This window comes from Silene latifolia, chromosome X, assembly GCF_048544455.1.
Source record: "Silene latifolia isolate original U9 population chromosome X, ASM4854445v1, whole genome shotgun sequence".
In the NCBI taxonomy this organism is placed as follows: Eukaryota; Viridiplantae; Streptophyta; class Magnoliopsida; order Caryophyllales; family Caryophyllaceae; genus Silene; species Silene latifolia.
The window spans coordinates 327312331-327384419 of record NC_133537.1 but is presented as its reverse complement, the minus strand read 5'-3'; the positions used below and the strand labels follow the sequence as shown (position 1 = coordinate 327384419).

At 39.7% G+C, this 72089-nt stretch overlaps 5 protein-coding genes across 5 annotated transcripts; 1 reads left to right on the top strand and 4 right to left on the bottom strand.

Moving 5' to 3' along the window:
- Positions 1-25787: 25787 nt before the first annotated feature.
- LOC141618360 (heavy metal-associated isoprenylated plant protein 39-like) lies at positions 25788-26756 on the bottom strand. The gene is made up of 3 exons (XM_074435461.1): positions 26691-26756; positions 26344-26425; positions 25788-26250 (listed from the first exon to the last, which is right to left on the bottom strand). The coding sequence occupies exons 1-3, from the start codon at positions 26694-26696 to the stop codon at positions 25994-25996; spliced, it is 345 nt and encodes a 114-aa protein (XP_074291562.1). The 5' UTR covers positions 26697-26756; the 3' UTR covers positions 25788-25993.
- Positions 26757-30922: 4166 nt separating this feature from the next.
- LOC141620786 (uncharacterized) lies at positions 30923-31378 on the bottom strand. Its single transcript, XM_074437566.1, has one exon. The coding sequence runs from the start codon at positions 31376-31378 to the stop codon at positions 30923-30925; it is 456 nt and encodes a 151-aa protein (XP_074293667.1).
- A 3342-nt stretch (positions 31379-34720) lies between these two features.
- LOC141618361 (heavy metal-associated isoprenylated plant protein 39-like) lies at positions 34721-35665 on the bottom strand. The gene is made up of 3 exons (XM_074435462.1): positions 35563-35665; positions 35301-35382; positions 34721-35207 (listed from the first exon to the last, which is right to left on the bottom strand). The coding sequence occupies exons 1-3, from the start codon at positions 35566-35568 to the stop codon at positions 34951-34953; spliced, it is 345 nt and encodes a 114-aa protein (XP_074291563.1). The 5' UTR covers positions 35569-35665; the 3' UTR covers positions 34721-34950.
- A 14199-nt stretch (positions 35666-49864) lies between these two features.
- Positions 49865-55455, top strand: LOC141618351 (uncharacterized). Its single transcript, XM_074435449.1, has 7 exons — positions 49865-50043; positions 50477-51477; positions 51613-51656; positions 51943-53263; positions 53386-53429; positions 54177-54302; positions 55089-55455. The coding sequence occupies exons 2-4, from the start codon at positions 50479-50481 to the stop codon at positions 52742-52744; spliced, it is 1845 nt and encodes a 614-aa protein (XP_074291550.1). The 5' UTR covers positions 49865-50043; positions 50477-50478; the 3' UTR covers positions 52745-53263; positions 53386-53429; positions 54177-54302; positions 55089-55455.
- A 14864-nt stretch (positions 55456-70319) lies between these two features.
- LOC141622071 (uncharacterized) lies at positions 70320-71706 on the bottom strand. Its single transcript, XM_074438130.1, has 2 exons — positions 70920-71706; positions 70320-70635 (listed from the first exon to the last, which is right to left on the bottom strand). The coding sequence occupies exons 1-2, from the start codon at positions 71651-71653 to the stop codon at positions 70623-70625; spliced, it is 747 nt and encodes a 248-aa protein (XP_074294231.1). The 5' UTR covers positions 71654-71706; the 3' UTR covers positions 70320-70622.
- Between the last annotated feature and the right edge of the window lie 383 nt (positions 71707-72089).

The window sequence follows — 72089 nt, the reverse complement described above, 5'->3', positions numbered from 1 at the left end:
CGCGTGTGCCGGTATCCTTGGACTTAGGCTGAAAGTCCGTCACTTTCTCTTTGTTGAAGCTAGATCCCTCCTCAGACCGTCTCAAATGAGACCCATTGACCGTCATTGGATCGAACTTCGGAGCCGGGACTGACCCATCAGCACTCGGGTCTGCCCCCAAAACTTTCGGGACCGTGGTACCCCGAAACAAGTGGTCTCGTAGATTAGTTGGCATTAAAGGACGAAATTCTTCAGCATCAGCAGTGATATTGGTCGATCGACCACCCCTCCCGATCGATCGACTGTTTGCACGATTCCGAAGCTCCTGAACCCGTGTTTCGATCGATCGACTAGGTACTTCGATCGATCGATCGAAATGCCTGTGACGCCTTTTTCTTTGATTTGTTCGTTGAAGCTTCCTCTTGGCTTGTTTCTGGCTCATCTTTCCCAACAGCATCCTCAACCATAGCAGGACCGTCAAGGGTGAACCCGCTCCTCAAGGTGATGGCATTTAGGGTCTCTTTTTGTTCGGGTTGAGTGGGTAAGTGTCCGGGAGCTCGAGTGTTGCTTTTACTAGCCAGTTGAGCAATTTGGCTCTCAAGTAACTTCATCCCGGCCTCTCTTGCTTGGGACTCCTTTAGCAACAGATTCTTAAGCTCGGAGAACTCGAGTGCTGTGATTGTTGCTTTGTTGCGGCACATAAGGAGGCTTCGGTATTGCTTCTTGCTTTTGATGAGGCGGCACATATGGTTGTTCTTCTTTGCGGGGTGTTGGGTTGGATTTTGGACATTTTGGCTTCTCCAACTCAAGTTCGGATGCGGTGGCTCGTAGTAGGTGTTTGTCCGCCTATAGTGTTGAAAGGCGACAAGATTCAAAGGGGCTAGGGCAATTTTTCGAGACATGGCCCTCAACTCCACACCTTTCACGGACGAAGGGACCGTCTGACACGGCATTAACTTGGTACATTCCACCCTTAGAGGCTCCTCCTAGCTCATACTTGTCAAATCTCGCGGTGAGAGCCTCAAGTGCGAAGAACAAGAGGATTCAGCAGCTCTCCTCCGGTTTCCCCCTCGAATTCCCATACTCGGCCTTGTGGGTAGCTAGATCGTCAATGATCTTCCACCCTTTGGTTGCTCCCAAATTTTCAAGAAATCTCCCGTTGGTCGCAAAGATCCAAAATGGCCCTCTGATCATCGTACAACCCATTGTAGAAATGGTTGCACAAACTCCACTTTTCGAACCCATGATGCGGTATGGTTCGCACTAACTTCTTGAATCGGACCCATGCCTCGTGGAAATTCTCATCTCGCCCTTGTTTAAAGCCCGTGATTTGAGCTCTAATAGCGATCGTCCTTGAAGCGGAGAAGTACTTCTTGTAGAACGCTAATGCCAATGTATTCCAATCATTGATCTCCAGGACGGTCCGGTCCAAATCTCTATACCATTCCCTTGCAAAGATCACGAAGGAGAAGATGAACATGGTCTCTTTGATTTGATCCTGGGTTACGCCACCGGTGGGGGGGAATGGAGCAGCGATGAGTCGATAAAAGTCTCCATATGTCTTGCTTTTGCATCTTCGTTTGCGGCTCCACCAAACCGATTTCTCTCGACCATGGTAATGTAAGCGGGCTTTGGTTCGAATTTCTGGCATCTCCCGTAACTCGAACCCCTTATATAAATTGTCACTGTCGGCTCGGAAAAACTAGCTATACTCGCTTCCTCGGCCATGACCGGAATTTCCGGAGAAGTAACTGTCTCGGGCGAAGAAGTGGAAACGGGTGAAGATCAGGGGGTCTTCTTCGAACGATTCGTTCTCGTGATAGCTTGACAGAGTACTCGGCTCTTCCTCTCGTCGGTAATACTCTTCGTGTTCGCCTCAACTCGCGCAAGGATCTCTCAATCTCGGGGTTCAATGGTACTAATTCTCCACCCCGTGACTCTGCGCATAAGATGAAACTACAACAAGAATATAAGAAAAGTTTAAGGAACAAAAGTCCCTTAAACGAGAAAGACCGAAAATAAAAACAACTAAAATTAGGACTATTGCCTCCCCTAACGGGCGCCAAAATTTGATACCCGTCATTGTGAGTACCAAAGATAAAATTTATAATTCCTATTAAGACTAACCTAGGCTAGTGGTAACAGGGTCGAACCACAAGGAGGCGCTTGTAAATTCTAGTTGTTTTATGATCGATCCGAGGTAACTATTATGGGGGTTGATTTGAATTGGTCTATAACTAATAACAATAAGAAGAAAATAAACTAAAGATATGATTTAAACAGATAAAAGAAAGGTACTAGGATGATCGGGTCATTATAGCTTCAAGGGCAAAGAAACTAAGTCGGTCTGAATTAAACACAGGTAAGGCGGGAAATAAGAGGTCCTCTCGGTCCACTCCTAACAAATAGCATCTCTCGATCTCGCTATAGGTCCCTAATGTCACTAATACTAACTTTCGTCCTGAAAAGTGACTAATGGTCTAAACTATACCTATCTTTCGATCTTATCACAGTTTAGTCGAATTAATTGATGGTCAAATAACTTTCCCTATCTTTCGATCTAATGGGTCAGTCACAAAATAGGTATCTAACTGGTCGCATGCATTCGATTTGTTAAATACAAGATTAAAGACAATTAAAACGAGGGATAACCTTACAAGGTCAGTCGATCGACTAACAAGGTCAGTCGATCGACTGACACGCGGGTTCAGGCCGTGTTTAACCTAGTGCCGCCTAAGCCATAAATCGCCTACATCCTAGCACTAAAGATTTAGCTACTCATGCTAAAGATGAAGACAACAATGAAACTAATAACAACTACTGAATTCATGCTTTAAAATAAATAACAACGATGATAAAACGATAATTGGCTTTGGGGCACTTAACTATCAAACCTATACTAACAATAAAAGCAAAACAACAAACTCAATACTAGGGCGTAAAAAATACCGAGATTCAAGAGGAAAGATTAAGAACAATGGCAGAATTTCCAATGCTAAAGTTGATAACCCAAAACCCTAACTCGGAAATAAGCTAAATTATTGTGATGTGAAACTTAATGTATTCTCGATATATCATTCGATATCAAAACTAGATGCTTTGGTGTTACGTTATATAGCAATCAACGCAACAACTTCTTTCTAAAACCTAAACTTCACGGGCTTTCTAAATCTCGTGCGGAATCGAATCGTCGATCGATCAAGATGCTGGTCGATCGATCGCTCCTCAAAATAGTAGCTTCGAACCCGAGCCTTGGTCGATCGATCGACTAGGTTGGTCGGTCGATCGCTAAGTCGCTACTTGACTTCTTTTAACTCGTGGACTTGTCTTTCGGGCCTTGGATTGCGCACCAAGCTCGTTCCTTAAGCAATTCCTTTACGTCATTTGCAATGCAGATTACTCGGGGACGGATTTGGCTTGATTTCCGCTCAATTCTTCACATTTCTGCAATAAAGTACAAAAACACGAAAGTAGAGGAAAATAGGGAAATATAGGCATATATTGCACATCTGAGCTCTGAAATGCGTGTAGAATACAGTGTGAAACATCATATTTTAGACACGCATCATCGGTGTAGTCTACACAGACTCTCCATTTGCCATTTTTCTTCTGGACGACTACTACGTTTGCAAGCCAGTCAGGGTACATTACTTCCCTGATCATTCCCATGTCTAGTAGCTTGTCAACTTCTTGGTTGATGATTTCATGCCTCTCTGCAGCGAATTTTCTTCTCTTTTCTTTGTACGGGCTTAAAGGATTTGTCAATATTTAACTTATGAGTAATAACATCATCTATACCATTCATATCAAAATGTGACCAAGCAAAACAAGACATTTTAGTTTTGAGGAAGGCGACCAGGTTTGTCTCGATTGAGTCGGGTGCATCGACCCTACAAGTACTTTCCCCGTCGGGAATTCTGGATCTAATATGACTTCTCCTGTTTCCATTTGTGATTGTGCTACATATTCTTCCCTGACAGTGACTTTAATTGCTATGCAAGGACTTACCCGACTTTGAGGGTTTCAAAGCCCGAGTGTAGCATTCCCGAGCCGTCCTTTGTTCTCCTCTGATGGTGGTTATCCCCCATTCTGTTGGAATTTTCACGCATTGATGGTATGTTGATGGGATTGCTTTGACATTGTGGATCCATGGTCTCGCCCAGATTACATTATACGAGGATAGGCAATCCATTACTCCAAATCTCTCATATGAAGCCACGCCTTCCACATAGGTAGGCAGTGATTTCTCCCAAGGTGTTCTTTGTTTCTCCACCGAATCCAACCAGGACGCCGGATTTCTTGATGATCTTCCCTTCGTCTATCTTCACGGCTTTAAGGACGTCAAGCATCACCAGTTGATTGAACCGCCTCCGTCTATCGTGATTCTTGATACTTTTGTTTGTGCCGATTTGCATGGTGATTACCAGGTGTCATGATGTAGATCGATATTCCTTGCAGTCCGAGTCATCAAAGGTAATAGCGGGCAATGACTTGGGCCTGGAAGGAGGTTGAAGTCCGCTTCCCGGATATTCTTTTGGCGGTAAATTTGCCGGTCGGACCCATTTCTTATCCTCCATTTATGAATTTGACTTCATAGATGGGGGAGGAGGAGGAGGGTCTCTCTTGTTTCTGGATCTCTCTGGTTTTGTTCTTCATTTTTGTTCTTTGGGCAGCTGGGTTAAGTCTTTCAAGTAGCCTTTCTTTAGAAGATATGCCACCTGTTTCTGAGCCGGATGCATTCTTCCGTGGTGTGTCCGATGTCCTGATGGAAGTCACACCATCTTGTTGGATCTTTCCTGGGGTTGTCGGATTTCTTTGGCCATCCGATCGTATCTCCCAGGTTTTCCGAGCGTTTGATTAATCCTGTAGTATTAATAGAGAAGTTATATTCAGGAATAGTTGGAAGGCTAGAAAGGTTACCTTTATGTTCTTGTGCCATATTGACTTGGATCGTTCATCTGGAATAGGGTGCTGATCCGGGATTGCTTCCTTTCTCGGTAGGAACTTTTCCCGTTAGTGTGTCCATAGCCTTGCTTTCCTCCCGGATGAGTTCGTTCGAAGTTGAGGTCTTCTTCCAATCGACATGCTCTAAAGCGATGGATTGAACAAAGTGGCAAAGGTTGGACATGCTTTCTTGGTCGATCTGCATAGATGTCACCATCAAGCGTGGACTCCTTGCCAATGCTTCTACCGTTTTTCTTCATCGCATCCGGGAATGGCCACTTTTTCTTTGACAAATCCGCCAGAATTCTTTGAGAGATTCTTCGGAAGTTGCTTTATCCCGAACAGTTCTGGGTCTCTTGGCCATATCTCTGCTACTTGCGAATTGTTGATTGAAGGCATTGATCAATTCCGCAAAATTCTTGATACCTCCATTTGGGAGATTGATGAACCATTGTAATGTTTGCTCCGGTCGGGTTGTACCAAAGCCTTTGCACATGCGGACTTGCCTGAGTTCACCGGGTATTGAGGCGACCAACATTTTTGTTTGAATATGGCAACATGATTTTGTGAATCAGAGGTTCCATCATAAGTTCTCATGGATGGAACAAGAAATTTCTTGGGAGATCAATCTTTGCAATTTCATCTCGCAAAGGGTGAATCAGTCATCAACTTCTACTTCACCACGGTGTCGGCACTCCGGGTATATTTTCTATTTTGTTGTGGAGTTTTTGGATTTCCTGAAGCATAGCCATCATTATTCTTTGCTTCGATTTTGTTTGTCTCATCATTGGGAATGGTTGGGGTCTTGGATAATGTGTCCTTCTCCGGGGTTCCAAAATTAGAGAAGTCAATGTTTTTGATAATGGATGAGAATGGGGTTCCTGTTCGAATCGGTCTTGGAGCCCGAAGCCCGATTTTCCAATTTCTTCTTCAGGCTAGACTCGATTCCTTGACCTATTGATTTACCTTGGCTGAGCGCCTTCTCTTGGATTGTCTCCAATTCTTTGATCTTGGCCAAGGCAGCAGCTAATTGTTGTTCTGCGGTGAGTTCCACCATTTTTGTGTGTGAATATTAAATGATGAAGGGAATTTTATTGGTTGAAGAACTAGATGCCCCACGGTGGGCGCCAATTGTTTTAGCAGGATTTTCCCTGTACGGGTCCGGCTTTATTAAAGAGTAATTTGGGTATCTAGTTCTATATGTTTGGAATAATATGAGTGAATAACAAAGGAAGAATTAAGTATAAGGAATAACATTTTTTATTATCTTGATAAGCTGAGTACAATATTATGTATACCTGAATATTCAGGAGTAAAAAGAGATAAAGTATAAGATAACCAACTAAAAAAATTGAATCAATTTACAATTGTTTAGATTCTGCTATTTATAGTTCTCAAATGATAACGTTGGATTGATCTTCAACGTTCCCCTCTTTTGTTGGAGCTGTTACCGGATTAGTAGGGCACGCTCCCTATTAATTCGCTTGACCCGTTCTATTCTCAACCAATCTATAGCTTTTCCCATCTTGATTCATAGATATAGTCTCATGGTTTGGACTTGGTCTTCCTTGAGAATAGGGCACGATTTATTGGCCCATACAACTGTATTTCTGACTTATCTTCTCAATCCAACTTATTTGAATACTCTGCCAGGTTATTCTGTATTTACCATCAAGCCTTTCTGCCAGGATTTAGTAGCCTTCTTGTTGTGATGTTCTTTAACAGCTTTATAGTAGTAAGACTTGTCCGGTCCTAGGTTGCCTTAATCAGCCTAGTAGGGTCGGACTAGGCTATGATCAGACCAGGCTAAACTGGGCCTAACACTTCCGCCTTTTGATGTTTAATGCAGGAATGATGCATTTGAGGAGCAAAGAAATGAAATGGGTATCATGGAGTAGGCATGAAGGGATACACAAAGCATGGCAAGAGAATCCATAAGAATGAAGGAAGAGAAGTTAAGAAGAAAACACGAAGAAAAGAGTTTCTTATTACAGGTGCCTACTTTGAAGATCCATATCTCGAGTTATACAACTTATTTTTAAGTGATTTTAACTGTAAGTTAAAGCTTATCTTCTTAGCTTTGCAACGCTGCAAAAATCGCTTGTTTCTGACAAGTAACGAAGAAATGGCGGCCGTTTGAAGTTCAGTGCGCGAAGCAGAAAATTGGTGACTCGATCGAGTACATTGAGGCTCGATCGAGAAACCTCCATAACAATTAAAATTTGCAATTTCGAGAGTTGGGGTATCTAAGAATTGGTGCCTCGATCGAGTGCACCTAGGCTCGATCGAGGAACCACTAGTTTCCATAATATTCCACAAATTTCCTTAAGTCGGTTATGACTACTATAAATACCTAAACTCGTTCTCTAGGTTATTTTATGCATTATTTTCGGTAGGTTTAGCATAGTTACTCTAAAAACTCTCTCAAATATTCTTAGTTTAGTTTATATATTGTTCTTCCTTACGGATCTAAACATTGCTATTTTACGGTATTGTTCTAATCTTTCTTCAATTATTATTTCAATTACTTGTTCATCTTTATTATTGTTCATCATGTTTTTCATTATTATTATTATTATTATTATTATTATTATTATTATTATTATTATTATTATTATTATTATTATTATTATTATTATTATTATTATTATTATTATTATTATTATTATTATTATTATTATTATTATTATTATTATTATTATTATTATTATTATTATTATTATTATTATTATTATTATTATTATTATTATTATTATTATTATTATTATTATTATTATTATTATTATTATTATTATTGTTCTTCCCTTTAATATGAGTAGCTAAATCTTCTATCTAGGGTGAAAGGGGATCTAGGTTGTTAGAAAAGGGATTATTATGAATTGATTGTTAAATTGCTTTCTATTGTTGTTCAATTATTGTTTTACCTTTAATTAGTTGATTACTGATCAGAATTGATTAATTAGTCTTACATAAACTAGGATTATCATCGACCGGGTTAAGACTAGTAGTATAGGCCACGATAATTGAATTAGACCGACTTAATAATAGCGATTACATGTTAAGTTAAATCTAAAAAGACATATTAGAATCGACCGATCTTATGACTTTCAACAATATAAATTGCTCAATCAATGAATTAAATCCTACCCTTTGATGACTACCTAGTGAACCCGAATCCCTAGACTCTTTAATATTATTGTTTATCATCTTATTTTACATTGTTATTAGCTGTTAAAAATCAATCTCAATCAAAGCCCATAAAATTGTTACCTTTAAGACGGATTTAAATATAAACAAACTAGATAATCACCGCCTCCCTGTGGATTCGACCCTGACTTACCGCTAGCTATTTTTTTAGTACTAAGTTAGGATTTATTTTGATTAAGGCGAACGACTGAAAATAACCTTATCAAATTTGGCGCCGTTGTCGGGGAGGCAACAATTGTTCTGTTTGTTTCTGTTTATTTTTGTCTTTTGTTTCAGAGAACTTCAGTTCCTTGAGGCAGTTTTATCTTTTCTTGTTGTTTTCGTGTATGTCCAGGTCTAACAGGTTAGAGATTATACCTTTTGATCCCGAGCCAGAAAAGACTTTTCGGTACAGACGAAAATTTCAAAGAGAAGTAAGTCAAGTGAAAGACTTGAGTACACTTGACTACGAGTGGTATACTTTTGCAGAAGATTCATCCTTAGAAGAGGATACGCTTATTTCTACAGCTGTGACTTCTACAACACCAAAGATGCCTACATTAGCAAGTCACTCCGAACCCACGGTCGCTTCAATTCCTAAAGGCTTCAAGCTCCCTACCGCTGATAAGGGAACTTTTGAGATCAAGCCTTCTTACATAAGCTTGATAGAGAGGAATTTATTTGGAGGAAAACCAGGAGAGGACCCCGCAAAACATATGGAGAAATTCGTTACTTATTGCTGTTCTATTCCTTTAACAGTTGGGGTGTCTCAAGATCAAGTCAAGCAAACTCTCTTCCCTTTCTCTTTGAGAGATGATGCAGCTAAGTGGTTAAGGGACTTAGACATAGAGACCGACGCGATTACCAATTGACTTCATTAGCTCTTGCATTCTACAAGAGGTATTTTCCTCCACATAAGACTAATGGATTGAGAAGTCAGATTACAAGTTTTAAGCAAGGCCCTACTGAGGATTTTAATGAAGCTTGGATACGGTTCAAAAGACTAGTTCGGTCCGTCCCTCACCATGGTTTTGAGATTTGGTTCCTTTGCAACCAGTTTTACAACGGGTTGTATGATGATCATAGAGCTCTACTTGATTCAGCTGCCAATGGGAGATTCCAAGATAACACCAATGATGGCAATACTTTGAAGTTGATTGATCATATAGCTACTCACACAGCTGAGTATGGTAATCCCAGAGGAAGTAAGAGAGGAAGTGGTTCAGATAGCGCGGTTGCAGCACAATTGGAGACTATACTTGCTCAAATAGTCGAATTGAAGACTACCAAGTCTTTGGGTAAGCAAGAGATGGTTCATATAGTTCAACAAGAAGTGTCCTGTGAGAGATGTGGGATAGATGGCCACACTGCGGCCAAGTGTATGAGTACTATAGAGCAAGTTCATGCCTTCCAATCTTTCAAGCAAGGTACATCATATTCTAACTTCTTTCAAGCTCCTCAACAAGGTACCTATATTATCCCTCAAAATTGTGGTAATCAACCACAAGGAGGTTGTCAAAGGCCAAATCAAGGAGGTTTTCAACATCCTCCTCAAGCTCCAAGTAATGAGGTGTCGGAGTTAAAAGCTCTATTGCAACAAACTTTGATCATGCAACAAAAGCAAACGGCTCAAATCTTCGAACTTATGGCTCATAATAAGATGTTGGATACTAAAGTTGCTCAAATGGTAGCTCAAAATCCATCAAAACAGTCCGGTCTTCCCCCTCAAGGTAAACAAGCTCATGAGCATGCAAATGCAATTTCTTTGAGGAGCGGTACTTCTTATAACGGTCCGGACATGCCCACTAATGAAGATGAGGTTCCCTACATGCATCCTAAAGTATGGTGACTTGAGACTTGAGCTACGTTTTCTATTTCCCGTGCCTTTGAATTTGTTTTATTGGTACACTTTAGTCATTACTTTGTTACAGATATGGATGGCTAGGGATTTGTATGTGCATTAAACATTAGCTCTGAGTTATTTATACGCCATTTGTATGATTGCCTTTTGTATTGTGTGTTGCTTTGCTTGAGGACAAGCAAAGAGATGGTTTGGGGGAGTTTAATGAGTCATAATTATATACGTATTTATGCCTCCCCTTAATTACTTTTGATACAGTTATCGTGCTAGTTTATATCATTTACATGCCTTTTATGTTAGAATGTCGATACTTCCGCCTTTTGATGTTTAATGTAGGAATGATGCATTTGAGGAGCAAAGGAATTAAATGGTCATCACGGAGTGGGTATAAAGGGATACACGAAGCATGGCACGAGAATCCATAAGAATGAAGCAAGAGAAGTTAAGAAGAAAACACGAAGAAAAGAGTTTCTTATTACAAGTGCCTACTTTGAAGAGCCATATCTCGAGTTCTACAACTTATTTTTAAATGATTACAACTGTAAGTGAAAGTTATCTTCTTAGCTTTCCAACGCCGCAAAAATTGCTTGTTTCTGACAAGTAATGAAGAAATGGCGGCCGTTTGAAGTTCAGTGCGCGAAATAGGAAATTAGTGCCTCGATCGAGTACCGTGAGGCTCGATCGAGGAATTTCATACTCGATCGAGTACACCTTATGCTCAATCGAGGAACCTCCATAACAATTAAAATTTGCAATGTCGAGAGTTGGGGTATCTAAGAATTGGTGCCTCGATCGAGTGCACCTAGACTCGATCGAGGAACCACTAGTTTCCATAATATTCCACAAATTTCCTTAAGTCGGTTATGACTACTATAAATACCTAAACTCGTTCTCTAGGTTATTTTATGCATTATTTTCGGTAGGTTTAGCATATTTACTCTAAAAACTCTCTCAAATATTCTTAGTTTAGTTTATTTATTGTTCTTCCTTACGGATCTAAACATTGCTATTTTACGGTATTGTTCTAATCTTTCTTCAATTATTATTTCAATTACTTGTTCATCTTTATTATTGTTCATCATGTTTATTTATTTTTTTTATTATTATTATTTTTTTATTTTATTTTTTATAATAAGATGCGCGCAGCTTTCATTAAAATAAAAAATAGAAGTTTACATGAAATTGGTGGGGAGCCGAGAGACAATATGGGCTCCCACACCCTTAGCAATAGCGAAGCTAAGTCTAGTAAAAATGTAAGCGGCCACCCGAGCCCCCGCATCCTGAGATACCGAGAATTTCTGGACCCGCTTGAGCAAGACAACAGCATCCGAACCCAGCTCCCCAAGTAAAGAGAAAGAGAAAGGAAGGAAACCATAACCCGCTATCGCGCACAAATCCCCATACTTAGCACACTTTCGCCGAAGCAAGATCGGGCGACAACCCGCCCGACACAAAATCACAACCCGATCGAGTCAAAGGTGAAGAACCTGTCAGGTCGACACACACATCACGCCCCCTGTCCCAAGAATAAAGCAATAAATCCGCAGGACGAAGAGAGCCTCCATGCCCATCAACCAAACCGATATCAACCTCCTTCCCCGCAGTAATACCAGATCTATAGCAGATGTCGAAAAGAGTGTCCCGGACAAGGTTATGCCGATGTTTAACGCCCACGGTACCAGTACAAGAAACAGCGTGGTCTCCAAAAACATCCCCAGCAAAAACCCGAGAGCAAGCAGGACAAGGCCTAGATACCGTGAATAACGGAACACCCAGACGATACCCCAACACACTACGGTAAGTCCTCCCGTTCATAGTCCCGCCCAACCCCGAGATAGGAACCGTACGTAACCAATCGGAGGAGTGAGAACCTGCCGAGACGCCATAAAGCAAATCGGCGTGGTGTCAAAGAGAAAACAGACTACGAGCGGCAAGAAGAACCGTCGTGAAATAAATGTCTCGCCAATTTCTTCATAAGTTTGGGGCCAGCAATTTCACTAGGGTGACCTAATATACCAGAACCTGTAGTCGCAGTAAACACCTGCGCGGCATCATCAAAAGCAGGGCCAGCAGCTACAATACCAGAAGGACCGAGGAGCTTATTATTATTATTATTATTATTATTATTATTATTATTATTATTATTATTATTATTATTATTATTATTATTATTATTATTATTATTATTATTATTATTATTATTATTATTATTATTATTATTACTACTACTATTATTATTACTATTATTATTATTATTATTATTATTATTATTATTATTATTATTATTATTATTATTATTATTATTATTATTATTATTATTATTATTATTATTATTATTATTATTATTGTTCTTCCCTTTAATATGAGTAGCTAAATCTTCTATCTAGGGTGAAAGGGGATCTTGGTTGTTAGAAAAGGGATTATTATGAATTGATTGTTAAATTGTCTTCTATTGTTGTTCAATTATTGTTTTACCTCTAATTAGTTGATTACTGCTCAGAATTGATTAATTAGTCTTGCATAAACTAGGATTATCACCGACCGGGTTAAGACTAGTATATGCCACGATAATTGAATTAGCCCGACATAATAATAGTGATCGCATGTTAAGTTAAATCTAAAAAGACATATTAGAATCGACCGATCTTATGACTTTCAACAATATAAATTGCTCAATCAATGAATTAAATCCTACCCTTTGATGACTACCTAGTGAACCCGAATCCTAGACTCTTTAATATTTTTGTTTATCATCTTATTTTACATTGCTATTAGCTGTTAGAAATCAATCTCAGTCAAACCCTATAAAATTGTTACCTTTAAGATGGATTTAAATATAAACAAACTAGATAATCACCGCCTCCCTGTGGATTCGACCCAGACTTACCGCTAGCTATTTTGTTAGTACTAAGCTAGGATTTATTTTGATTAAGGTAAACGACTGAAAATAACCTTATCAGTGACACCCTCACATACCAAGGTGCCTTACCAAGACCACCTTAGCATGAGGGACCGTCACCATCTCGGTTGCCCGAGGCTAGTATATCAAAGTTTCCCATTCCAAAACAACATTTATTAAAGTATAATGAATTAACTATTACATAATCCAAAGCCAAATCAAAAAAACAATGTTCACTAGTACTCAAACGACTGAAACTAGAAAGGTAAATCTCATGACAGCGGAAGTTAGACTCAGGTGATAACTCCCCATCTCGTCCCCGGAGCTAATAACCATCATCACCTTTCACAATCTACTCACCATCCCCAAATGGATCACCATTGATTTACAAAACAACAACGGGGTCAAAAAACTGCATAATCAACATAAGACAAGTACGATTAGATAAACAATTGTTCACAATCCACCTCCAATTCTCCACCACATCATGTAACTGACTACACACTAAAGTGTGTAGCCGTGCCAGTGGGGGACCGCAGCCTTGTCCACCAAATCCCCGCTCATCAACGAGCGACAACCGTGTTCATTAATATGCACATCCCCTCCTGTGGCGGGTTCCACAGAGGGCGAAACTAGGGCATGAAGCCACTCCCGCAAGTGACTCCACTCAGCCAAGGACGCGCCTCACGAACATCACCAACAACCATCACAACACCAACACCAAAATCCAATCCAACAACAGCAGATAATCACAATATCAATCGTACAAACAATTACCACATAATCTTAAATCAATTAAACAGTAAACCGAGTAGGAAAACCCTACCTTAGCACAAACTGAAATGAGACAATCAAGTAGGCTAAAATGGCTCATCTACGAAGTCTCTACCTAACAACAATCACATAATTCCAATTATAACATGCCAGGGCAAAACCCTAAAAGACAAATTAAAGAAACTTATGTAATCAGAGACTTACCCACACAATCGACGCAAGGAAAGATGAACTAGACTCACAAACGATCCACGCACTTGAGAGAGAGATTTGTAGAGGATTCGAGTTACGTTGTAAGTTTAGGTTTTGTTAGAATGATTAAGAACTGTAAATCTCGTTTTATATAACACTAATCCTTTCTAAATCAAACCGCGGAAATAAACTTCGTCAGATCGGATACTCGGTCGAGTTAAAGTATACTCGGCCTAGTATCCTCTACTTGGTCAAGTATTCTCATACTCGGCCGAGTATTCCTGGACAGTAGTCTGTCCAGAAACACACGACACACTTACTCGGCCAAGTAAGCCATATTCGGCCAAGTAACCGACTTAGAAAACCGTAGTATTACAGTCTTCCCTCCTTAAAAAGAACTTCGCCCCCGAAGTTCACACTATACCCACAAAACAAGACCAACAACTACAACACAACTCCTCAACAACTACTACTAGAACCAAACAACTCCCACGACATAAAACAAAACACCCAACACAAGATGACAAGATGACACAAACATAGCTAAGCCAACTCAAACTAAATCAAAAACAAGCATGCGACCATCTCCTACCCCCTAAAAAGACAACGGTTACGTCTCCGTAACCAAACATACCTGATCGAAAAGGTGAGGAAAACGCTCTCTCATAGACTCTTATGGTTCCTATGTGGCTTCTTCCACAATATGATTACACCAAAGTACCTTTAGTGAGACAGTCTCATCATTCCTTGTCTTGCGCACTTTGTGGTCTAAGATCTCCTTAGGAACCTCCGCATAAGTTAAAGACTCATCAAGTTCTATGTTCTCAACCTCAAGCACATATGATGGATCACTCATATACTTCCGGAGCTGTGAAACATGAAACACGTTGTGGACTCGGTCCAATGCTGGTCGTAAACCTAGCCGGTAGGCTACTTCACCGACAGAATCCAAAATCTCAAACGGGTCGATAAAATTTTGGCTCAAGTTACCTTTCTTGCCAAACCTCATCACCCCTCGCATAGGTGACACTTTCAAAAGGACTTTATCACCTTCTGCGAAATCGATGTCCATGTGGTGCAAATCTGCATAACTCTTTTGGCGATCCTGAGCTGCTTTCATCTTTTGACGAATCAGACGAACTTGCTCAATCATATCTTGCACCATCTGTGGTCCTAAAACCACTGCCTCTGCAATGTCGTCCCAACAAACTGGACTCCTGCACTTCCTGCTATACAAAGCCTCGAACGGTGCCATTCCTATACTTGTGTGATAGCTGTTGTTGTAAGAAAACTCAATCAAATCCAGCCTATCTTCCCAACTTCCACCAAACTCCATGGCACAAGCCCTCAACATATCCTCCAAGGTCTTGATAGTCCTCTCAGTCTGACCATCTGTGGCAGGATAAAAAGTTGTACTCATCTTTAAGGTCATTCCCATCAAATCCTGCAACTCCTGCCAAAACCGTGATATAAACCTCGCATCTCGATCCGACAATATCCTTAGGCACACCATGTAACCGAACCACATGCTTTGTGTAATCCAAAACTAGTTGTATCTTGGTCCAAGTATCCTTCATCGGAATGAAGTGAGCTGACTTAGTTAAACGATCGACAATCACCCAAATCATATTGTTACCTTACTGTGTCCTTGGTAACCCCACTATAAAGTCCATAGAGATCGACTCCCACTTCCACTCGGGTACCTCAAATGACAGAATATTACCTTGTGGTCTTCGTTGCTCACCCTTTACTCTCTGGCATATCAGACACTTAGCCACGAACTCGGCAACAACCCTCTTCATATTAGGCCACCAAAATGTTTTCTTGAGGTCCTTATAAAGCTTGTCACCTCCTGGGTGAATTGAATAAGGAGTGCAATGAGCCTCTGTCATGATTACTCTCCTCAAGTCTGCATCATCATGAACACACCATCTCCCATCAAAACAAACACTCCCATCTGTGTGGATAGAAAACCTAAAAACTGTGCCACTCTCCGCCCTTGACTTCCATTCTTGGATCTTAAGATCAAGCTCTTGTTTTCTCTTTATATCATCATACAAATCTGGCTCGATCATCAAATCCCCTTTGTGATACTATATCCTTAGGCACACCATCTCTAATACCACTTTGTGACACCCCCACATATTAAGGTGCCTTACCAAGACCACCCTAGCATGAGGGACCGTCACCATGTCGGTTGCCCGAGGCTAGTATATCAAAGTTACCATTCCAAAACAACATTTATTAAAGTATAATGAATTAACTATTACATAATCCAAAGCCAAATCCAAAAACAATGTTCACTAGTACTCAAATGACTGAAACTAGAAAGGTAAATCTCATGACAGCGGAAGCTAGACTCGAGTGATAACTCCCTATCTCTGTGACACCCTCATACACTTAGGAGCCTAAACAAGACCTTCCCTAGCATATAAGGACGTCACCATCTCGGTTGCCCGAGGACAGTAAATATCAAATGTCGATAAAAGAACAATTAAGTTATTTTACAAGTGATTAACAAAACTAATGATATACCAAAGGTACAGCTCAAAACCATTATCTACTATATGAACTACTTCTGTCGTGACTCGTGATAGACTTGTCCCTCCAAGCACCCAACTATCATTCGACCAACGCCTGCGAAGACAAACTGCTCACCATAGCGGATCACGGCAGACACAACAAACACAAACAACAAACAAAACCACACAAGGTCAGCACGTGAGGAAACAGACACACAATCACACACACAACACAAGCACAACAATACACACGCACCACATCTCCTCCAATTAATCACCGTCACCGACTGTCCACTAGACAAGCTCTTCCAGTGGGGGACCGTAGCTGTTCCCACCTAAGTCTCGGTCATCAAACTGAGCGATAAACCCATGTCCATTAATGTTCACATCCTCTCCTGTGGCGGGTTCCACGGAGGGCGAACTACGGGCGTGAAGCCACTTCCGCAAGTGACTTCACTCAGCCGAGGACGCACCTCGAGAACCATAGACAAACAATAACAATCAGTTGTACCAAAACATGATAATCAAAACAACGTAACACCAACCAATTACCACAATCAATCAACCATACCGACACTACACCAATCAAACCACATCAATAGACACTCTGGACAACCAACAATTCTGAGTAGGCGAACCTACCTTTAGCAAACCACAACAACTCCGCGTCTGATCATATGATATCAATCAACCAAGCAACACCTATACAAACAGTACAACCATCTATCACTATCACTATCACTATAACCCTAACTGAAAACAACAATGACGACGATACATACCTATTCATAGCAAACGGGAATCAAGACCGCTACCCGACTCAAGCATCCCTTCCCCATGGTGTAGGCATCATCAAGGACCTCCAAGAAGGGAACTATGGTGAAGGGAAGAAGAAGATATGACATCTAGGTTTAGGGAAGAGAAGCGGAAATGATTTGAGGTTTCACGAAACACGATTTATAATTCCCCGCTGCAAACCCGTTACTCGATCGAGTAACTAATTTACTCGATCGAGTGAACCCTACTCGATCGAGCTCCTAAGCTACTCGATCAAGTAGCCTCAGCTACATCAAGTCCCACGCAAAACACAGCTCACATCGTCGCAAGATGTTGTCCATAAGGTTTCCCAAGGTCAAGATCAGTGTCTAAGGACGGTCAACGGGTCCCTAAACGGACGGGTATTACAGTCTTCCCCCCTTAAAAAGAACTTCGTCCCCGAAGTTCGACTCATCCTCCTCCATGACTCAAGACAAGGAACCAAGGTCAACACTACCGCTCACCCGACACAGGTCAACATTACTGTTTAGAAATACCATCCCACAATGTATGTTGATCAGACATCATCATCACCTACCTCAGAGCACAATACACAACACGACTCTCAGCGCATCACCAACTTCCTTTTGAATCACTGAACACATACTAACCACAAGAACGACTAACTCGACTATCACCTGCACTTACTACATAATATTATTCAAACATACACCAACACAACTATCATACTATACTTTCATCCATTACTTGTCAACGATTACCAATTACAAAACATACAAAACAACGGTCCTACCACTGATTCACCATGATAAACGACTCATTCCACTCTATCACGCCACACAACACAACTCTACTGATAACAACTCTACTACCGCTAATAACATCTAGTTCTCATGACAACATAACGAACAACCAATTGAAAATACGATACAATGACATGCTGTACTATTCAACAATTATAACTCTTACTCCGTTACACAATAACCACAATAGAATTATTCAAGCAAATATTCAACACACTTTAAATGTCATGGAGATACTATAAAATATCACAAAAATATTGTAAAATTGTTATAATTACGTCATGTTTCCTTCACGACATTACTCTTCCCCTCTTAAAAGCAACTTCGTCCCCGAAGTTCGTCATCAAACAACTTTCCTGTCCCACAAACCGATACCTATTATACCATATTGACATTACTCATAAACCATAGAACAAACCCTGACTCATGACAACCAATCTACTTCTTGACATTACACAAACTTGACTCGTGTATATATATATATATAGATAAACTAGTAAGAAAGTGAACAACATCGTCGTACCTCCAATTATCAACCATCAAACCTGTCACGAATTACTCGCTTATATGATCATACCAACATGCAACAAGAGTTACAACCGTCAACTATTACGTTACCTGAAGCAATTTACTTTAGTATTTTTAATTTATAGACATATCATCGAAACTTGTATGAATCGCACAACCACACGTAATAAGATAACCATTGTTGAGATAGAACAACGATATAAGGCACCCACAACAAGTAATAATACAACAACATTTAATGATATGATCATGCAATCAAGTTTTAAAACGAAAAGTAGTTGTAACAGTGATACTCGATCGAGTTGTTAAGGCGCTCGATCGAGCTGGGCTTACTCGATCGAGTTCGTCAGCTACTCGATCGAGTAAGCTGAGATCAGAACACCCTCCCAATATCACCCCTGTAGCTACTTGATCGAGTGAGGGGCACTCGGTCGAGTAGCCACATGTCGAAAATCACCCTAAGAGCCATTTCAAGACCAAATAATCATATAAACACGAGTCGAAGCTCCCCCCCCAAAAAATCCTGCATAAACAAATAAAAGTACTCAAAATACGGCCTTATGGCCAACTTACACACCAAAGTCTAATAATGTACCAACCAAATAAGAACTATCAACTACAAATCCATGAGAAAAGTGTATATAAAACAAGACTAACAAAACAGACACCACTCCACATCCTGCTCATCCATCACCTCGTCACCACCATCACCACGTGACGTGCCCGCTCCAGCTGCATCATGACCTGCGACACCTTCAACACCTACATCTGTTCCCATACGCCAAGGAGACAAGCAACTGTAGGGATATGACTGGGGCTCTCCCCAAGTAGACCTCTCCACGCCGAAAGAGTGGAAAACACCATTGTTGTCCCCAACGCCTCTCCACCACACCAGCTGCGCCGCCTCAGTCCCGATGCCCTGCACATACGCCATCTTATGGAGGTTCCGGAGTGTCAAGGTAGCAGACACCCTCTCCGTGATCTCGCTCACTCTCATCTCATGGCTATAAAAGGAAGGGTAACCGGGAAACTGGTACCGTTGAGGCATAAGCTGCTCCGGCTGAGTCTCAGCCAACCTCTCCCTCACTCATCGTGGTCCTCTCCCCACTCTGGGATGGGCATCCTCAGGTCTCACACGATCCCCTTTCGCCGGCTCAGGCATCACCTCCTAGATATCTGGGTCGATGAGATAAAGCTGCCTCTCAGGAGCCTCCTCCTCCTCATCCTCAGAATCGGCAGCCACTACTGTCGCCGGTAAAGGCTCGGTCACAGGAAGGTGCTTGGGAGCAGGTATCCGAATCCAACTCATCCCCCAAACCCTCCATGCTAACCCACCACCCTCCAAAGTCCTCAACCACTTGAGGTCAAGAAAGTACTCGCGGTCCAAGGTAGGCACCGTCGGGGTCAAAGGTGTGTAGGCCGAGGAGGCCACAAAGGTGGTAAGCCTCTCCGCCAACCAAGTGGCAATGGCACCACAACTCAGAAAACGAGCGTCATAGGTGGCCATTAAGGCTAAACTGGCGCACACTATGTCCGGGGCACTAAAGATGACTTTCTGAGACCGGGTGGGGTAAAGGTAGGCCGCAAGAAACATCACCTCATATGAGTTTAACTTACTCACATCCTTCCTCTCATAAAGCAAACAGGTCAAAGCACGAAGAAAGATCTTTAAGGTATCATGTTGAACATCATTAATCAACATGTTGCTGGAGGTCGGGGCGGGTTTGCCGGTAAAGCAAGGCATAAGGCTACGAGCTCCACACTCAGTCGGGATGTTTCTAAGAGATCCATTTGCAGGTTTAGCTAAGCTGAGGTGGGTGGCAAACATGTCCATGGTCAAGATGAAACCGGTGTTCATGAGGTGAAACTCAATGGTTTGTTCCACCGCATCATACTTAAAATAACTCATGAACTCAAGGGTCAGAAAGGCATAAGAGTGTTTCCGGAGGCGGTACAACCCAGTCATCCCCAAGGTCTCGAAGATATGCCTAACATCAGTCTCAATCCCCAAGTCAGTAAAGAGAGTTGTGTCAATACAACGGGTGAGTCTTATCGGTCGTCTCTGTAAGGCAACAAAAGCATCTCTTTGTGTAAAGTCCACAAAGACAACCGAAGGGTACTCAAGCACTGCTGGGACCATAGGTCCTCCACTCCCCCTCACCTACCTCGGGCTCAGAAGCCCTCCCCCTCTTACTCTGACGGGTTCCAACAGTTGGTCTCGGCATCTGTTTTCAACATATGTCTTAGATACACAAACCACATATACCTGAAAACACATAAACATTCATGTATGATCATGGAAAGGAGTTACTACATACGTACTCACTTTCACCAAACAATCCAGAAAGTATAAGTATGAACTCTCATATTATCATCAGACGGTCTCTACGGCTGTAAAAATTATGGCAAGTATGGCATCAATTATCATACCAACTACATTTTTTAATGATTACACTTTCAAAATAGCTTCACAAGTAAACAAATTTCACAATAATGTAGGACGAAATTCAATTTGGGGCAGTTTTAAGACAAAATTTTGAGTAAAAATCATCAAAATCAACTCTAAATATGATACCCATAACAAAAATCACTTAATTTTCCCTCTTTTCATCAAAAAGACAACCAAAATCCCAATTAAAATCTCAAACCGTAGAAATTTCGACACCTATTTTCCCCAAATTGATTTGATTTTTTGGTACATTTAGCATTAATACTCAACAAATTGAAGCAACTAGATCATGTTACAACAACTATAAGCAAGATTTTATGCATATAAACCGGATTTCTCAACAAATACTAACTATTATACATGTTTTTAATTAATTGAAACATAGAAAGAGATGAGTAGTATTACCTTAGCTTGAAGGATTGGCAAGTAAAGAGGACGAAATAAACAAGTAAACACCAAGATTCAAGCACCCAAAAACAAGGATTAGAGCAACTTAGAGAGAGAGAGAGAGAGAGAGAGAGATAGGATTAGGGTTTATGTGAATGAAAAGAAATAAGAAGGAAAAAATAGGAAGAAGGGTTATGAATCCCGTATTTCCCCGGGTACTGTTCACTTACTCGATCGAGTAAGTAGGTTACTCGATCGAGTGGCCTCTACTCGATTGAGTTGGAGCTACTCGGTCGAGTTTCCGCTGGCAGATCCAACTTTTTCGACATTATAACTCCCTAACTAGATCGAATGAGGTTTACTCGATGGAGTAAGCACTCCTACTCGGTCAGGCAAGATTACGAACGAGGTCAAAAGTTACGAATTTGAGTAACGGTTCCTACAAAACAACAACACATGTCGATTCCAAAGTAAATTCGGAGATCGTCATAGATTATTATATTCATTCACGACGTATTACTACTACCCAAATGCAATGCAACGGTCTCATTCAACCCAGATACATGTCACTTCATCCTATAACGAACATTATGCAAGACGATCTATTACACCATGAACTTATTAATACATACACTTGACACTTTTCTTTACTTATAATCGTGCATTTGTAACTTCAACAATACCACTAATAAGTATATCACTCTAAGCATTCATCTAACATTAAACCATCATTTACCATCCAAGCTTACTAAGAATTTAACATGTCACAAAAAAATTATCAACTAAATTACTCATCTTAGTTATGCCATATAATAAAAGCACTCAACAAATCATCTTTTGCAATCCTAATTACCACTTAACAACTTTTACCATCAAACGTAAAACTTACCATCCCTTAGTATACTCACATACCTACCAAGATTTACTACTTTCTGTTATCACACATTCAAGACTCGCAACACCTTTATAAACCATCTCACATAGAGATGTAGAAAACGTTGTTATCACCACATCACACCACACTGTCACGTAATATAAGCATTCCACCACTTCCATTACTTTCATTCACATTTCTACTCAACCACAGACTTTCACAGTTTCTCATCACAATTACACATACTAGCATTCATAAAGACTCCATCACAAACATTGCCATCATAACCGTTATACACACTAGGCACAAAATTTCCGACTCGACATTCCCATACCCGGTGGATCGGCTTAAGCATAATGGGGCCATGATTTTGAAATGAGGGCGCCTACTCACCCAAAATCTAACATCAGCTGGGGCTCCCAATACACATACACCACGTTCATTTTATTAGACTCTCAACAATCATTAGGCTCATTTGTTACAGGTTCCAAAATCGTCGCTCTGATACCACTTTGTGACACCCCCATACACTTAGGAGCCTAAACAAGACCTTCCCTAGCATATAAGGACGTCACCATCTCAGTTGCTCGAGGACAGTAAATATCAAATGTCAATAAAAGAACAATTAAGTTATTTTACAAGTGATTAACAAAACTAATGATATACCAAAGGTACAAATCAAAACCACTATCTACTATGTGAACTACTTCTGTCCAAACTCGTGATAGACTCGTCCCTCCAAGCACCCAGCTATAGTCCAACCAACACCTGCTAAAATAGATTGCTCACTATAGCGGATCACGGTAGACACAACAAACACAAACAACAAACAAACCACGCAAGGTCAGCAGCTGAGGAAACAGACACACAATCACAGACACAACACAAGCACAACAATTCACACGCACCACATCTCCTCCAATCAATCACCGTCACCGACTGTCCACTAGACCAGCTCTGTCAGTGGGGGACCAAAGCCATTCCCACCAAAGTCTCGGTCATCAAACTGAGCGATAAACCATGTCCATTAATGTGCACATCTTCTCCTGTGGCGGGTTCCACGGAGGGCGAACTACGGGCGTGAAGCCACTTCCGCAAGTGACTTCACTCAGCCGAGGACGCACCTCGAGAACCATAGACAAACAATAACAATCAGCTGTACCACAACATGATAATCAAAACAACGCAACACCAACCAATTACCACAATCAATCAACCATACCGACACTACACCAACCAAACCATATCAGAAGACACTCTAGACAACCAACAGTTCTGAGTAGGCGAACCTACCTTTAGCAAACCGCAACAACTCCGCGTCTGATCCAATGATACCAATCAACCAAGCAACACCTATACAAAAAGTACAACCATCTATCACTATCACTACAACCCTAACTGAAAACAACAATGACGATGATGACGACGATACATACCTATTCATAGCAAACGGGCATCAAGACCGCTACCCGACTCAAGCATCCCATCCCCATGGTGTAGGCATCATCAAGGACCTCCAAGAAGGGAACTATGGTGAAGGGAAGAAGAAGAGACGGTATCTAGGTTTAAGAAAGAGAAGCAGAAATGATTTGAGGTTTCACGAAACACGATTTATAATTCCCAGCTGCAAACCCGTTACTCGATCGAGTAACTGACTTACTCGATCGAGTGACCTCTACTCGATCGAGCCCCCAAGCTACTCGATCGAGTAGCCTCAGCTAGATCGAGTCCCACGCAAAACACAGCTCATATCGTCGCAAGATGTTGTCCAAAAGGATTCCCAAGGTCAAGATCAGTGTCTAAGGTCGGTCAACGTCGGTCAACGGGTCCCTAAAAGGACGGGTATTACAATCTCGTCTCCGGAGCTAATAACCATCATCACCTGTCACAATCTGCTCACCATCCCCGAATGGATCACCACAAATTTACAAAACAACGGGATCAGTTTACTGCATAATCAACATAAGACAAGTACGATTAGATAAACAACTAGTTGTAGCCCACCTCCAATTCTCCATCACATCATGTAACTGACTACACACTAAAGTGTGTAGCCCTGCCAGTGGGGGACCGCAACCTTGCCCACCAAATACCCGCTCATCAACGAGCGATAACCCTGTTCATTAATGTGCACATCCCCTCCTGTGGTGGGTTCCACAGAGGGCGAAACTAGGGCGTGAAGCCACTCCCGCAAGTGACTCCACTCAGCCGAGGACGCGCCTCGTGAACTTCACCAACAACCATCACAACACCAACACCAAACTCCAATCCAACAACAGCAGATAATCACAATATCAATCGTGCAAACAATTACCACATACTCTTAAATCAATTAAACAGTAAACCGGGTAGGAAAACCATACCTTAGCACAAACTGAAATGAGACAATCAAGCAGGCTAAAATGACTCCTCTACGAAGTCTCCACCTAACAACAATCAAATAATTCCAATTATAACATGCCAAAATCCCCTTTCCCCCAAATCATAAACTAGGGCAAAACCCTAAAAGACAAATTAAAGAAACTTATTTAATCAGAGGCTTACCGACACAATCGACGCAAGGAAAGATGAACTAGACTCACGAACGATCCACGCACTTGAGAGAGAGATTTGGAGAGGATTAGAGTTACGTTGTAAGTTTAGGTTTTGTTGAAATGATTAAGAATTGTAAATCCCGTTTATATAACTCTAATCCTTTCTAAATTAAACCGCGGAAATAAACATCGTCTGACCGGATACTCGGTCGAGTATAGAGTATACTCGGCCGAGTATTCCTGGACGGTAGTCTGTCCAGAAACACACGACACACTTACTCGGCTGAGTAAACCAACGAGTCGGTATCTAAATTCGCTAGGACATATAATAGGTATGGGACCTAATGCCACGTCACCCTAGCTAAGCCCCGCACTCAATGTGCGACAGACATGGCTCGTAGGATCACCGCTCGCTGCCTAGCACCACCCCTTATATAGGCATTGATAATTTTTGTTGTGAAGGGGAATCGAACCCTGGACCTTCAACACTATAACTGACATTCTAACCATTGAGGCACAAGACGATTAATGACTATTTAGGTAGTGAATATCTACTTAAAGTAAAAGTTATTGTTACGTATGTGAGTTATAGGTAAGGTACATTTTTAATAATATAAGTAGATTATAATAATAATAATTCAAAAGGATGTTTTAAATTGGCATAAATTTTATATGAAATATAAAATAAATGATAATGAAAAATAACTTTTGCTACCAATGTATTTCCGTAGCTAAAAACTTAAATTAGATACTAAATTTGCTACTCGCTTTGTTTTGACTCTTTAATAACTACGTACTTAGCTACTGATAAATATCCGTATCTAAAAACTTAAATTAGATACTAAATTTGCTACCTACTTTATTTAGTCTCTAAAATAGAGACATAATTAGCTATCATTTTAGTTTGGTCTCCTAAGTAGAGACTAAATACATTTTTTGACTCAACATTAGTCGCTAAATTATATATTTAGCAACTGAATTTTTGTTGGTTGCTAAAATAGTAGCTAAATCATCATTCTCTTGTAGTGAATACATATGATAAAAAAGCTTGATATTACACTAATACAATTCCGGCTCATCAACAAAATAAGTGTCTTCTATTTAAGTTATATAGGAACAATACATTACGAAAGCACCCGCTTTAAGCTCAAAATCTAACTATGCTAGCTTTCTCTAGGAGACATGAGTTCCAATCCTACTGATCGAACATAAACCCGACTTACTATATATCGCACAAATGAAATATAATTATACACCCAAAATTAATCATTCCGAACATTAAAATCAAGAATAATAAGGATAGTAGCCAGGGTAAGTTGGAAAATTGTTATAACTGTAGAATTCAAATGGCTTCATATACTCAACTATTTGAGCCTGACTTTTGGATTCGTCGTTTTTCTTTTCGGGTTCTTTCGTGGGCAGAATTGAGTCCACTTCTGTGTGGTAAACCTTTCTCAATTTGTTCACTAATGCTATGGGATCCATGCTCCCTGTAAGTGTTACCTTTTGTTCCTTTGTATTCACTGAGATTGAATCAATACCTGCACATTTTTTTAAAGTTTATTACTTATACAACTTTTATTTGCATGGAAAAGAAAAATAAAATTGAATGAGAAAAGAATATATATTCTTACCGTGAATTGTGGAAACGATTTTCATAACCTTTCGCTTGCATTTACTGTCGTCATGCATATCTAACTTAAGCACCACCGTCATCTAAAGAAAAAATAAACAGTTATGACTAAATGTATGTAAGAAGTTTTTTTTTTTAGGGCGACGTATAAAAAGTTTGGTAATCCAACTAACAAATGTTAAATTATAACGACCCGTCAATAATAACTTAAAATAATAGAACAAATAAGATAAATAAAACAAACAGAAAAAGTAGCAAAATATTTATCTTATCTATCAAATGAGATATTATAACCCAATATAATTTTAAAACAGATATGTACATTTAAGAACAGTGATTGAGGTATACCTTCATTCTATTATTGTCTTGAATATTATGAATTGCAATAATGTTTCTCGAGGTATTGTATTTAGAGTTGCAAAGTTTGTTAGTGAAAATGATAAGTTGGGTGGTGGTATTTATACCAAATGAGGTCAATGAAGCAGTAAAAGTCTGCTTATTTTATTTGTACGCGTCGAGGGCATAGGCCAGGAAGATACTAGTCTATCTAGATTAAGGCCATTCTTCGTACGTAGTTGGATTTGGTCGTGTTTATTAGTGTTTTGACTACATTATTAATCTTCAATAATTAACATATAAGATGAATATTATCCGTTTTATGTTTAAGACGCGGGTACACACTACATTACATGGTAAGTTGTATAGAAAATGTTAAAAGTTTTGTCGATCTTTATTATCACTATGTGGTAGTATGTGACCCGTCTTAAATTTAAAACAGATATATAATACCCGTCTTAAGCAAGACTTATCGATTAATCTTAGTTGGTTGAATGATGACTTGGGGTTAGTCAACAACAAAGTCTTTGTACTTTAGTTAGTCCTTTTCTATTCTATATGCATAGATGGGGAGGTTTTTGATCAAGGACCAATTAAAGTTTGATTATGTTAAAGTGAGACACATGTTTCTGCGGTGTTAAATAGAGCTACTGTGTTTTGCTTCTTGGTTGTCCAAAAGAAATCAATAATAAAAATATTAACTATGGACGGTAAAATCGTGTTACCTATAAAATTAGTTGAATTGAGCTTGAGTTCAGGTTAAAGCTCGCAAGCATGGTAATGATGAGCTCGATTTTTTCAAGCTCGGTTAAGCTCGAGATGGAATTTTGTTCATGAGCATAAGTCGAGTAAGGCTAAACTCATGCTCAGCTCGGCTCGCTATCACTCTTACTCGTAAGATTTGAGCTTGGACTCGAGGTCATTTGAAAATTTCATCATACTAGAAAGTAAAGTTTTGACCATAACTAATATAATTACGAGTAATATAATAGTTGGAATATATCTCACTTCTCCAAAATGAAATAGTGAGGACTCAATTCACTTGTCGTTGTGTAGTGCTCCTTCGCTCAATCAAATGTTTCGTTTTTTTCAATCTTGTGAGAAGTACTTTAATGAAATTAAGGGTAAATAAATACTCTGTAACTAAAACGGAGGAAATAAAATTTTTTTGGTATATCACTAGATGACTTTTTTGTTTACTATTCTTTCAATGATTATGATTTATGGAGTGAGTTCCACGGTCATTGAATCGCTTGGGTGAAACATACAAGATTCACTCAAACGAGTCATTTCGAAATGGTCCTAGCGCATGACCTACGTTACTACGTAGAAAAAAAATATGATACATTTCACAAGTCGCTTGTCCAAAACACTCAATTGCATCTTTTGATCTCTGTTCCCTTCACCAATCTATCTATGTATTCAACAAAAGCATAAAAGTAACATAACAAATCATATCCAGTCATCTAGAGGGTAAGAATTATTTACTCGAAAAATTTACATGACAATCAAACGACCATTCAAATATCGTAAAAATGAAATTCCTTTTATAATGACGAAATATAATCTCCATTACAACTTAAATCACATCCGACTAACACTTATGTCCTCAATTCTACGCCGTACCCTTAAAACAAGAGTTAAGGGAAGGGAAAATAAATATTTATAAAAATAATCTTATGCAATAATTCGACAAAACTCTAATCAGTAATCACTAATCACTAATCACCATCACCTATAGCTACAACTATATGATAACAATTGGAATGATTGAGTTATATTTTCTGATGATGCATACAACATACTAACACTCGCTATTTATAATATCCCGAGTACATACAACGAGACCATGTGAATACAATTAATAACAAGTGCAAAGAACTAGATATTGATTGTGCAAAGAACCATGTTTGAATGCTAATTCCCGAGATGATACATGGAACTGTATCATCTATTCCAATATCCCCCATCAAACTGGAGCATGGAGATAAAGCATGGAGATAAAGAATGCCCAGTTTGCGGAGTAGGAGATCAAGTTGCGATGACGCCAAGGCTTTCGTAAAGATATCAGCAATCTCTGAGAGTCCGTAGGAACATGTGACGGTTGGATCAAACCATCGGTAATAGCATCGCGAATAAAGTAGCAGTCGACCTTGATATGCTTAGTCCTTTCGTGAAATACGAGATTTTGAGCAAGATGGAGGGCGGACTTACTATCGCTATAAAGACACAAGGGCCGAGGGACCGCGAGGCCAAGACTAGAAAAAAGACCAACTAACCACTTCAATTCACATAAAACAACAGTCATAGCTCTGTATTCAGCTTCGGCACTTGAGGGAGACACAGTTTGTTGTTTTTTCGTCTTCCACGAGACGGGAGAATCACCCACAAAAACAATCCAATGTGAAAGAGAACGTCGGGTCAAAGGGCAACCCGCATAATCCGAATCACACCACCCAGAAATAGTAAGAGAACTGTCGGACCGTAACAAAATTCCTTGGCCCGGCCGACCTTTAAGGTAGCGAACTACCCGAAGAGCCGCATCCATATGCTCTTTTCGTGGTTTGCTCAAAAATTGGGACAAAATATGAACAACATAAGAAAGATCCGATCGAGTAATGGCGAGATAAACCAAACGACCAACAAGACGACGGTACGGCTCACCATCTTCGAGAAATGCACCCGAAGCAAGTGCTAATTGGTGATGTAGTTCAATGGGAGTAACAGCCGGTTTCGCACCCAAAAGACCCGACTTGGAAACAATATCAAGAGCATATTTCCGTTGGCACAAATAAATACCTTCGGAGCTACGAGCAACCTCTATCCCCAGAAAATATTTTAGACTACCCAAATCCTTCATATGAAAGCGAGACCCAAGATAGTCTTTAAATAATTTAATGGCCTCCGAATTATTTCCAGCAATGACGAGATCATCTACGTAAATCAAAACATGTAGACATACCTCATTTTTTGAATAGCTGAAAAGAGAATAATCAGAGTAGGATTGTAGAAAACCATACTCACGCAAAGCAGCTCCTAATTTTGCAAGCCAACAACACGGCGCCTGGCGAAGCCCATATAGAGATTTTTGCAAACAACACACCTTTCCCTCTTTCCTTTGGCTGAAACCCGGGAGTAACTTCATATAAACTTCCTCGGACAAATCACCGTGCAAGAAGGCATTATGCACATCCATTTGATGAAGCTCCCAATTTTTGATAGCGGAAACGGCAAGCAAAGTTCGAACCGTAACCATTTTAACTACGGGTGCAAAAGTCTCACCATAATCAATGCCTTCAACTTGATGGTTCCCAAAAATAACTAGCCTGACACTCGGTATTTATAATATCCCGAGTACATACAACGAGACCATGTGAATACAATTAATAACAAGTGCAAAGAACTAAATATTGATTGTGCAAAGAACCATGTTTGAATGCTAATTCCCAAGATGATACATGGAACTGTATCATCTATTCCAATAGTATATCATATCAAAACGTGTTTAAGACCGTTTTACAATACTTTTGGTAAAACGGCCTACATTTACTAAAACAATAGGTAAAAAAACCTTAGTAACTACTTTATAAATATATTTACTTAAAGTAATACGGTTTTAAAATAAATTAATGTAATAATCATAGTGGCTTTAATCAACAAATAACACATGCATTTGGGTCTTCTTCAATGCTTTTAGCATAGTAGGGAATAGGAGGATAAGCCTGGACATATCCGATCATCTTGTGGGCCGGATATAGAGGTGGACAATAGCACGGACTGGCCCGGTCCGGCCAAGCCCAGCCCAGCCCGCTTCGGGCCATTTTAGCACATAGCCCGGCCAAGCCCGACCCGACCCGCCTCCCTATCATGGCCTGCCCGGGTCAAGAAACCCAAACCCGGCTCGTCCACTGACTCGCCCTTTGACCCGCCTTTGACCCAGCCTCTGACCCGGCCCGGTCTGGCCCGCCCAAAAGTGTTGTTGCTCAACGGCTGTATGACTTGACAGTAATTGATTATTCACAAAATCCCATTATAGACGGTCACTATCCGTCTATAATGAAAGGCGGGTCAAATACAATACCATTTTACTAATAAAACAAAAGACAAGTGGGGTGGTGAGGCAAAAAATGTCACCACTTTCATTGTATTTGACCCGTCTATAGCTATAGACGGATATACCCGTCTATAGCAAGACTAATTGTTGATTATTTTTTTTTTTTTTTTGACAATCGAGTTAACGAGACCTACATATTAATAGCACGCTTAGCTATCCTATGAGCGGCTTTATTACAAATTCTAGGAACATAAGCAAAAGAAATACAATGAAAGTTTGCCGCTAGATCGGTTATATCGTCAATAGTATTCCTTGTCCAATGTTTGAGTTGTGAGAACCGTAGGACTTGGGCAAGAACCTGTAGACAATTAGAGAAAATGTTAATATGGAGAATGTTGCGCGAGAGCGCCCACTTTAAGGCTTCCCTAATTGCCAAAGCTTCCGCTTGTTCAGCATTTTCCGCCCTTCCTTTGATACAGAATTCAGAAACAATATCATTATCAAAAAGGATGCATCCGCCAAACCCAGCAGCAAGCTCCTTAGACCACGCCGCATCCACATAAATATGAGACCGAGAGCAACTCACAGAGCTCTGAATCAGAGGAAAGGGTACTCCATTCCTAAGATTAGTCAAGTCCTCCTCCATCGGTGTTTGGAAAACTATGGACCCCGGTTTCCCATCTTTAGCAGAAAGAGCTAAGTTAAGAGAGTCTTGATAAAGACAGAGAGCACCAATAGGGGAGCACTCGGTACTATCAAAAAACTTCCTGCACCTTACCACCCAAATAGTCCAAAAGGTACACAAAAAGGAGAGACAAGCCTCATGCTTATTATCAGCCTTAAAAAGAACAGAGAGCCAATTGCAAAATCAAGACTGGAGACTCAAATTATCCCCTGATTGTGCCCTAATCCCCAGGAGACTTCCAACCCAAACTCATTAGCAAAGAACAGATCCGAGAACAGTGTTTCCGTTGATTCCGTTTCTTGTGAATCACAAAGCACGCAAGTAAAAGGACCATCAAAGCCCCTTCTTAGGAATCGTTCCCCAGTGGGCAACGATTCCGTGAGAAGTTTCCATAAGAGAATGATCCAGCTTTTCGGCCCTGGCAGATTCCTTAGTTAAGATTGGCTATCATATTGCTCTTCAAATTGTTGATTATTTTGTCTCAAAGATTGTGTGAGATGAATTTGGCAATTTCTATATTTGTTTTCAATTAGTGTGGTAGATTGATAACTTTGTTATCTTTGTGATTATGTCCAACGTTTACTATCAACGACTAGTTTAGATATTTTTTTTTCTTCCTAATTCTAATCCAATAAATACCCCCTAATTCCCACACTAATCCTCACATTTTCTAAACTCTATCTTAATCTATTCTATATATTCAAATTATCAAGTTTTATTGGTTAATTTAAGTTACAATATATTATATTACTAGTATAATAGAATTATCTTATTAATAATTATTATAAATTTATAATACTTACTAATTATTATTATTATGTATTAAATTAAATTTTAAAATTATAATTATATAAAAATGGAAGCAGGAAGGGATTATACTCCGGAAGAAGTTGATGCGATATTTGCGTCTCAAGAGGGTAATATATTTTATTTTCGTTTATTAATTATTGTTAATTTCGTTTTTTAATTAGTGTTACTTTTATTTTTTAATTAGTGTTTTTTTGTTTTAATCTTGCATTTTAATAATATAATTATCTAATTTATTTGAATTTTTGTAGGTTCTACCCATGATGCACACATTGAAGAAGAAGCGAGTCAAGGTAAAAAAAGAAATAATAAAGTATCATTTGTATGGAGTTATTTCGTGAAGGTGAAGGACGCAAAAGATCCAAGGAGATATCGTTGTGTATGCACCGTTTGCCGTGATGTGAAGAAAGTACACAAAGATTTTGCTTGGAAAGTTGGAAGCGGACTTGGAAGCATGAGTCGTCACTTGAATAGTGAGCATGGTATAAGCGGAAGTGGTGTTCTAGCCAAACTCAAACCCAACTTAGCGGTTTCATGAGTAAAGAAGCCGGTGGAGGTAAACCTCTTTTTTATAACCAAAAGGCTATGATTGGTCATATGGCTACATTTGTTAATCTTGAAGAGTTGCCTTTTACTTATGGTGAAAGTGTTACAATGATCAATATAAATGTATATAATTAAATGAAACAGATGAAGTAAGCAGATCAAACATTAGCTAAAACAATGATCATAATATTAATGTTGTACAGTAAAAGGGCTCAATCACCGCCTTCGCGTTTTTACAAGAATAGAAGTAAAGGGGTGTTACCTTCATTGTTTGAAGAGGGGATTGGATGATTTTAAAAGTTGAGATTATTTCTTGAGTAAAAGTGCAAATTAGAAAAAGCCAAGTTTTTAAAAAGAGGGGGAAATTAATAAGGGGATTTTTTTTTTGTTTGAAATGTAAGTACTACTCTTTGATTAATGAGTGAAGAGAAATGGCGTGGCTTAAGTGAAGACCTTTTAAACCATTTGAATTCATCTATTTCATTATTTGCTTAATCTTAGTTCTTTAGTTAATCAAACAAATCAAATTCTCCCCCCCCCCTAAACTAGTTACTTTACTCTATACTTTTAGACACTTTAATTGACTTAGTCCTTCCTTGTGGGTTCGACCCTTACTTTCGCTATATTATTGTTTTAGTAGTTTAGTAAGTAAGTGATTATAAATTTACATTTGATAGGCATACGACATTCAGCCCGTCAGAAATCAAGGAGATCAAACAAAGTCTTGATAAAGCTTTTACAACAAAAGATCTAGGCCTGATGAGATACTTTCTGGGTTTGAAAGTAGCACAGAATGATACTGGAATACTACTTAACCAGAGAAAGTATATGACAGACATAATAAAGGATCTTGGAATGGAAAATTGCACAGCAACAACTTTCCCTCTCCCAAGGGGAATGAAATTATCCATAGATTACGGGGACTTATTACCAGATCCTGAGAGATATAGAAGACTAATAGGGAGATTGCTCTATTTGAATTTAACTAGACCTGATATTTCCTACTCTGTCCAATATCTCAGTCAATTCCTGACACAGCCTAGACTACCACACTTACAATAAGCAGCACTTCATGTAGTTAGGTACTTGAAGCATACAGCTAATGCAGGATTGTTTTATCCTTCAAACAGTGAGTTGAGTTTATCTGCATATTCAGACGCAGACTGGGGGACCTGTGCCTTCTCCAGTAGGTCATTATCATGTTATTGTGTACTGCTTGGGAATTCCTTGATATCTTGGAAAACGAAGAAACAGAAAACAGTGAGTAAAAGTTCTGTTGAGGCAGAATACAGATGCATGTCTTACACAGCAGGGGAGATTGTATGGATGGAAAGGCTTCTTAAAGATCTTCATGTGCATATACAAACACCCATCAGTCTATACTATGATAACAAGGCAGCCGAGCATATTGCCCTGAATCCAGTCTTTCATGAAACAACTAAGCACTTGGATATAGATTGCCACTATGTTAGAGAAAGGATTCAAGAGGGGCTTATCATAACCAAGCATGTGAAATCTAGTTTACAACTTGCAGACTTAATGACAAAGGCATTAGGAGGTCATCAACATAATTACTTGTCTAAAAGATTAGGCATAAAATTCTTGGGTGATTCCAGCTTGAAGGGGGAGTGTGGAAATATAGATGACATTCAAGCTGCCAATCACATTGTGAGAAAGCCTAACACACGGATTGCTGACATGGACAAAGTTAGTTAGAGTTTGTGTTAGTTTGTTAATCTTGTATATAAGTAGATAATTATCATACATGTAAGTAACACACTTGTAACAAACAAAATATCTCAAATAATAAAACCTCACATTAATTTACCTTTGTTTGTTAAGCTCAAGCTCAAGCTCATACAACAATGGAGGTTAGGGTTGGTTTTACATGTACATTATGAACATCAATCAAGTTTACCGATTGTTAAGGCGTTTAAGTTCATCCATGCATTTCTTTCTTGTAGGTTTCTCCAATACATATGATAAAAAAGCTTGATATTACACTAATACAATTCCGCTTTAAGCTAAAAATCTAAATATGCTAGCGCCTAGCTTTCTCTAGGAGACCTGGGTTCCAATCCTACTGATCGAACTAACATAAACCCGATTTTCAATCTAACTATTACACAAACTAAATGAAATTATATTACACCCAAAAATTACCATTCTGAACATTAACATCAAGAATAATAAGGATAATATCCAGGATAAGTAGGAAAGTTGTTATAACTATAGAATTCAAATGGCTTCATATACTCAACTATTTGGGCCTGATTTTTCGATTCGTCGTTTTTCTTTTCGGGTTCTTTCACGGGCAGAATTGAGTCCACTTCTGTGTGGTAAACCTTTCTCAATTTGTTCACTAATGCTATGGGATCCATGCTCCCTGTAAGTGTCACCTTTTGTTCCTTTGTATTCACTGAGATTGAATCAATACCTGCACATTTTTTTTCAGTTTATTACTTGTATATACAACTTTTATTTGCATGGAAAACATGAAATGGAATGAGAAAAGAATATATATTCTTACCGTGAATTGTGGAAACGATTTTCATAACCTTTCGCTTGCATTTATTGTCGTCATGCATATCTAACTTAAGCACCACCGTCATCTGAATTAAAAAAAAATGTAAAATTATAATGACCCGTCAATAACTTAAAATAGAACAAATACGATAAAATAAGACAAACAGAAATAGCAAAAAGTTTATCTCATCTATTAAATGAGGTGTTATGACCCAATGTAATCTTAAAACGAATATATACGTTTAAGAACAGTAATTGAGGTATACCTTCATTCTATTATATCTTGAAATTATGAATTGCAGTAATGTTTCTCGAGGTATTGTATTCGGAGTTGCAAAGTTTGTTATTGAAAATTATACGTTGGGTGGTGGTATTTATACAAAAGGAGGTCAATGAATTGAAGTTATAAAAGTCTGCTTATTTTATTTGTAAACTTTAAGTACGTACTACGTACGCGTCGACTGCATAGGCCAGGAAGGTACTAGTCTACTAGATTAAGGCCATTCTTCGTACATTGTTTGATTTGGTCGTGTTATTAGTGCTTTGCCTTTCTTGTTAATCTTATTAGCTTGTTGAATGATGACTTGTTCAGTTGTGCTTAGTCAACAACAAAGTCTTTGTACTTTAGTTAGTCCTTTTCTATTCTCTGTGTGTTGATGGGGAGGTTTGATCAAGGACCAATTAAAGTTTGATTATGTAAAAGTGAGACACATGTTTCTCCAATGGAAAATAGAGTAGTGCCGGTCCTAAATATTTTGAGTTTCTAGGCAAAATTGTAAAATGGGATTCTAACTCTTTAAAAATCATTGTCCAAGTAATTTATGTGTCATTATCTATTACTCCCCCCGTCCCGGTCAATTGTTATCCTTTGGTTTTGGCCCAAAGACCAAGAAAGAAGGAAGGGACCAATTATAAAATGACAAGTGGAATAAATTGAGGGTGAATGGTCAAATTGCTTATCAAATTCATTCTTAAAATAGAAAGGACAACAAATGACCGAGACACCTTAATATGGAAAAGGACAGCAAATGACCGGGACAGAAGGAGTACAATTCAATAAACGCACAAAAAATTTTGAATTAGATGAGGTTGATTCTTGAACAATCTTAAAAAATTTAGAAGAAAAAATGGTTTTAGATTTGGAAAATTGGAGAGAGGGTACCTTATAATTCAACCATTTTATCGTCAAAAAATCGCAAAAGATGGAAACTCTTTCAAAGTTTAGATATTAGTTTTATAGATTAGTACATTAAATGTATAATTTGGACAAATTTTGCTACGATGAACACAATTCGCACAAAATCTCAAATGCATGGAAAATATTTTATTTAAACTCAATTGACCCACTAAAATATAAGTAAATGATTAAATGGATAGGTCTATGCCGTCTATCAATATAGTAAATTCCAAAAAACAAAAAAAATAGAAATGGTGAAAATGAACCTATCAATGTAGTGAATTCCAAAAAAAATATAGAAATGGTGGAAAAAAGTCATGAGGAATAGAACACGGGGCCTCTTATATTTGGTAATATGCAAAACCACTAGACTATTCACCTTCTTTTGGTTTTTACATGTAATACATTTTATTTGAAAAAAGGTCTCGAGCTATAGCTTATATAGCGAACTTCTAATTCCACCCTAACGGGTCCCTTCTAGACTTAGACCCTTGTCATTTGCCAACCCAAATACCCTATAGGGATGGCCCTGGAGCTAGTGTGTTTTGTTCCATGGTTGTCTAAGAGAAATCAGTAATAAGAGTATTAGGGACGGTAAAATCGTGTTACCTTTAAAACTAGTATCTTGACATGGTATCAGAGACAAGTAATTACAAGGTCACTTGAGCTCGAGATTGACTCGAGCTGGTGCTACCCGGGTTGATTTCTTGGTGTCCGGACATGTTGTGCTTGCTGTGTAGACTGACTAACGAAGACGACCACTATGCCTCACGGTGGGCGCCAAACTGTTTTGGTAAATTTCTACCAATTTAGGGGCACCAAAATCTCTTGTGTTATTATTTCCTTATTTCGTCCTTTACTTTGTTCATATCGTTACTCCGTCCTAATTACATACATATTCCATCACAAATCACATATAATTTAACCCCCGGTACGAGGCTAAAAATAGCGGTCACTTTAACCCTAAATTGGTAGAAATTTACCAAAACAGTTTGGCGCCCACCGTGGGGCATGGTGATCGATCTCTATAGTCAAGTTGTCATAAAGTCAATATTCGGTGCCATGTCCCCTAGCGAGCAAGATCTCCTCATTATCCATGAAGTCATCCGAAAGCCATCAGTAAGTCTGCTTCCTGGGATCCCCCGGAAGCCTGAAGCAGATCTGCTTCCAAAGATCCTCCCTAGAAGCCAGTAGTAGATCTGCTTCCTGGGATCCTCCGCCAGAAGTCAGCAGCAGATTTGCTTCCTGGGACCCTCCCCGGAAGCCGCCAGCCAGACCGCCTGCAGATCCTCCGCCGTAAGTCGAGCTTCCCCGGGACCCTCCTCGGAAGCCAGCAGCAGATCTGCTTCCCAGGGTCCTCCGCTAGAAGCCAGCAGTAGATCAGCTTCCAAAGTTCCTCCAGAAGTCCCGCAGCAGATCTGGCCTAGAGTCCGGCAGAGACCGTCCCCGGTTCCTCCAAGTCCGCAGCCAGACCGCCCCGAGTCCGGCAGCCAGACCGGTCCCCGGTTCCTCCTGTCGACAGCAGATCTGGTCCCAGAGTCCGGCAGCAGATTTGGTCCCCGAAGATCCTTCAGAAGCCTGAGTTCGACCGCAGGTCCGGTCCCCGGAATTCCTCCAGAATCCAGCAGTAGATTTGCTCTCCGGAGCAGTAGATCTGCTCCCCGAAGTCAAAGATCTGGTTCCTGTTGTTCCCCAGAATCTTCCAGCAGATCTGGTCCCTGTTGTTCCCCAGAGTCCTCCAGCAGATCTGGTCCATGGAGTTTACCAGGGTCCTCCAGCAGATCTGGTCCTGCATCTTCATCCGGATGCGGCGGCAGAATCGCTCCCGAGTTCCTCTAGAGTCCTATAAGATCTAGACGCCGAGTCCCTCCAACCTCTAGCTACCGGAGCAGAATGGTCAAGTGCACCGAAACCGCCAAACAGACGCGTACAAAGAACATGTGTACAAGCGGAGGCGAACCAACCCAAAGAATGCTCGATGCAGTGCACGATTCGGAGGTACCGGTAGGGCGGATCGGACCTCCGAATCTTTGGACCGAGAGATCCCTAGACGTCGTCTTTGGTGCTCCGGATGGAAATTCACAATCGACTTAGGCTATCCGAAGTAGGTTGCGGAGAGAGACAACGGAGCTGCGGTAAGAGGGACACCGGACTATACCCTGGATGCCTAGCATCCTACTACTCTCCCATGCGACCAGAATGGAAGCGGATCGTAACACCGTATCTAGTAGCTGTTTTGGAGCTAAATTCCTCCCTGTTGCGGGAACTTTCACCAAAGATGAACCGAATGACCAACTCAACCGGTGTCGCTACAACTCCACAAGCCAAATGACCACGGGGCAGACCTCTGCAGAAGTGTTGTTAGGTTGTAACATATTTGGTACTATTTCGCCTGTCTCTAACCCTCTTGCAGGATCACAAAGCTTGGTGGAACAACCACCTGTTAACACGTGGGGGCAAGTCTAGTAAAATAAGCTTCACGAGTCAGGTTCTACCATTTACGCCTCTATTTGTGCTAGAATAATTTACGTGATAACAGGTGGATTAGAACTCTATAGCCTAAAATACTGAAAGGCAAAAAAAGGCATTTCACAAAAACAAAAGGAGATCGCCTATACTCAGAAACACCGCCTGGTTGCTCTTATCGTAACATCGTATATAGAAACTACACCGTAAGAAAAATTCTAGTGGATACAATAAACTCACTCAACATGGGTAAGCTGAACCCGGAACGAACGGTGCTAAAAATTCAGAGTACACAGGTAATCTTCATCGTCAATTGTTTAAAATTAATGAAACTTACATGGCATGTCTCGCTTTGTCCTGCGATTACATGATAGGAAGCAGATCAAATCTAGCAAGTGGCAAACCAGAATGAGCGTCCTGCAGGAACTATCAAAGCTTGCAAAGAAGCAATCGGAATATAAGAACCAACAACAACAATCAACACGCAGTCCGCCAGGTGCTTGGATGTTGATTCCAGCAAATTGTCACCCTTGTAGGGTAACAGCTCATAAGAAGCTTCTACAACGAGTTTCATACCCAGTCTGCATCTAGGGAACAATCCCGAAACAAAGCAAAATACAAAAAGGCCAAGTCGCCAGGCACTGATAAACAAAAGTACAAACATGATAGAAGAGAGGACCTCCTAGCATGATTCTCTCCTCGGCAGCAGCTACACCAGCTTTTCTACCTTGCTCTGTTTGACCTTCTCTTGCAAGAACTAGCTTTGGCTCAGGAACATCAGCAGCCTCAACAACATTTTAGGGAAGTAGAAGGAACCAGAAACGGAAATCCAGGAAGCAGGAGGAACCAGAAACAGAAATCCAGAAAGTAAGAGGAACCTGAAACGGAATTCCAGGGAGCAGGAAGCCGGAAGCAGGATGCAGGAGGAAGCAGAGGCGAAACCTGAGGAGGCAGAAAACATGAAGCAGGAAACCTGAGGAGACAGGAAACATGACCAGATGAAAGGCAGGACCCAGAGTGAGCCAGACTTTTGCGTAGCCCATTTGCAGGAGCCATCAGCCAAAGGAAGCAGAATCAGGGAAACCCTAATACCACCTCTGCTGTCCGAGCCAGAACCAGAAGAACCCTGGTCATAGTATGCCTAGTCCCTGTATCTGATTCCCCGCTCCTGGTCCCAGCGCCCCATACGTATCGGCAACCAAGGCATCTGTTTGCTTCATATTGGCACCTAGAATATTATCTCAAATAAGTCTCTGCATCCTGCAGAGACCAGGTACACGTCACTTGAAAAACTGTTTCTTGCACTTGTTGTAACTTTTTGTAAATTGCTTTCTTATTTTAATCTCATCATATCCATGCGGTAATTGACTATCCCTGAAAGCCTATATGAGAAAACTAGAGCTATTAGGATAAATGACCAATGACTAATTGAACCATACGCCTAAGTGTTCACAACCTGAACATTGAACCTCGAATGACTGTTAAGACACAAACCATGGTAGACTTTGCACCTGACTCTAGTCCAGCACCCCAGACCTAGGTGGATGAAAACATCAGGAACCTGAAAGGGAAATAGGAACCAGAGTTGTACATGAAAACACTAGTAGAATTTCCTATAAGGGGGACAAGAGTAGGCCTGATACCCAGGTCCCCGCAAGACCAGCAGGGAACCTGATAGTCCGAGCCTGCAGCGACCCTGAGAGTCAGGCACCTGAAAATATCTGGAACCAGATAGGTCCCCAGCCAGGGGCCACAACCCAGAACCTGGAGGCAGACGTCCTTACAACCTGGGGGTAACATTCAAGCTAGGTATCTCATCACTTATGCTTATCATTCATGTGCTAAAATCATCGGTAAACAAGAACAGAAGATTCATGTCCATATGTCGCTCTTAAAGTAATTCGTAACTTCGTAATCTTGTTACCCTGCTATATTTTGAATAACTACTGCCTTGAACATTGGAAGGACGTTGGCTATACCATATGCTGGCCCTATTAGAATAATTTCTTGCAGGAGATCTCCCTACCATCAGGAGTGGTTACTCAGGCTCCAAAACCTGTCACTCCTTCCCCATATAAAATCGCTCCTCCTGCAACATATGACGCAGAATGTAGAATGCAGGACGCAGGGCGTAGAACATAGAACGCAGAACGCAGGACGCAGAACGCAGAATGCAGGGCGCATGGCGTAGAACATAGAACACAGAACGCAGAATGTAGGATGCAGTATCCAGAATGCAGGATGCAGAATGCAGGACACAGAACGCAGGACGCAGAACGCAGAAAGCAGAGTGCTTCCTGCAACAAATTTTCGGCCTGCAGAAACAACCTCCCCGCGCACAGGTCGGGCCAGCAGAATAGATAGCTCCGCCAACAGCTTGTAGGACATGAATCAATGGCATGGGGGCAATTCAATCAATGTACCGCTGATACATAAAAGCTCTTAGCACCCTGAATATATAGGAGACAGGCAGCAGCCAGAATGCTGCAGAACACATCCTGCATCAGCTTTCCAAAGTGACAAATCACAGCAACACGTGCTACCACCAGCCTGGTTCCCTGGACACCAGAACGTGAAATAACAAAAGACAAAAAACAAATGACACTACCCTCAGCAAGAAAGTAAAAAGTAAGTGTGGGCCTCATACTATTTTGCATGTCATCCACAACAAAGCCGTGAAAGGCATGCAGGAGGCAGAGACTACGTCCCCCACGCGACAGCTAGAAGTCAATAGTCCATCGAGCAAGCTTGGTCAAACAACAAACTCAATGTTAAGAACCTGAAACGATAGCAAAAAGAAAAAGCCACAACAGCTGAACTAAGAAGTGCTCACATACGCATGACATCGTACAAGCAATCAGAAACAAGGGCATATGATAGCAACGTGAGAATCAGGACTCTCGCAGTAGAGGACCTAGTGCTATGAAGGGTATTTGAAAATACCAAAAATCACAAGGCTGAAAAATTTGCTTACAATCGGAAAGGACAATGACAGGCTGAAAGCGCCAGGTAATAGGGTGTACAGATTGATGGCCATGCAAGGTCAAATCTTGTATAATCCCCGACTTTACTTTGTCTGACAAAGTGCCGAAACCTTAGTGTACAGATTACCTTTCAACAGTCCGTGAAGCAAAAACCTTTTTACTAATATCTTTTGTCTTATCGAGTCCTTTTTTAGTTTCAAAATTTGTTTTTGTGTTCTTTTTATTTATTCCTCTTTGTTTAAAACAAAATATTTTCTAAAAACCCAAGTGGTACGCGCAGTGGCTTCCTGGATCCAGATGTTGCTCTGGAACACCATGAGATAGCACCAGGTATTTGCACTATTTGGTTATCTTTCACGCTTCTAGGGAGAAAGGCTTTGACATTGATGTTGGTTGCTTGTCAGATAAGGGACACTTTGAGGGTCCACCGCCATGTGAGGTCACAAGACGTTTATCTTAAGTCAAGCCACATGGAGAGCATACGCCGAGGTAGCGCGCAGGGTACGGCATACTAAGACCACCCATACCTTAACGTTAACTCAGTAATTCCATAGCTATGTCGTAGAGAAAAAGGTTCATGCACGGATTTCAAACGTCTGGAACCACAAGGAACGCAACATTCCTTGTTAGTCAGAAACAATCAATGAAGGTATGCTATAGTCAGTTAATCCTAGTGATAAGATATTTTACGTCATGGGTAAAATATGTTATCAAATATCTGTCACCAGGGGCAGAGGCTGTGTACCTGGAACTAGGTCAGCCTCCTGGCAAATCAAAAGTGGGAACTAAACTCCAGGCAAAGACAAACGAAACCACAAAGACAAAGCATATAGTCATGGTTAACATTGCATTCACGACATATGATAGTCTACAACATATCTAACCATCATATAGTCTGCATCATACATCAGAGAGTCCATGCATGCACATGCATCGCACTACTAACATTTTGCAGGTATCACCTACATAGCAAATGCACAGCAAACTTGTGCCAAATGCTCTAGCCACCGGATTCACCCTTGGTGACCAGATAACAGAATGATAAGGACATGTGGGAAGTGCTTCCCAGGATTCAACCGTCTGGCACCCAACACCGGTTTGCGGTTTCGAGCCGATCGACCGTTTCGAGCGATCGTGCGGATCCGAGCATCCGCCACCGGTCCCTAGTGTCGCATCCGCTCCCGGCATCCGCCAACAGAGTCCAGCGCCCGACCATCGGTCCCAGTGTCGCCGTCCCTCGGTCCCTAACGCCGATCGTCTGGTTCCCAGATTCAGCCATCAAGCTCCAGCCAAAGAATAAATCCCGGCTCCCGGCAAAGATCGCCTTTGTCGTTCCCGAGCTGATCGTCCAGCTTCCCAAATACGGTCAAATCCCGGATCCCAAGATCTGCCACCTGGTCCCCGGGCGTCGATCGTCGTCGGATCCCGGATCGCCACCTGGTCCCCAGTCGTATCTGCTCCACGGCATCCGCCATCGCCTGGGTTCCCGAGCCGCCTTCCGGACTCCGGTAACCAGGTGTCGATTCCCCGCACCAACCATCAAGACCCCCAACGTCAGCAATCAGGATCCTAGAGTCCACCAGTTGTTCTGAGCATCCTACAACATAAATCCACCTAGAGTCCGCTTGCTGAAAATTCTGCTAGCAGGAGTCCACGAGTCTACATCAGTAAAAAATCAGTTTACATCTACTTCCCGATCAGCAGAACCAAGGAGAGCCAGAAATCAGTCTACAAGGACAGCAGAGTACGATTCAGCAGAATTAAGCAGGCCAGGGTTCCAGAATTCTTGGTACAGAGTAGGGATGCAGAATTATCTCAAGTATATCTAGCGAGTCGATCCGTGGCGACCCAAAGAGCTTGCTCCGGCGAGAATTCAAAGCAGACTTCTCTATCAGAGCTTCTGCAGTCTGTTCCATCGGTCTATCACAGTAGGTTGGCTGCAACTCCTTCCAGCAGAATAGCAACATAATCCAGAAGGATAGCAACAATTTATCGGTAGCAGAGTAGCGATAGTAAGAAGAGCTTGAAGAATCAATTTCCCTCCTCAACAAAGCTGAGAAGCGAAATTGGGGGCAACTGTTAGGGCCAAAATTATCGTATTTTACCTGGGCTACGTGGCACGAGATAAGTGGGTAATTAATGAGCAATAGACTCATTACATACATGGGGAGTCGGGCCCATGGACCGAGCCAGGGAGGCAGGTCTGGAAGCAGGATAATCCGGGAAGGACAACAGGTGAAGAAGAGTTCAGCTTGGACTAAGATATTAATAAGATCTCGGGTAAGACAAGGAAATCCTAATTGTTGCCATATTCTGAATAAGGAAAGTCCAAGTTGTTACCAAGCTCTACCTTGAGGAAAAAGACAATTAAGTGGGAAACCCTAATAAACCCACTAGGGTTTATTCACTATAAATACAAGGAAGACAAACAAGAGAAGGGATCCACATTCACCCACACAAGAACACACACACAACGGCGTACTACGAAAGAGAAATCTAGCAACCAGGCAGCAACATATTAACCCTACGTACAAACCCCAAAACTATCCCATGAATACCATGAACACAATCTAATGATTACCTCCATCTTTAGATAATGATTACTCTAATCATTATCACCATCTTACCACATGAAAGCTACTACATCCAACGTCCCACGTAGTAACCCGTCTGTCTCGCTTACGCACAAGACGGGTTATTGGTCACCAGATCCGGGTCCGTTGTATATTGTACTTGTACTCCGATTATCATATAGTGGAATATTGGTGGGATTCCGACTCCCCTGCGGTTGTTTCCCACATCGGGTTTTCCGCGTCACCAAAATCTCTTGTGTTATTATTTCCTTATTTCGTCCTTTACTTTGTTCATATCGTTACTTCGTCCTAATTACATACATATTCCGTCACAAATCACATATAATTTAACCCCCGGTACGAGGCTAAAAAGAGCGGTCACTCTAACCCTAAATTGGTAGAAATTTACCCAAATACAAGCTACGAAATGTAGATTGTCTTCAGGTTATAATTAAACACCAATTATATAATGAAAATCATCCCATAATAAGATTCGAAAGTATCACACCAATATTCGAAGTGACGAATTCTATGGCCGCTAATACTGTGTCAACCAAAGCATCAACTGATGTTTTAGCACTTAAATTTTACAATACAGTACAACAATGCATGTCCTCCTCGAATGCTCAAAGCACGCAATTGTACTGTATTACAGCTTCAACCTCACCTTTCTGAAGCCTATTATATAAATCAGAATCCAAATTGAGCCACCAAAATGAAATCGATCATATAGACGTAACTCCAATTCGGTATAGTATGATAAAACTGTCATCAAGGCCAATTAAAAGCAAGCAATTCGTTAATATTACAATAACACATTTAATAGTTCAATTGAATTTTATCGACGGATCAAACTCGTGTCTGATATAATCCGTCCTATGGTCTTATCCGGCTCAAATTCGACTAAACTAGATTGTATATTTGTACGAGTATGTACCAATAAAGAATAATAAACCAAAATTAAAATAAAACCATATTTAATTCTGAATACACTAAAGAAATAAATATTTTCTTTTACAAAAATGGTCTTATGATAGGAGTTGACACACCTGAGAACATATTTTTAATCAATTGTGATTTTGTGAAAGTATACGTCATTGAAGGTCCACGTATAATCACATCTTTAGATATGGGAAAGAGCCATCACGTCATCACTCATATGACAACTTTTCTATAGCAAATTAGTCTTCTTGCATGACGCTAATTCCGTCATAGTTCAAGACTTCTCTCACAAAAAGGGAGAGGGGACAAGGTGGGGCACCTCCCATGTGCTTCCCAATCACCTCTTAATGGGCATTTTCTGAGAGGAAACGGTATCCGTCACAAGCTTGTGACGGATATCGCCCATCTTCAATGAGATTTTGTGTTTCTATAGAGTGGCAATAAGAAATCGCGATGTTTAAAACACAAATAGATAATGTAATTAAGACCCGACCATGAGACGGGCCAGGCCGAGCTCACTCTACCGAGTTGAGACCTTAATCAGCACGTGAATATGGCGAACCAAAAAAGAAAAGAGGAAAGATAACCCGACTATCATGAAAAGGAAAAAGGGAAGAAATGAATGACTAAAAGAGCGTATTTCTTTATTTATTGTTCAAACTCTTCTCAACACAGCTCAAATTTTATACATTATCCATGAGACTCAACTCAAACTTTACTTTTTTACTACACTTTAAAAAAATGCGTGGTTAAAAAAAAGGAAACAAAATAAAATAGCACCTGAGCTCCTTTTATTGGGCGACTTTTCTTGAAAATTGTTTTTAAGGCCCTACAACCGCTACAAGAGTCTTAACTGAAAATTTAAGACTCAACTTAAAACTTTGTCAAAACTATGGTAAACTAGTTATTGGTAGTCTTGACTCTTGAGTGGGTCTTATCTTAAGACTGACTCGGTTTTCCTCGCTTTTAACTTTTTTAAGTAGCGTAAATTGGTTTACAAATGAATCCGTAAAGAATTTACAAACTTAAAACTTTGTCAAAACTATGGTAAACTAGTTATTTGGCCGCTTTCATGGCCAAATTGGGTTGGCGTTTGCTAACCGAGCCTAATGCTTTATGGGCGAGAATTTTAAGGCAAAAGTACTGCAAAGGAAGATGTGATTTGGGTATGTTTGAAGCTAAGCAGAACAACTCTAATGCCTGGAAAGGAATTGTCGAGTCAACGGACATACTTCGGAAGGGTTTGGGTTCAGCTATAGGTAATGGTGAAAAGACCTTATTTTGGAAACATAAATGGGCTATGGATACCCCTCTTGAGGTGCATACTGATCTCGTGATTCCATAGCCTCTCGAGTAAAAGTGAGTCGCGGATATGTGGGATATGGAGGCCGGCTGGAAATGGGAGCTCTTTGCGGATTTTTTCCCGAGTTCAATTTTACAAACGATTGCTTCTTTCGAAGTGGTCCCCGGCGAAAATAATGAAGACATAGCTTATTGGGCGGAAACTTCTAATGGGTACTTCTCAATCAAATCTGCTATAAGGCTCATTCGTGACGATTTGAGCGCGGAGTCGGAATCATATTGGCTTTTACCTTGGAAAACGTGGGCTCCGCAAATAATAAGGTTGTTCCTTTGGCTGCTACTTCATGACCGCATAATGTCAAATGTGAATAGAGCGCGCAGGGGATTCACGGAAGACCCTTGTTGTTTGGGATGTCCCGGGGTTGAAGAAACCTCTCTTCATATTTTACGAGATTGCCCGGAAGCGAAGAAGGTGTGGCGTTGCTTCCCTGCATCTCGTACTGAATTATTTCAAAACATTACTTCTATAAAGGAGTGGGTAATTTTTAATTTAACTCCAACACATACTGGCGGTTTGGAGAATTGGCCGACAACCTTTGCTGTGGTAGTGTGGTGGCTTTGGCGTTGGAGGAATTGTAGAGTTTTTAACAGAGCGGAGGTTATTCCTCGTAATACGTATGCTACTCTCATGCAAAGAATTGAGGAGGTGGTGATGGCAAGGGACTCGAGAGATCTCATCAGCTGTGGGACAACCGAGAGGAAGAAAGAAGTGCCGGTAAGGTGGGTGGCGCCTCCGGAGGATTGACTTGACCTTGAATATCAATGGGGCGTCGAAGGGGAATCCTGGGTTGTCGGGTGTGGGTGGTCTAATTCGGGACTCGTCGGGTCGTCTTAGAGTGGCATTTGCTGAAAAACTGGGCCTTGGTACGGTGACAAGAGCGGAAGTAATGGCTCTTAGGCGTGGTCTCCTCTTGGCTTGGGAGCGGAGAATTCCTCGTCTCTTAATCCAAACAGATTCTCGGGTCGTTGAAAGCTTCATGAAGGAAAAGGAGGACATGCTTCCGACGACTTATTCACACATTCTGAGGATATGTAAGCCCCTCATTCAGAACTCGGAGTGGCAAGTACGTATTAACCATGTGTATCGTGAGGCCAACTTTTGTGCGGATTGGCTAGCTAATTTGGGAGTCGTGCAGGAGCAAGGTCTGAGAATTTTAGAGACGGATTCCGTGCCAAGGGAACTTAACTGGCTCGTTGAACAGGATGCTCGAGGAGTAGCGTGGCCGCGCTATGTCCCGTTTAGCTTTATGTAGTTTGTTTTTCGTTTTCTTTTGAACTCGCTTTTTCCTTTTGTTTCGTTGTTAGTTTTCGTGTTTTGATAGTTTGTTTTGGGGTTTTCCCTGCTTCGTTTTACCAAAAAAAAAAAAAAAAGAATTATACGGAGTATTAAATTTTATTCAAAACACTTGAGACAATGATACTGTAGTTCCTCAACACTTTATAGACACCGAGTATATCATACATATACTAAACCCATTCAAGACAATTTTGTATACGTTTGATTAAAATACAACTCATATATACATTGAACAAACGTATTGAAATTGATTTAATGGATGGGGTATAGTTTTTGGCATATTATATGAGTTTCGCTTAGACCTCGAAAGCAAGTCTATCTAGTAGAGCTGATCATATGGCCCAGGCCGCTAGCCCGACCCGGTCCAGCTCGATTTTTTCTCGGGCTTGGGCCTCGATTTTAGGCCCGAAAAGCCCATGGCCCGATTCAATATAATAGGCCGGGTTTGGGCCGCCTTTACGGCCCGAATTTTGGCCCGGCCCGACCCGATCATATGCGAAATTTACGAATATGTACAATTTAAGAATGTTAATAAGCATTAAGTAAAATAATTAACCAATCAATTGTTGTATTGTAAATAAGCCGTAATAACTTGTTTACATGTATTAGTTTGATAAGGCTTAGTATTTTCCTTCACCAGTATTTATATGATAAAAAATGAGCTAATGATTTTGTATCATACCAAAGTCTTGATAAATTATTTACCATTATCGGCGTGCTAAGTCAATGTTTTTGAGCCTAAAGAAAAACAAATATCAAATCAATTACAAAACTACAACAACATACAGTGAGCACCGCACTAAAATATATTATTACACTACTAAAAATTGTGCATTTAGTTTGTATGAGTCACCTCAAGCAATACGTTCATAAAAGCTACATTAGGTTACTACTTCTTAATTGCAATACTCGAAAAAAATCAAACAATTCTATGCGAAATTTTTGATAACAAATACACAAAGTATTATAACTTCATATGGGGATTTCTAAACTTATTTCAAGAGAAAAAATATTTGGCCCGAAAGCCCGCTTAATCCCGCACGGGCAGGATTTGGGCCGACAAAATAGGCCCGCACTTGTAGCCCGGCCCGGCCCGACCCGTGCACTTGGGCTTAATTTAATGCTTGGGCCCGGCCCAAACCCGACCCATGATCACCTTGTTACTAAGTGGTGGGTGGAATCTCTTATAAACATATCAAAAGCTCCATATTTTCTCAATGTGGACAATTTTCCTCTTATACTCTTGGGGTGTTACAATACTTATCTACAAAATCGCGCATTCGTGCGGGATCTATACTAATGTCCCTAATGGACAGATACATTGATACCTAACGTCGACGATTTGTTTGTTGTTTGGGAAGATTTGGGAAAGAATAAAGTAGAGAGAGTGAGTAAAGGTAGTGATGGTCTTTTAAAAAAAAAAAACGTCAAAACGTCGACAATTTGTTACAAAACGTCGATGACGTTTTGCAACCCGAAAAATCATTGGTGATAGTTCCCTTAAAAAAAATCATTAGTAACATTTTGGGTTTAACTTGGTCTTTAAAGTTCTGAATTGGGCACTTTGGTGAAATTGGATTTGGCCCAATTCTTCTATGATTATAGGCTAGTTCAAAAGTAAAAGGGACTAAGAATGTTATAGCCCGAAAACTAACAGATTTGAGTTGAGGCTTAACGATCTATCCATGTCAGATGGTTGATATAGACACAAGTCACACCGTATCAAGATTTAATTTGGTCGGATTTGAATTGAAGGATTTGCAAGTCGTCCCCTTACTATGAACGACATGGACACAAATTCGACCCGATCCGATCTAGAGGTCTACAAGTAACAAGCCTATATTCAAAAGAAGAAACACTCTCAAATTCATTCTCCCCAAATTCTTCTCGCAATCCTTGGCGTCTTCCTTTCTCTCCAGACTCCAGCAATCTGTTGATTTCACAAGGTTTCCTTCCTTCCTTCTCAATTAACCTTTTTTTCATATTTTATGTTAACCTTAATTGGATTCCGAGGTTTCACAAACCCTAATTGGATTTGTCCAACTATGGGTTTATAAGCAGTAAATAAAAACTTGAATAATTATAATTATTGGTCAATTATATATTTATAAACTGATTTCAATTATAATATACTCCCTCCGTCTCAATCATTTGTTAACCTTTTGAATAAAAAAGGTAGACACATAATGGGGATGCAGGGAATTTGAATATTGGTTTGCCAGTGTTGTGGCTTTTGTTATTCAGGTGCTACTACTCTGCCCTATTGTCTATAATTTGTATAGTTAATTTCATGGCCGTCTCCATTTATCTTTGAATTACCTTATTCCATTATTAATATACTTGAATTAGAGCTAAATTAATTATCAAATACTCTGGCAGAGATGGTAGGCTATGAACCAGAACTTACCGTAGCGAAAGTATGGGAAAGGAGACTGCAAAATCCCAATGTGAAGATAACCAAACCTTATCATTTACGCAGTGCTAGTCCTTTTGATTATGAGGGTGACCCAGCGACACCTTTAGTTCAGGTTTTTTCCGTCCACATTTTCAATCACTTTGATGATGGCAAACCATGTGAAATCTACGGCTCCATTCGAGTATTGGAAAGTCACCGCCCTCACTTTCATCTCTATAACCGTGATCCTGAAGATTCCGAGACCATATTGAAAAAAGACTGTTTATCTCTAATTGGCCCTGACCGTTATCCCATCATTCCCTCTCTTAGCACAGAATTGGAGTTATGTCTTTATGATAGGATTCGTGGTGTCAAGGTAGTAGACGAGAAGCTCGATTTGGATCCTGTGAATGACGATTCATATGACAGGCTGATGAAACACGAGGTTCGAGGTCCTCATGTGTACGCTGATGTATACTACGTGATATTCCAGTTTGCAGCTTATGCCACTTTGCATGTTAAAGTTACCAAAACTGAGAACGGCGATAATAATTGCGATGCTGCCGATATTTATGGAAGCATTGTAACTGGGTATGAAAATGTCAGGAGGTATTGCAGTCACGACTCAGACGTGGACCAATTGGAAACACACGTTTTTGACAAGCCGTTTCATCAACCTTTGCGTGTCCTGCTTGGGGAGCCCATCAAGTTGTCTAGAAAAGTGGTGGCTGTGCCAGCGTATTCATCCATTACTATCCAAGTAAATTTGTGGGATTCCAATGGCAAAATTGCCGATGACTGCTTACAATGTCCAGCTTACAATCGCGGCGACAGTTTTTCATATATTCGGACACAATATGCCTGTGTTGAAGTGCGAGTCCAGTGGAAGCATGCCTTTTTGTATCTTTATAGAGATCGAAAAATGCTTCTCTTAAAGGAAAAAGAGCCGAGCAATGAGCAAGAGGATATGAAAAAAAAGCAGAAGGTGAGCACCATTTATTTATTTATTTATTTATAACCGCTTTCCTTTAGTTTCTTCAGAGTTCAGAGTACTATTTCGTGCGCTTCTAAATCCTCCAAACCTGCAGTCTGACCTGATTTGGCCATCATTTATGTACAGGTATTTTATGAGGAACAAGCTTCCTCATCCACTTTTGACTTTAGGTAATCCCCTCCATTCTTCCTGAGTAGAGAGTTGTAATTAATTAGTCACTCCGTCCCTGTGCTTTTAATTTATGTTTTGTTTTTGTAACTGAGATTTTAAACAAACATAGACAAATGATTGAGTTAGGGGGAAACATTTTTAGTTGCCATGATAATTGTTTTGACTCCTATTATTGGTTTTCTGTTTTTCATAAGAAAGTAACTTTACATAAATCGGTTTTCTGTTTTGCATATTTTCTTCATTTCCAGATAATAACATTATCTTGAATTCTATCATACCTCGCAGCCCAATGTATTTTAGAAACACGAAAGTTGAGATTTTTACGGTATTTGTTGATGGAGTAGCTCAAAAGATTTCCGCTTTATGTGGAGCTATCTTAATTGATGATGGAGGCAATAAATTCTCTATATATAATAGAGATGACAGCTGCATGGAAGAGTTATCAGATAGCAATTTTGCATCAATAGAGTTCAATTTTCGTGCCATTCAAAATGATGAGTGGAGTATGATTCTATATTTGAGAGACCCAATAAATAATCTTGAAGTCAGCAACGGTACTTTTGGTTGGAATGAGTGTGCCCTCCGGTCGTCAGCATTTTATAACAAGCGCTTGTGCTCAGTTGTTCGAGGTGATGATGGATTTGCAGTTGTGCATTATCAAATTTTCAGTTTTTCATACGAAGCTTTTGTGACGGTGACATTATTTCGTCATGATGATACCGACTTTACCGTAAATTTACACGGGAATTTATTTGGTCGTTATAGCGGTCATGAATATTCAACAAGCTACGAAAAGAAATATTATAGGAGTAGGCTGTTTGATCTGCCGAGAAATAAGGCCGTGGAAGTGAAGGCTGGTTCTGAAATTCGCTTGTTAAAATCTATAGTTGCTGTTCCAGGTGACTCGGATTTGATTATTGAAGCAGACCTTGTCGTATGTGGCATTGACGGTGTTGATGATTTTATATGCGGGATGGCAGAATTCGAGTTTGATCTTGAGGAACCATATTATGAGACGATTGAAGGAGAACATTATGGCATCGAAATTTGCGCATCGTTTAAGGAGACCAACTATTTAGGACTTTAGCTGTTGTATTCCTACTTGGACTATACAAGTTCAATTCCGCTTTAGGACAGACCTTTTCCTTTTAAGTTGGAACTTGGCGATAATAATTGCAATGCTGCCGATATTTATGGAAGCATTGTAACTGGGTATGAAAATGTCAGGAGGTATTGCAGTCGCGACTCAGATGTGGACCAATTGGAAACACGGGTTTTTGACAACCCGTTTCATCAACCTTTGCGTGTCCTGCTTGGGGAGCCCATCAAGTTGTCTGGAAAAGTGGTGGCTGTGCCAGCGTATTCGTCCATTACTATCCAAGTAAATTTGTGGGATTCCATTGGCAAAATTGCCGATGACTGCTTACAGTGTCCAGCTTACAATAGCTGCGACAGTTTTTCATATATTCGGACACAATATGCCTGTGTTGAAGTGCGATTCCAGTGGAAGCATGCCTTCTTGTATCTTTATAGAGATCGAAAAATGCTTCTCTTAAAGGAAAAAGAGCGGAGCAATGAGGAAGAGGATATGCGAAAAAAGCACAAGGTGAGCACCATTTTTTTTAATTTATAACCGCTTTCCTTTAGTTACTTTGGAGTACTATTTTGTGCGCTTCTAAATCCTCAAAACCTGCAGTCTGACCTGATTTGGCCATCATTTATGTACAGGTATTTTATGAGGAACAAGCTTCCTCATCCACTTTTGACTTTAGGTAATCCCCTCCATTCTTCCTGAGTAGAGAGTTGTAATTAATTAGTCACTCCGTCCCGGTGCTTTTAATTTATGTTTTGTTTTTGTAACTGAGATTTTAAACAAACATTGACAAATGATTGAGTTAGGGGGAAACATTTTTAGTTGCCATGATAATTGTTTTGACTCCTATTATTGGTTTTCTGTTTTGCATAAGAAAGTAACTTTAGCTCTGAAATCTCATTATTTAGTGATGAAAAACCATTATCACCCCTTCGCTTAAAAAAATATGCCTACAATTTGTCCCTATTTTTCATAGAAGTGTTACGATACATAACTAGCTATAGTATGGAACGTTAACCTTTTCATCTTGCTACATTTTGGGATGTTCCAAAGGGAAATGGAGACAATATAAATGGGATGGAGAGAGTAATATTACACAAAATAATGTGGTGTTCATAATATTAATATCTTAGTATCTATGCTGTTCTTGAGGAATCCAGAGTCTGCAACATGCGTAAAAGAGCGGTCATACTTATAAGTTAGAAAAAAAAATTCTAAGATAACACACCATGCCTCGTCGATACGCAGTATTTCGTTCATTTCGGTCATTTTTTTTAGTTGGTTTGTTTTTTTCCGAGCTCTCTAGTTGCACCAAAGGGTCGACATTTTTTTACTGAAGTACTTGCCCTTACCTCTTTTTTTTCCTTCTTCATATGGTTTGGAAGACTGTTAATTTTATCTACTCACTGAAATTGGTGCTGCACAGAGTATACATGATGGTCGCATTTATCAACTGAAGCTCTTCTGTGACAAAGATTATCCAGAGAAACCGCCCAGTGTCCGTTTCCACACTCGAGTCAACTTGACTTGTGTGAACCCTGACTCTGGAATGGTAATTTATTTTTTTGTATGCCTGATTGATGTGCTAATACTCCGTAGGTGATGCTTTTGCTTACTCTGCTTAGCCATGTGCCATGTCAAAACATGAACGATTGCCTGTCATTTTTGTCAATCAACGTTGTATGATTCGTGATCACTTTCTTATTGCCGTGAAGAATTTCCCTTAAATATGCAATTCCACATGAGCACATGTTGGCGATCGATCCTATCCTTGAATCTCTTGTTCTTGGGTCAATCCCATATACTCACAGTGTTGATTCGTTGTTTTAACGGTATTTTGGACCAAAATTCTCAAATACGAAGTGTGTTAATTTTATTTTTTTTGTAATTACTTGAGACGTCTCTAGGATTGATATTTTGTTCAGTTGCTTGTGTATGAAATTTCTGCAATATTCGACTTCTCGAACTCAGATTAGAGACTGACTCGACCAGCATTGTCCCATCCTTTACATGAACCCTAAAATAACATCCTAAAGTAGTCCGAAACCCGAGTTAACCCGATCAAAGACTACCTGGCCCGAAAATGAACCAATTTGAGATGAGCTGAAATGGTCCCAATTGACTAATTTGAGAATACCATGACCCAACAATGACCAATTCAACAGGACCCGTAGGCCGTAACCATCAAGCCTAAATAGATCCAGAGTAATATTTGACCTGTATCTGAAATGACCCAATGATGATGCACACAAATTGACGAGCTGGACAAATTTGTCAGATCTAGGTGCATTTTCTTGTTTATATGCTGGAATCTGACAAGTATTGGTCTGGATGGCAGGTTGAACCTAAAAAGTTTGGAATGCTTGCAAATTGGCAGAGGGAGTACACTATGGAGGATATTCTGACCCAGCTCAGGAAAGAAATGGCTTCGCCACAGAATCGTAAGCTTGCCTAAATGACCTTATTATATCTTGCGTTCATAGTTGTCGAATATTTCATACTGGTTGATTATGAGACTGTTGATTCGGATTACAAGTGTTTTTTTTTTCCTTGTAAGGCTGTTTAAGTAACTCAATTATGAAAACATTTGTTGAGTAAACCTTGCCCTTGTTATTCATCCAAGTACTTTCACTCGTGTGTAACATCTTGTAACGTCGTAACCAAATTTACGTCTTTCTCGTTTATCGGATAGTTTCCCTCACGCCTCTCTATCGTTGTTTTATAAACCACTCACAATATGTTGAGATTGAAATCCTGAGTTTTCATATTAATATTGAGGCGGCGGCAAGTAGATGAATGTTATAATATGCATACTACCTACTGATTTCGAATCATGTCGTATATGCATTTACCCTTCATCACAATTGATAGATATCTTGCTAACTTTGAATCGAGATGATAATCAAGTTTATATACTTATATATACTGACTAAATTGCAAGAATTGAGACCATTTCCTGTTTACTATTTCAGTTACAAAAATCATGTAACAATCATATTACTAGTTCCTACAAGCTCTAGTTTTTATTTTAGAATTGCATTTGATGAATAATTTGATTTTTTACACTCTACATGGGACAGAGGGATAAATATTACTAGTTCCTACAAGCCCTAGTTTTAGGATATTTCAATCTACATTAACATCCACTTTAATCCTTGAATTTAACGTCAATTTCAATACCATAATATTGTTCGATTAATATATTAAACTTTATATTTGTCGGGTCAATATCAGGTAGGATCAATATCAAGTTGAGTCTAGTTCGGGTTACTGATCATCGGGTTGTGTCGAGTTACGGGTAGTCATTAGGTCGTAAAATTTTCGGATTCTATCAAATCAGGTCCCTCGGTTCGGGCCAGACTTGCCAGCACTATGTGCGACTATAATACTTAGGTAAACCTAGAGGGATGTAGTTAGAGTTGGCATAAAGGGCCGCGGGCCGGTGGGCGACACGGTCAGGCACGACCCACAGCACGGCCCGGCCCGGCCCGACGAGAAAATCGAGGAAGCACGGGCACGGCACGAATGGGCTTTGGACGGGCTCCGACGCGATTTTCATCAAAAATCCGTGCCTAGGCACGGCACGACCCAGGCACGCACCAGGCACGACGGGCTTGGCACGGCCCGACACGAAGAATGGCCTGTTTATTATTATTTATTAAATAAAAAGTACAGTAACATTTAACAAAATATATATTTAAGCCATTAATCATCATTTATTAAACTAAAAATACACTAATATTTAATAAAGTATATATTTAAACCATTAATCATCATTTATTAAACAAAAAGTACTAAAAATATATCAATTATATAACGTTTTTTTTTAAATAAAAAAAATATTAAAGCACATGGGCCGGCCCACGGACAAGGCACGAAAAGCCCATGGGCCAGGCACGGCCCGAGCACGAAAATGGTCGTGCCTTGAGCGGGCCGCGATGTAGGTTTGGATCAGTGGGTCTGGCACGACACGGCCCGAGGAGCCCAATATCCGTGCCTGGGCCGGGCCAATTTTTGGGGATGGCACGATGGGCCGGCTGAAGGAAATGTAGATTCATATACAAACTAACATACTCATATATGTCTAAATTAATTTGTCATAAAATTAAAACGGATTTTATGCATGCAAACAATAATAAAATAGAGGAGAAATCATGTCCTTACAATGATGATTTCGGTTATATTGGGCACAAGAGAGATCACCTTTCTCTCTTGTTCTTGAGCTTTCCCTTATGGATGAACAAGATCTAAGTATAAGATCTCTCCCTAAGCTTTATACCCAAGGCTTTCTCTTAATTAAGATTAATATTATAAGAACTAGTATAATATAAATCTAGAAGAAAATTGAACCAAAATATTGTTAAACACTTGAATATTTCGGTTTAGGGAAGGAAGAGATGGGAGCTTTTTATCTCTCTAAAAACTCTTATTTTTAGATTAATGAATGGAATGAATTTTTTCACCAACTAAACAAAGTAGTGTATATTGAAAAATAAGACAAAACCCTTGCCTTTTCTCTCTTGGAAAACCGGGTGGGTGGAGGTGCTTTTGGGGAGCCAATGCATGCTCATATTGGTCTTCACAAGGTGAATAGGGTTGCATGGCTACCTAGCTATTTCATCATTATGTTTTCTATTTAAAATATAAACACAATTTTAGCTAATGCTCCTCTATAATTTCGGCACTTTTAGTTAATATGGATTCCATATTATTTTTGTCAATTGACAATATGTCACATGTCACATGTCACATAAATTTGTTATGTAATTTTTAACATATTAAAAATCAACGTATTAATAAAAATACGTCACATACAAAAATCGATTTAGTAATTTCATAATTACTTGTGCCAAAATATTTTACCAATTTATAAATCGTATTTACAAAAATTCATTCAATTCTGATTGTTTCCTTAAACAATAATTTCATCCGAGTAATGAAACAATTCGATTACTCAGACCGTATCTCATTTAATCACATTTCAATATGATACGTAAATTTTACTTCCAAAATCGTCCGTCAATTTTCAAGTAATTTAATTAACTCGTAACGTTATACGATTAATTAAATAATCAATTAAGAGTATTGCCCTTTAGGTATGACCTAGGGGGTCAACTGATCACCACCGTCGCACGACAGTAATGTCAAACTCTAGTCAGCCAATCATTACCGATATATGTTGACCAGTTGACAGTATAAATACTTCCCAATTGTATTCTTTAAAATGAGATTTAATAATGATATTTAAATCATGTGATCGCACTATTGTTGAGGACACTTTTCCCAACAATCTCCCACTTGTCCTCGACAAGTGTGCGTCACCAATTCTCTTGTCCTATTACTATCTCCCACTCAATGCAAGGTGTCTTTCAGGTCGTACTTGCAAGTGATCATATCGAGAGTGGTTTCCTCGATCTGGAGAATAACTGATTGACCGGACTTATCTATCATAGATACTTTCCGAGCGTGGCCACGCATTTTCCAATTCATTACTCCTCGAGTGGCCCCGAGATATTGTTATAACCCTGACTAGGGGTGGACAATTCCTATCGCACTCATTCCCTTCGACTAGCCACGACCATCATAACCCAAAATATGCCCGTTTGACCCCATTTACGAAGGTCGTAGTAACACAAATCAAAGTTAATCAAATCGTGCCATCTTAGGAGAATAGTCTTTAGTCAAAAGAATCGACTCATTTGAATACTATAGCAGCTCTCGCCACGACCGGCTATATAAATTTGCCAGAACTCTATAAGCGGTCATAAGGCCCGACAAGGTGTTCCTAACATCTGCCTATGTGATCGACTAGTCATCTCACATGACTCTATGGCACTTGAACTTGCCATCAATCGCCTCACACTCTAGTCACTTCGAGACGTCACCTCATACAAGTGACTATGGGCAAATACTATGTTAATCCGTGTTCACTTTAACGGGGTTCAATTGTCTCTACAACCCGTATGGATGTAACAAAGTATAAATTAAAGATAAAAGACAAATGTGATTATGAACATGAACAAAAACAACACTTTTATTTCATTTCAAAATCTAACAGAAATTTGGTACACGTTTAAGTCTCATGGACGTAACATGCCCATCATGCTTAGCTGCGATAAAGGCTTGGTGAGCGGATCGGCTATGTTGTCATCCGTCCCAACCTTACAAATCGCAATTTCCTTTCTTTCAATGAAATCTCTTATTACATGATATTTTCTAAGTACATGTCTAGATCTATTACTAGACTTCGGCTCCTTAGCTTGGAAGATCGTCCCACTATTATCACAATAGAGAGTGATGGGATCATTGGCGGTAGGTACTACTTTTAGTCCTTCCGTGAATTGCTTGATCCACATAGCTTCCTTGGCGCTTCGATGCTTTGCTATGTACTCACCTCCATTGTCGAATCCGCGATTCTGACTTCCTTGAAGCTTCTCCACTTCGGCACCACCATTGAGCATGAAAACAAAACCAACTTGTGATTTCATGTCATCTCTATCTGTTTGAAAACTTGAGTCCGTGTATCCATTAACACGCAACTCGGTGTCTCCTCCAAACACAAGGATAGAGTCCTTAGTTCTTCTCAAGTACTTAAGGATGTTCTTGACAAAGAATCCAGTGACTCTCACTGGATTTCCTTGATATCTACTCGTCATGCTCAAGGCATACGAGACATCGAGACGTGTGCATATCATGGCATACATGATTGATCCAACAAATGAAGCGTAAGGGATCAACTTCATGCGTTCAACATCATGGGGTTCGGAGGGACATTGAGTCTTGCTCAATATCGTTCCGGTTACCATAGGTACCAAACCCCTTTTGGATTTGTCCATGCTGAATCGTCCAAGAATCTTATCAACATAAGACTCTTGACTTAGTGCCAATATCCTCTTGGATCTATCTCTATAGATCCGGATACCTAATATGCGTTGTGCCTCTCCTAAATCCTTCATTTGGAAGTGGTTACCTAACCACTTCTTAATGAAAGACAACATTGGAATATCATTTCCAATGAGTAGTATGTCATCGACATACAAGATTAGGAACACAACATTGCTCCCACTAAATTTCATGTATAAACATGGTTCCTCAACATTTCGAGTGAAACCATTTTCCTTTATTTCATCATTGAATCGATGATTCCAACTTCTTGATGCTTGCTTAAGACCATAAATGGATCTCTTAAGCTTGCACACTTTGTTAGGATTTTTAGAATCAACAAAACCTTCGGGTTGTATCATGTACACCTCCTCTTCTAAATGCCCATTTAGAAAAGCGGTTTTGACATCCATTTGCCAAATTTCATAATCATGAAATGCGGCGATCGCTAACAAAATCCGTATGGATCTTAGCATGGCTACGGGGGCGAAGGTCTCATCATAATGGAGACCTTGGACTTGGGTAAATCCTTTTGCCACTAGCCTAGCTTTGTAGACATCGTCATGTCCTTCTATGCCATTTTTGACCTTGAATATCCATTTGCATTGGAGGGGTCTTGCCCCTTTAGGCAAATTTACCAAGTCCCAAACTTGGTTTTCAAGCATAGAATCCATTTCGGACTTCATGGCTTCAAGCCATAAGGTGGAATTAGGACTAGAGATTGCGGCCTTGTAGGTGGCGGGCTCGTCACTTTCCATAAGCAACACATCGAGTGTTCCATCTTCCTCGATAAGTCCCACATATCGATCGGGATGGCGAATTACTCGGCCCGTCCTTCTTAGTGGAGGAGGTACAACCGCGTTAGACGACGAAGGAACATCTTCTTGCGTCTCTACCTCGGTTTGTGGCTCTCGAACTTCGTCAAGTTCAAAATTTCTCCCACTCTGTCTTTTAGAATTAAATTGTTTTTCCTAAGAAGACAGCCTCGCAAGACACAAACACTTTGTTATCTTGAGGTTTGTAGAAGTAATAACCTCGAGAGGTCAAAGGATAGCCTGCAAAGATGCATTTTTCGGATCTTGGGGCAAGCTTATTGTCGGGTTTAGTCTTGACGTAAGCATCACATCCCCAAATCTTCATATAGGATATATTTGGGATCTTACCCGTCCACATCTCACATGGAGTCTTTTCAGTGGACTTTGTGGGACTATTGTTCAAAGATCGAATTGCGGTTTGTATCGCAAATCCCCAAAACGAGTTCGGTAACTCGGTTTGACTCATCATGGATCGAACCATATCTAGTAGGGTTCGATTCCTCCTTTCAGCAACACCATTGAGTTGTGGTGTTCCAGGTGGAGTAAGTTGTGATATAATACCACGACCTTTCAAGTGTGAATCAAATTCAAGGCTAAGGTATTCTCCACCACGATCGGATCGTAGTGCCTTAATCTTTTTGTTCAATTGGTTCTCTACTTCGTTTTGAAATTCCTTGAATTTCTCAAACGCTTCACTCTTATGCTTCATCAAATAGATATACCCATATCTACTTAAATCATCGGTGAAGGTTATGAAGTAGTCATAATTACCACGAGCGGTGATAGTCATTGGTCCACATACATCGGTGTGTATGAGTCCCAATAGCTCACTAGCTCGTGTCCCTTTACCACTAAAAGGATTACGAGTCATTTTGCCAAGTAGACAATATTCGCATGTACCATATGATTGATAATCAAATGGTGTAATCACATTAGTCGAAATTAATCTTTTGATGCGATTCTCGTTTATGTGACCTAATCGACAATGCCAAATGAACGCTTCACTTGGGTCACTTGTTTTGAGTTTCTTTGATTGTATGTTATAAATATCATTAATCGGATTTGAGGTCTCTAAAATGTAAATGCCATTGATGGAAGTAGCTTGGCCAATAACCAAATCATTCCTAGAAATAGAGCAACGATTGTTCTTAATGACAAAACAAAAACCGTCCACGTCTAGCATGGCGATTGAAATAATGTTTTTAGAGAGTGTAGGTACATAAAAACAATTATGCAAATACAACTCAAATCCATTTGGCAAAGCTAAAACATAAGTTCCCTTGGATTCGGCCGCTACCCGAGCTCCATTTCCAAGGCGTAGATCCACATCTCCCTTGCTAAGCCTCTCCACATCTCTTAAACCCTGTAAATGATTACAAAGGTGAGAACCACAACCGGTATCTAGTACCCATGTCGTAGTGGAAGTATAATTTATATCAATAACATAAATTTCTTTAGGAATTGTACCTTTTGGAGTAATGAGTCATTCCCTTATATTTCGCAAATACATAGGGCAATTCCTAAGCCAATGTCCCATGCCATAGCAATAATGGCACTCATCATTAACTTGCTTGAAGTTTTTGACTTTCTTTCCTTTCTTCTTGAACCTCTTGCCCTTTGAAGCAAGAACTTGATTGCTAGAGCTCCCACTAGCTTTGGCATCTTTATCTTCCAGAGACAAAGACCCTATAGCTTGCATGAGGTAGTCTTCCTGAGACGGACTCACACGAGGTCTAGTAGTAGTGAGTGGTTTAGAAGAGGTGATGAAGTTAAGGTTTCCATCCGAACCTATCCCGAAATGAAGTTCTCTAGTTGTATCGAAATTATTGTTGGAGCATACGTCGTCAAGAACATGGTGATATGACTCAATAGTTATTGGTGCGGTAGCATTTGTTGGATTCATTATAATGCACTACAAATATGGAGGAAAGGAAATATTAACATTTGTCTTTTTAAATCATACTTGCAAATTTAACAAGATATGAACATTTATATAGTGACCTCTACCCAACTATAATAAATGATTCCAAGACCCAAATTCATATTAACTTGGGCACGGTGTGGCCGATGAAACCCTTATCAATATAACTCGGTGGATTAACGCTTTAATCGATTCTACTTCTAGAACTCTTGGTCGATAATATTACATTAACATTTATCTATAGCCCAAAACACATTCAACAAGGGGACGGTGTGGCCGATAAAACCCTTATCGAAAAACTTTTGTTGAGTTCAATCCAAATTTCGAATAAATGTGTCCATGATCCAAACCCACATTGACTTGGGCACGGTGTGGCCGATGAAACCCTTATCAACATGAATTCGGTGGATAGACATTTATCACCCACTTCCCCTACGTAACAAGGTTTGTACCCCGGTGTGGCCGAGTGCACTCCCTCACGAAATAGGTTTTCATGGTTTCTACTCTTTGGTAAGGCTATGTCTCAATTAATTGTTTTAGCGAGAGGTCATGTCAAATTATTATCTATCACGTTTTAAGTGAACTAAAGCGGTGAACTACGATAATTATATTTGACACGGTCGATAAACTCGATGAGACAATGCATGTTTAGTTATGGCGATTTAGCGATGCATGTGACATAAAATAAAATGCAAGCATAAAGATAAATAAATCCTAGTATGGCCTTCCTAAAATAGAAAAACTATTTAACTATTACATATTCGGAAACCAACTCCATTGGTCCCTTGAACTTCGGTTGTGGCACGCATCTCGATGTAACACCGTCTTTATGTGTCGCCATTCTTGAAGAAATCCGTCTTTGGGAACTCCGGAATGAATAAAATTACATAATAAATTACATAATTTCCTATTATACATTTGTAACTTAAAATAAAATAAATCTATTAAATTACAAAACGGTGATACGAGATCACAATAAAATTACAACCGAATCGATATTCCCATACATTTCGGGAAATACCAATTAAAATCTAAGGCCATACTAAGTAAAATTACATAATTCAAAAATTACATAAATTAAAATTATGACAATCATAAAGAAAATGCAGCATTATAATATGTATGAACATGCTCAATTTTATGCTAAATCGCCTTTTAATTAGCCAATATCGTATATTACTCGGTTTTTACGGATTTGCGTGATTTCAACATTTTTATAATCACAAAAATACATAAACTCATATTTATGCATAAGTTAATTACCCTAACCTCTTAGGACTCAAAATATAGTCTTCACTAATAATTTGACCATAATTAACCCATATTTTATAAAATTGTTCATAAATGGACTAAAAAATAACAAAATAAGCTATTAAACTTCAAATAAATCACAAAATTTCAAATAAATTCAAAATTTGAAATTTAAACTCATGAACATTCTGGAAAAATTCCATGACACTCATAATGTTCAAAATCTTAGGTTAAAAATTTCGAAATTTTTCCGGAAAAACAATGTTGCGGTTTATCGATTTTAATAAAATAATCATAAAAACATGGAAAAATTATTTTCATTAACTTTTCAATTTTAGATCTGAAAAATATAATAAAATGCAACATTAGACGTTTTTCCTAAGTCATAGATTATGTTTTATTAATTTTCCACTAATAATGTCACTATTTATGCTATTTTTCTTCAAAAATTCATAAATCATGCAAAAAGACTTCTTTATAGCCAATTATTTTACACACATCTTGTAAAATTGCATGTGACAACATATTAATTTTCTATGACCAGATTCGAAATTTATCTCATATTAACCTATTTTTCACTTAAATCCGAATTTAATAATGAAAAATTCATTTTTCGAGCATAACAAGTCCAAAAATTATGAAAATTTACAGGTTATCTCAAAATAATATATGTGACAACATATCCAAAAATCAATGAAAAATTCGAAGTATAGCTAATTTTAGACCAAAAATGACATTTTTACTCATAAAATCACATTTAAATGTCATTATTGTAAATTATGAACAATAAAAATCCGAAAAATTAACCAAAATATCCTAAAACATTTTAGGACCAGAAATATTAACATGCATGTAATAATTTCGTGATATATCATAATAACACAAATTTTACAAGTTTTATTTGTTATTCTTATAACTCGGAAAAACTTTTAACCAATTTGCATGCAAACAACCGTGGCTCTGATACCGATTGAAGGAAATGTAGATTCATATACAAACTAACATACTCATATATGTCTAAATTAATTTGTCATAAAATTAAAACGGATTTTATGCATGCAAACAATAATAAAATAGAGGAGAAATCATGTCCTTACAATGATGATTTCGGTTATATTGGGCACAAGAGAGATCACCTTTCTCTCTTGTTCTTGAGCTTTCCCTTATGGATGAACAAGATCTAAGTATAAGATCTCTCCCTAAGCTTTATACCCAAGGCTTTCTCTTAATTAAGATTAATATTATAAGAACTAGTATAATATAAATCTAGAAGAAAATTGAACCAAAATATTGTTAAACACTTGAATATTTCGGTTTAGGGAAGGAAGAGATGGGAGCTTTTTATCTCTCTAAAAACTCTTATTTTTAGATTAATGAATGGAATGAATTTTTTCACCAACTAAACAAAGTAGTGTATATTGAAAAATAAGACAAAACCCTTGCCTTTTCTCTCTTGGAAAACCGGGTGGGTGGAGGTGCTTTTGGGGAGCCAATGCATGCTCATATTGGTCTTCACAAGGTGAATAGGGTTGCATGGCTACCTAGCTATTTCATCATTATGTTTTCTATTTAAAATATAAACACAATTTTAGCTAATGCTCCTCTATAATTTCGGCACTTTTAGTTAATATGGATTCCATATTATTTTTGTCAATTGACAATATGTCACATGTCACATGTCACATAAATTTGTTATGTAATTTTTAACATATTAAAAATCAACGTATTAATAAAAATACGTCACATACAAAAATCGATTTAGTAATTTCATAATTACTTGTGCCAAAATATTTTACCAATTTATAAATCGTATTTACAAAAATTCATTCAATTCTGATTGTTTCCTTAAACAATAATTTCATCCGAGTAATGAAACAATTCGATTACTCAGACCGTATCTCATTTAATCACATTTCAATATGATACGTAAATTTTACTTCCAAAATCGTCCGTCAATTTTCAAGTAATTTAATTAACTCGTAACGTTATACGATTAATTAAATAATCAATTAAGAGTATTGCCCTTTAGGTATGACCTGGGGGTCAATGATCACCACCGTCGCATGCACGACAAAGAATGTCAAACTCTAGTCAGCCAATCATTACCGATATATGTTGACCAGTTGACAGTATAAATACTTCCCAATTGTATTCTTTAAAATGAGATTTAATAATGATATTTAAATCATGTGATCGCACTATTGTTGAGGACACTTTTCCCAACACCGGCACGCGAGCCGGCCCAACACGGCCCATTGCCTACTCTATGTAAGACGGGTTGGGTCACAACCAAATTGTGTGAAATGGGTAAAAATAGACTGATGTATTAATTATAGAGTAGACAAGGTGGAGTGTTGTAGGTAAAGTAGATTTGACAAGAGAGAACTTGAAAATGACATCTCTCTTACTACTAAGAGAATAAAAACTCTTAGTAGTTTTGCCGCCAATGCTACAAACTTGAAAATGGGCCACATCTTTCGATGACAAACTAGGTAATTATTGGGCTATAAAAATTTATTGGGCTCAAATCTTAAATCTCTTCTATTCTATCTATTCTATTCTAACTCATATTCGGATAATGAGCGATAATAATGAAAGAGAGGGACCCCCACTGTTAATTCAGAACGGATTCTCTATCCCATTTTATGTTCTATCTTGTCTCCCATTATTTCTCCTAAAGATACATTAGCATTTTAAGATATAATATTACCATTTTTATTATTGCAAGTGTGATGAGTCAAAATCTTATGTAACACCCCCATTTATTCAGGAGCTTTTAGCTAAACATTCCCAAATAAATAGGACTGTACCATCTCGGTTTCCCGAGGTAGTGAATAACAAAGTACAACAATACCAAAGTACTTTAAATTAAAACTTAGCGATTACATGTTTATTACAAATTTAACTAACTAAAACTTAATATAAAATAATTACAACTCGCAGCGGAAATAAATAATGTAATATAATTGTTCTATGTGATCTAGACTTCAACTATGGTCCAAGTCCTCTCGCATCTCATAGCTCCCAAGTCATCTAACCTTTAGTACCTGTCAAATCCGCTCCCCATAAAACGGTTCACCGCAGGTGTTCACGAATACACGGTCAACCGCGAGGTTGAGTAGGAATAAACTAAACAACAATAATAATCCAACCCAAAATATATATTCATCAAGTTCTCATCACTTCATCCGTACAACTCACTTACATCACTGGCAGTAGCACAACCCCCTGAAGACCGTGCTATGCTTAAGTCAACTGGCAGTGGTACTTTCATACCATGCTCAATCGTAGCGTAGTACCCTCCGTACTATGCATTAATGCGATAGTAATCACTTACTATGCACAACTATCACTTTGGCGTAGTAATTACTTACTATGTACATCCGCGATGAACGATTACTCGCTATGCACAACCGCGCGATATGACCTCCGTGTTATGCTCAACTGAATAATCAACTATCCATACCAAATACAACCAAACAACAAAAACTCAATAAAAATCTCGTCTTCATCTCAACCAACATCTTAACATACTCCATTACTCTACTTCTACTAATGAATCACAATATTAACCTTAACCTCATAAATCGTCACATTTAAACATTTATTCACTTACCAATAAAACCGAGTTGAGTTGGAAATTCCTACCTGATAAGCAAATACTCCAATTACGCACTCCAATAATGCAATCCAATCAACAATTAAAGTTCCTCAATAAAACCGTCACCTAATACAAATAATAATAATTACTATTTATATACTTTATTCAAATAATCCAATTAATTATAAATTAGTTACGTTAATTATGTTCTCGTATAAATTATTACGTAAAACTCGTCTTAAATATTAATTGAACTCAACAATAACCCATGTAAAACTGTTAGTATTTAGAAGCAGAGACGCATAAGAGAAAGGAATAGGGTAGAAATTGTGTTGTATATTCATTCCACTTCTTAGCCTATAAATATTACAAAGGAGGTAACAAATTACTAGAAATAAGGAACTAAATTATCATAAGATAATATTGTTACCATAAGAATAGGCAATATCAGTGAGGAAAATATTGTGATCATATCGATCACAATATCCGTCTAACACCCCCCCTCAAACTGGAGCATGGGGATCAATAATGCCCAGTTTGCGAAGTAAGTAGTGGAATTGTCGAACACCCAAGGGTTTGGTAAAGATATCAGCGACTTGCTCGTTTGTAGGAACATACGCTGGCTGAACAAGGCCTTCCGTGATAGCATCCCGAACAAAATGACAGTCAATTTCAATATGTTTTGTGCGCTCATGGAAGACCGGATTTTGAGACAAATGTATCGCGGATTGATTATCACAAAACAATTGCACAGGAAACGAGATGGGAACATCCAAGCAAGCTAACAAGCCTTTCAACCACTTTAATTCGCACACGATAGCGGCCATGGAGCGATATTCTGCTTCAGACGAAGATAGAGAGACCGCGTGCTGTTTCTTAGTCTTCCAAGAGACGGGACAGTCGCCAAGAAAAACAAACCAGCCCGTGACAGATCTTCTTGTTAACGGACATGCGCCATAGTCCGAATCACACCAACCCGTGATGGTAAGAGGACTGGTCGAACTAAGCAATATGCCTTGGCCTGGACTCCCTTTAAGGTAGCGAACCACACGCAATGCAGCCTCCATGTGAGCTTCACGAGGTCTTGAAGATATTGAGAAAGAATATGGACAGAAAATGATAGGTCTGGCCGTGTAACAGCTAAATAAACCAGCCGGCCAACCAATCGTCGATAACGCTCCGGCTCGCTTAACAATGGACTGGCCGAGACACTAAGCTTGTGATCAAGGAGCATGGGAGTGGAAGCCGGTTTGCCCCTAATAACCCGGTCTCGCAAGAATATCCGATATACTTGCGTTGATTAAGGAAAATACCGTCCTTACTACGCGCCACCTCGAGACCGAGAAAATATTTCAAGGTCCCCAAATCCTTCATTTTGAAACAACGACTCAAATATTCTTTGAAAGAAGAGATAGCAGAGGTGTCGTTACCCAAAATAACAAGATCGTCCACATAAATTAAAACATGAATACAAGTCGTGTGAAGGGAGTAAGAGAATAAGGAGTAATCCGAGTAAGACTGGCGGAAACCATATTGGCGCAAGGCCCCTTCAAGTTTTGCGAACCAACACCGGGGTGCCTGACGAAGACCGTATAAAGATTTTTTAAGGCGGCATACCTTCCCATCATGACCTCGACTAAAACCCGGAGGGAGTTTCATATAGACTTCTTCATTTAAATCACCGTGTAAGAATGCGTTATGTACATCCATTTGATGCAGCTCCCATTTTTTAACAGCGGCAACGGCGAGAAAAGTTCTGACGGTGACCATCTTTACAACAGGAGCAAAAGTTTCTCCATAATCAAGACCCTCAACTTGGTGATTTCCGAAAACAACAAGTCGTGCCTTCAATCTTTCAACGGATCCGTCAGATTTATATTTTATCTTATAAACCCAACGACACCCCCAAAGCTTTTTTATCAGGAGGTAAAGTAGCTAATTCCCAAGTACCATTTTGTTCAAGGGCATCGATTTCATCTTGCATAGCCCGACACCACCCGTCATCTTGCAAAGCAATTTTAAAAGAAGCGGGCTCGACCCCCGTGGTTATAGCAGCCAAAAAATTAATATGTCGAGGGGAAAATTTCTGACAAGTAACATAATTAGCTAGAGTATATGGCGTACCTGAGGGAGATGAAGGAGATTCCGGTGAGTCGGGAGGAGATGGACTGTTTATTGAATCGAGGACGTAACCTTACAAACGAGAATTTGGAAATTTAATTCGGTGTCCTCGGCCAACATCCGGAACAGGTGAAGGGATCGTGGCAGTAGGATGATCCGGAGTAGCAGCTGTATCCAACAACTCCTCACCCGGTGTAGGACCCGTGGCTGACCCAAGAATGGGCTCGGTAGGTTCGGGATTGTCGGGTACAACAGGGTCAAGTATGGGTGGCTCATCTTCAACAACAAAAGAAGGTGACTCAGGGGAAGATAAAGTATTTTCCGGAGCAGGAAAATGAAATAAGTCTTCATAAAATTGAACATCACGAGACACAGTAATTTTGCCCGTTTCTATATCATAAACCTTCCAACCTTTTTTATTATGTGGATAACCAATAAAGATACATTTCCGACTTCGATGTTCAAATTTATCGCCTTGAGTTTTTTGATTATGTACGAAACAAATGCACCCAAAGACCCGTAAATTATGGTATGATGGAGGAATGCCGAAGAGAATTTCATATGGGGTTTTATTGCCAAGAAGTTTAGAGGGTGTACGATTGATCAAATATGCCAAAGTGAGAACGCATTCATCCCAAAATTGCTTAGGAAGGTTACCTTGAAACAGTAAGGCTCGTGCAACATTGAGTATATGCCGATGTTTACGTTCAACACGCCCATTTTGTTGGGGTGTGCCGACGCAAGATGTTTGGAATTGAATCCCCTGCTCCAAAAAATAAGTAGCCATGTGATTAAATTCATTCCCATTGTCACTACGAACCACCTTGACCTGTTTCGAGAATTGTGTACGGACCATGGATAAAAAATGCATGAACATAGTGGTAACTTCCGTCTTAGCAAGTAATAAATATACCCATACGGAACGAGAACAATCATCCACAAGAGTAAGAAAATAATTAGCTCCACAAGTAGAAATAGTACGATAAGGACCCCAAAAGTCACAATGTATCAAATCAAAAATTCCGGAAGCAATATTGTCACTTAAAGAAAAACTTGCACGAGTTTGCTTAGCAAGATGACAAACATCACAAACTAAGCTTTTATTAACGGAAATGGAAGAAGCTAAAGGAATATGTTGAACCACATGAGCACCCGGATGGCCAAGCCGTTGATGCCACAACTCGTAAGAACCAACCAAATTCACTGTGTTCACCATAGTAGAAGTAGGCGGTGCCAAGAAAAACAGTCCATCCCGAAGCTCACCGACTCCAATCATCTTCCTCAAGGTACGGTCCTGAATAAGACAACGATCTTTAGTAAATTGCAAAACATAGTCAATTTCCTCCGTTAATTGAGAAACGGAAATTAAATTACAAGTTAAATGAGGAACAAAAAGAACCCGGCGCAAAGTAATATGATCATTAATGCAAAAGGTGCCCATTTTGGAAGCCAAAATCCGCTTCCCATTAGGCAAGCCAACAGCTCGTGGAGGAATGACCATACAATCCGCAAATATAGATAAATCACCTGTTACATGGTTAGATGCACCCGTATCTATAATCCAAGAAACAGACATACCCGATAACCGATCCGAGGATACTGATTGAAGGGCATTGGCATGAACCACGCCTTCTCCTTGAGAGCCGGCCCCAAAAACCCGAGCCACTGGCAGTCGCGCTGGAACCCGCACCTGGACTCATACCCTTACGACTTCGTAATTCGGCCAAAGTTCGAGGTCTACTACCCCACCAATCCGGGAATTTATTAAGTCTAATAAAAGAAGATTTGATGTCATGACCATTAATCTGACAGTGAGTGCAAAATATTTTTCGACGATCCGATTTCTCGCGTTCACGAAGAGCTTTCCAGTCCGCAGGGGTACGTGAAGGACCCGAGACCGCGAAGGCAGAGACTTCATTCACATCAGGAGAGGGTGAGTCACTAAGAAGTAAGCGCTCTGCCTGAAGCACGGCATGATAGCCGCGATTAAGAGAAGGCAGTGGGACAAGTTGAAATTGTTGATTACGGATAGGGCCGTATAAACTACGATCAAGTCCCATAAAAAATTGGTGAAGTCGTTCATTGTCAAGGCGTTTAATCGCTTTAGTAGCAATATCGCAAGTGCATTTTCCACATTCACAAGCAAAAGGGGGTTCATGTATGGAAATAGCATCCCAAAGCGATTTTAATTTACCGTAATATTCAGTGACGGACATACCTTTCTTTTGTCGACAGTCACTAAGATCGGATTTCAAAGTGTGAATAGACGTACCATCAACCACGGCAAATCGCTCCGCTAAATCGCCCCACATAGCAGCGGCATCCTCAACATATGGCACGCTTTCGAGGACCGACGGATCAATCGTAGCGCGAAGTCAGGAAACAATAGTGCAATGAATCACCTCCCATTGCCCGAGGAGAAAATTATCAGTCGGCTTTTCGACAGTCCTGTCACAAAAGCCAAACTTGCGACGAGATTTAAGTGTCATTCGCATAGAACGACTCCAATCATCATAATTGTAAGTATTCAAGAGAACAGTGGAAAGTTTGAGGTTTGGAAGGTCTCCGGAACCGAGATAAAACGGAGACAAAGGATCAATCCGAGGAGTCGTGTTTCCCGATTGAGAAGTAGCATCTCCACCAGTCATGGCAAGGAGATGAAGAAGATATAATTTGTGTGTATTTTTGTTTTTAGAAGAAAAATTGGCCTGATACCATGTTAGTATTTAGAAGCAGAGACGCATAAGA

Excerpts from the sequence above, each read along its gene's own strand:
- LOC141618360 (XM_074435461.1), bottom strand. Across the intron at positions 26,251-26,343 it reads AATCGTTTCCACAATTCACG|GTATTGATTCAATCTCAGTG; the intron begins GTAAGAATATAT and ends AAAAATGTGCAG.
- LOC141622071 (XM_074438130.1), bottom strand. The coding sequence starts at position 71,653 with ATGTGGGGCGATTTAGCGGAGCGATTTGCCGTGGTTGATGGTACGTCT.
- LOC141618351 (XM_074435449.1), top strand. The coding sequence starts at position 50,479 with ATGGTAGGCTATGAACCAGAACTTACCGTAGCGAAAGTATGGGAAAGG. Across the intron at positions 51,478-51,612 it reads ATATGAAAAAAAAGCAGAAG|GTATTTTATGAGGAACAAGC; the intron begins GTGAGCACCATT and ends ATTTATGTACAG. Across the intron at positions 51,657-51,942 it reads TCATCCACTTTTGACTTTAG|CCCAATGTATTTTAGAAACA; the intron begins GTAATCCCCTCC and ends CATACCTCGCAG.
- LOC141620786 (XM_074437566.1), bottom strand. The coding sequence starts at position 31,378 with ATGGAGGAGGACTTGACTAATCTTAGGAATGGAGTACCCTTTCCTCTG.
- LOC141618361 (XM_074435462.1), bottom strand. Across the intron at positions 35,208-35,300 it reads AATCGTTTCCACAATTCACG|GTATTGATTCAATCTCAGTG; the intron begins GTAAGAATATAT and ends AAAAATGTGCAG.